Source organism: Dendrobates tinctorius, unplaced genomic scaffold (genome assembly GCF_039654945.1).
Source record: "Dendrobates tinctorius isolate UK_male_01 unplaced genomic scaffold, ASM3965494v1 ptg000154l, whole genome shotgun sequence".
In the NCBI taxonomy this organism is placed as follows: Eukaryota; Metazoa; Chordata; class Amphibia; order Anura; family Dendrobatidae; genus Dendrobates; species Dendrobates tinctorius.
Window position 1 is genome coordinate 3,165,450 of NW_027361821.1, and position 72,089 is coordinate 3,237,538.

At 43.8% G+C, this 72,089-nt stretch overlaps 1 long non-coding RNA gene across 1 annotated transcript; it reads right to left on the minus strand.

The window, feature by feature from the left end:
* Nucleotides 1–8,789: 8,789 nt before the first annotated feature.
* LOC141050899 (uncharacterized) lies at nucleotides 8,790–20,808 on the minus strand. Its single transcript, XR_012220555.1, has 2 exons — nucleotides 20,521–20,808; nucleotides 8,790–10,152 (listed from the first exon to the last, which is right to left on the minus strand). It is a non-coding gene; the product is annotated as an uncharacterized lncRNA (long non-coding RNA).
* Between the last annotated feature and the right edge of the window lie 51,281 nt (nucleotides 20,809–72,089).

Consider the following 72,089-nt stretch of genomic DNA (forward strand, 5'->3'; position numbering starts at 1 on the left):
CCTCCATGCCACGCCGCATTAATGCAGTAATTGATGCCCCAACCAAGTATTGAATGCATTTACTGAACATACATTTCAGTAGGCCAACATTTCGCATTTTAAAATCATTTTTCAAGCTGGTGTTATAAAGTATTGTAATTTACTGAGATAATGACTGTCACACACCCGCCGCTGCCACCAATATGTCACAGACCCACCGCTGACATCGGTATGTCACGGATGGAGGGATGCGACGCACTGCCGACACACGGCTATCACAGGCACAGGGGGGCTTATCTTAGTTATCCCACCGCTGGCACCATGTGACAAAAAAACAGCAAGCTAATCTTGCCCTAACAATTTATTGCAGGGGGGTTATTTTGAATGCCCCACCTCTGCTAACAATCTTCCACGAACTGCGGGGATTTATGTATATCCCACTTTCTCAGTTCCACTTTGGGACTCGCAGCTCTCTGGCGCCCCCCCTTACCCTCAGGTCAGTCAGGGAGCTACACTTGGGATAATTGGTCACCGGCTGGCTGCTTCAATGAGGTCTGGCCACCCGGCATGCTGCAGTGAGGGAATTATGAATGCTCTGGCCGCAGCCACCCAATTAGCTTATAAGACCCTTCCCGTCACATCTAGCAGTACCCGGGCCCAGATCACACTTCGCTGCCACCAGCTACGATTCACTTAATCAATGAGTTAATTGAGAGGGTCCGTAGCAAACCGCCAAATTAGTAGCAATTATCTTAAAGGCGCATAAGTTTGTTTCTTAGAGCTTGGAGACAGAGCTAATAAGCTTATGATTTATTCCCCAATAGGAGGGTAGTGATTACAGAGATAAAAGATGTTACAAAGTTGAGACATTAGGTATGTACAATGCAAATATAAAATAAAAGGGATTAACATAAATCAACACTTACAGTTGCTTAGTTGGTTTTTAGGCTAGCCATGTGGGGAGGAGGCGGGGCCACATGTCGTCCTGCTTCTGGGGGTCCTTTAGGCATGAAAACCTCCAGCTCGACTGACTAATTTCAGGGGGGAGTACCTTATAGGTTTGGGTTTGTGACATCATAAAAGGGGCCGTCTTGGGTAGGTCCTCCCCCTTTCTCTAAGTTACAATTCTGACTACGAAACTTATAATGACTATATCTCACAGAGGGTACCTCGTTTAAACACGCACATGGTATCATTTTCTTTAGCCTGTTGCAGACAATAATTAAAGACCAAACATGCAGTGGTTATGTCACACCGTTTAGGAGGAATCCAGCTCTCGGTTTCTGTGGGTGCTAGAACCGTGAAAAATATGGGCTAGAACGCAGGCTTGGTGCCCTACGCAGAAATGTAATTTTCGTGTTTTTATCATAAATGTGCTGCGTTTTATGACTGAATGATTAGATCTCCATTATTTTCTATGAGAGTAGCTGAGCACATGGTTCAGAGACAAAGAGACCCCCCGCCGTGAGGCAGGAAGGAGCTCACACTGGGGATTCAGGTTAGACTGGTTTTGTTAATTATATAATTCCACATGTGTTAATTCACAGTTTTGATGCCTTCAGAGTGAATCTACAATTTTCATAGTCATGAAAATAAAGAAAACTCTTTGAATAAGAAGGTGTGTCCAAACTTTTGGTCTGTACTGTGTATATATATATATATATATATGTATATATATATATATATATATACACATTGTACTCCTTGGAAGGCAAGATGAAGAAAAAAAACAGCAATTCCATATTGTATTTATTATTTTTAAGCACCACTCATTGTAAGGTATAATTGACATTTACATGTTGTCTTCATTTTGTGGGCCGATACGATCATGACAATACCACATTCATATAGGTTTTTTTAAGATTTGCTACTTTTGCACAAGAAATGACTTTGAAAGCATCACTCCAGCATTTTTTTTTATTGCAGCACTGGAGTGGTGCTAATAATCTAAGTTCCCTACCCTTAGTATTATCCTTTTCAGCCACTGTCTTCATGTTTTATCAGTACCACTCCTGTCATTCTCCAGCAAATTGTGATCTGACAAATCGCTCCAGTCTTTGCTGGCAGAGCCGGAGGTCACAACCCAATATAAGTCTATGAGACCCAAAACGAGACCCTCACAGACTTACACTGAGGGCTTGCGACCATTACCTCTGACTTACGGTCAGTCAGAAGTTGTGCTCACAAGATGGCGGCATGGGACCGGAGCGGTGCTGGGAAATGCTGAAGATGGCGACTGGTAAGTATAATACTAGAGTCAGGGAACTTAGATTACTGGCACCACTCTAGCGCTAAAATAAACAATTGCTGGAATAGTGCTTTAAGAAAAAATATTTTTTTTTTGTCACCTGATACTCAGCTTTCTTACTTTTCCGTAGTAGGGGCTCTATAAGAGCTTGTATTACTTTTGGGACAAACTATAGTTTTTAATGGTACCATTTTTGGATACATATGACTTTTTGATCACTTTTTAATTTTTTGTTTTGGTTCTAGACATGAACAAATAAAAATAAGTCTGTAATTGATTTTTAATGTTAGTTTTTACAGGGTTCACAATGCAGTATAATTGCCATTTTAACTTTATCCTGTCGGTTGATATGATTATACTGATACCCATTTTTATGTTTTACTACTTTTGCAAAATAAAATACTATTAAAAAGTCATCATACTCTGAGGTCCCTGTTTCCATGTTTCTGTTCATAGAACTGTTTGAGGACTTGTTTTTGATCACTTGTTATTTACCATTTTAGAAATATTCAAAATGAGCAAATGCAACAGTTATGGCATAGCTTTTCATATATTTTTTTTAATGGTTTTCACTGTGCTGGAAAAAGAATAATATAGATTTCAAAATGTGTCACTTTTGCATGAATAAATTTTCTTTTTCTTTCTTAACCCCTTTCTGTCATGTAACGTACTATCCCGTCCATGTGCCCTGGGACTTAATTCCCAGGGACGGGATAGTACGTCACAGCGATCAGCGGCGCCCACGTGGTGAGTGCCGCTGATCGCGGCTGGGTGTCAGCTGATTATCACAGCTGACACCCGGCACAATGTGTCAGGGGCGGTCACGGACCGCCCCCGACACGTTAACCCCTTGCACGCCGCGATCAAACACGATTGCGGTGTATCGTTGGTTAAAGGGAAACATCTGCAGGGAGGGGGCTCCCTCTGTGCTTCCCTCAGCCCCCCACGGCAGCACAAAGTGCAGCGCTGCTGCGGGGGGCTCCATCCCTGCAGGTCCCCGAATCCAAGATGGCGACGGGGACCTTCGGGGGCCTGCAGGGAGTTGGCTTCCTCAGTGCCTACAAAGCGCAGGCATGAGGAAAGCCTGTGTAGTGCCTGTCACAGATCGCTGATCTGTCACATTGATCTGTGATGTGACAGATCAGCGATCTGTCACATGACAGGTATGACCCCCTGGGACAATGTAATAAAGTTAAAAAAAAAAGTGTAAAAATAATTTTTAAAAAATCGCTAAATAAATTAAAAAAAAAAAATATTCCCTAATAAATTCATTTTTTGGAAGTAAAAAAAACAAAACAATAAAAGTACACATATTAGGTATCGCTGCGTCTGTAACGACCCGCCCTATAAAACTGTCCCACTAGTTAACCCCTTTAGTGAACCCCTTAAAAAATAAAAATAAAAAAGTAAGCAAAAAATAATGATTTATTATCATACCGCCAAACAAAAAGTGCAATAACGCGCGATCAAAAAGACGCATATAAATATCCATGGTAACGCTGAAAACGTCATCTTGTCCCGCAAAAAAAGAGCTGCCATACAGCACCATCAGCAAAAAAATGAAAAAGTTATAGCTCGCAGAATAAAGCGATGCAAAAATAATTATTTTTTATATAAAATTGTTTTCATTGCATAAAAGCGCCAAAACACAATAAAAGACCTAAATGAGGTATCGCTGTATCCGTACTGACCCGAAGAATAAAAGGGCTTTATCAATTTTACTGCAGGCGGAACAGTGTAAACGCACCCCCCAAAAGAAATTCCTGAAACGCTGGTTTTTGTTCATTCTGCGTCACAAAAATCGGAATAAGAAGCAATCAAAAGATGTCACGTGCCCGAAAATGATACCAATAAAAACGTCAACTCGTCCTGCAAAAAATAAGACCTCACATAACTCAGTGGATCAAAATATGGAAAAATTATAGCTCTCAATATGTGGTGATGCAAAAACTATTTTTACAATAAAAAGCGTCTTTTAGCGTATGACAGCTGCCAAATATAAAAACCCGCTATAAATAGTAAATCAAACCCCCCGTTATCACCCCCTTAGTTAGGGAATAATAATAAAATTAAAAGAAAATATATTTATTTCCATTTTCCCGTTAGGGTTAGGGCTAGGGCTAGGGTTAGGGTTAGGGCTGAGATTAGGGTTAGGGGTGTGTTGGGGTTAGGGTTGGAGTTATAATTGGGGGTTTTCCATTGTTTGGGCACATCAGGTGCTCTCCAAATGCAACATGGCGTCTGATCTCAATTCCAGCCAATTCTGCGTTGAAAAAGTCAAATGGTGCTCCTTCCCTTCTAAGTTCTGCCATGCATCCAAACAGTGTTTTACCCCCACATATGGGGTATCCGCCTACTCAGGACAAATTGCAAAATAACTTTTAGTGTCCAATTTCTCCTGTTACCCTTAGGAAAATAAAAAATTGGGGGCAAAAATATAATTTTTGTGGAAAAAAATGATTTTTTTATTTTCACGCCCGGGCGTTATAAACTTCTGTGAAGCACTTGGGGGTTCAAAGTGCTCACCACACATCTACATAAGTTCCTGGAGGGGTCTAGTTTCCAAAATGGGGTCACTTGTGGGGAGTTTCAATAGTTTAGGTACATCAGGGGCTCTAAAAACACACATGACACCCGCAGACCTTTCCATCAAAGTCTGCATTCCAAAACGTCACTACTTCCCTTCCGAGCCCCGACGTGTGCCCATACAGTAGTTTTCTCCCACATATGGGGTATCAGCGTACTCAGGACAAATTGGATAACTACTTTTGGGGTCCAATTTCTCCTGGTACCCTTGGGAAAATAAAAAAATTGGTGACTAAAAGATCATGTTTGTGGAAAAAATATGATTTTTTTATTTTCACGCCCGGTCGTTATAAACTTCTGTGAAGCACTGGGGGGTTCAAAGTGCTCACCACACATCTAGATAAGTTCCTTAGGGGGTCTAGTTTCCAAAATGGGGTCACTTGTGGGGGATTTCCACTGTTTAGGTGCATCAGGGGCTCTCCAAAAGCAACTTGACACCCGCAGACCATTCCATCAAAGTCTGCATTCCAAAACGTCACTACTTTACTTCCGAGCCCTGACGTTTGTCCATACAGTAGTTTTCTCCCACATATAGGATATCAGCGTACTCAGGACAAATTGGACAACAACTTTTGGGGTCCATTTTCTCCTGATATCTTGGGAAAATAAAAAAATTGGTGACTAAAAGATCATGTTTGTGGAAAAAATACGATTTTTTTTATTTTCACACCCATGCGTTATAAACTTCTGTGAAGCACGGGGGGGTTCAAAGTGCTCACCACACATCTATATAAGTTCCTTGGGGGGGCTAGTTTCCAAAATGGTGTCATTTGTTGGGGGTTTTCACTGTTTTGGTACATCAGGGGCTTTCCAAACGTGACATGGTGTCCGATCTCAATTCCAGCCAAAAACGTCAAATGGCGCTGCTTCCCATCCAAGCTCTGCCATGCGCCCAAATAGTGGTTTACCCCCACATGTGGGGTATCAGCGTACTCAGGACAAATTGCACAATAACTTTTAGGGTCCTGTTACCCTTGGAAAAATAAGAATTGAGGGTGAAAAGATCATTTTTGTGGAAAAAATATGATTTTTTAATTGAACGGCTGTACGTTATAAACTTCTGTGAAGCTCTTGGGGGTTCAAAGTTCTCACCACACATCTAGATAAGTTCCTTGGGGGTCTAGTTTCCAAAATGGTGTCATTTGTGGGGGGGTTTCCACTGTTTTGGTACATCAGGGGTTTTCCAATCGCATCATGGTGATCGATCTCAATTCCAGCCAAAAAAGTCAAATGGCGCTGCTTCCCTTCTGAGCTCTGCCATGCGCCCAAATAGTCGTTTACACCCACATATGGGGTATCAGCGTACTCAGAACAAATTGCACAATGACTTTTAGGGTCCTGTTTCCCTTGGAAAAATAAAAATTGGGGGTGAAAAGTTCATTTTTGTGGGAAAAATATGATTTTTTAATTGTACCGCTGTACGTTATAAACTTCTGTGAAGCCCTTGTGGGTTCAAAGTTCTCACCATATATCTAGATAAGTTCCTTGGGGGGTCTAGTTTCTAAAATGGGGTCACTTGTAGGGGGTTTCCACTGTTTAGGTACATCAGGAGCTCTCCAAATGTGACATGGCGTCCCATCTAAATTCCAGCCAATTTTGCATTGAAAAAGTGAAACGGCGCTCCTTCCCTTCTGAGCTCTGCCATGCGCCGAAACAGTGGTTCCCCACACATATCAGGTATCAGCGTACTAAGGACAAACTGCACAATAACTTTTGCAGTCCAATTTCTCCTGTTACCCTTGGTAAAATAAAAAAAATTGAACCGGAAGTATTTTTTTGTGAAAAAAAGTTAAATGTTCATTTTTTTTTAAATATTCAAAAAATTCCTGTGATACACCTGAAGGGTTAATAAACTTCTTGAATGTGGTTTTGAGCACCTTAAGGGGTGCAGTTTTTAGGATGGTGCCACTTTTGGGTATTTTCTATGATATAGACCCCTCAAAGTGGCTTCAAATGTGATATGGTCCTAAAAATAAAATGGTGTTGGAAAAATGAGAAATCGCTGGTCAACTTTTAACCCTTATAACTTCCTAACAAAAAAATTTTTGCTTCCAAAATTGTGCTGATGTAAAGTAATGTTATTTATTAAGTTTTTTGTGTGCCGTATCTCTGTAATTTAAGGGCATAAAAATTCAAATTTGGAAAATTGCGAAATTTAAATTTTTTTTGCCAAATTTCCATTTTTTTCACAAATAAACGCAAGTTATATGAATGAAATTTTACCAGTACCATGAAGTACAATATGTCACAAGAAAACAATGTCAGAATCTCAGAGATCCATGGAAGCGTTCCAGAGTTATTACCTCATAAAGGGACAGTGGTCAGAATTGTAAAAATTGGCCCGGTCATGAACGTGCAAACCACCCTTGGGGGTTAAGGGGTTAAAGCTGGGATTTTGTTTTTGCGTTTTTATTGTTACATCTTTCTTTCTTACTCTTTTTTTTTTTTAATACTTACAAGTCCAACAGGGAACTTAAAAATGCAATGCTATGATCTCCTAGGTAATGTAGTGCACTACTTATTTAGTGCACTTCCTAGCTTGACTATTAGGTGGGATGTTAGACCCCACCTCTAGCAGGATGTGATGCCATTGTTTGGTTGTTACGGCAATCAAAAGCCTATCAGCACCTTACAATATGACTGTAATAAGGAGAAATTTTATGCTGTCAAGCTCCTTACATGGCATCCTAGGGGAGGAAATGCTGGGGTCAGAACATGCTGTCATCATATGCAGCAGAAGCTTTGCTGTGTATTAGGCTGGGTCCTGCTGCAGATTTGTACTCATGTCATCCCTGAGACATACTTGTACATCTAATTGAAGTAAACTGCTCGCGATCTGGATGTGCACAGTGTCGGACTGGCCCAGCTGAAAACTGGACAATCCTCCGGTGGGCCGTCCCCTTTGTTTCTGTATATTTGAAGCAAAGATACTTTGGCTGAAGTCTGGAGCATCTGGCATCTACATTGAGTTCTGCAGTACAAACTGAATAAAACTCTCTGTGCTACCTCTTTCCTTGCTGTAAGGACAGAGTCTGTGGGAAGGAGGTGGTGTGAGGGGCAGCTACATTAAATCAAGCTTTTTTTTCCTGCACTCAGCAACTCAACTGTAAATTACGTTTTTTTGTGTGTAAACTGTGTATATTTCCTGAATGTGTGTTTATTGTGTACATTTGTATACTATGTGTGAGTAGTTATACTCATGTATAACATGGGTATAGATGTCAGTGTGAGTGAGGGGGCCCTAATTCAGTAAGGAGTGTTATGGGTGGTGGGGTGGGATTGCCCTCAATTAGTTATGGCTGACTGAGAGCCCTATCAGTCAAAACTCATATCTTACTTTACTGACTGAGGGCTTCCTTCACTCACACAGACAGATGCACTCGGAGGGAATGCATTTATTAATGATCTCCTATATTTTGTTTGGTGTATGTGGTTCTGTAATGAGGAGTAGAGTGCACTTCCAGCACTTCCATTGATGACTGTGCTGCGATCCTAACCTTTTTACTGAATGTCCGTGTTAGGACAATGTGAAAGTAAATATAAGATTTCTTTCATTATTCTTATTGTCAGTGTTTTTGCAGTGTTTTCACTGTTTTACAGGTTTCCAATTTGGCCTACATCGGATTCGGTGGACTACGTTGGACCAGCATGGATTGAGGCAACAAAGCACATTGGACTAACACTAAGCCTCAGTGAGTATAGTTTAAAGATGTCTGTTGGACACCTCCATTACTGATGCTATAATAAAGTGTTACAAAATACACATCAGTAGTATCAATGGCTCATTAAACCATACTTCTCCCGAGATGCAATGACTTGCATGTCTGACCCATGACATTATAAGAAACACCATGCTGATCTACATCCTGCTGAATACAGGCTGTCAGTGGTTGGGATACTTGGACTTAGTGATTGCCTGCTTTGTTGTATGACCAGTACCTAGCCTCACATCAATGTGCATCATAAACTGGCAAAATGCAGATGAAAAATAACACATTCCAGCCTATTTAATTGGTACAGTAACTAATTAAAACAGCAAACAAAGCAAGAAAATAGTATATAATACAAAAATCTTGTATACGGTACATTGCAAACCCTTATTCAACCCGATAACTTTTATATAAAGCTGATTCTCTGTGGTTTTTAACCCCTGCCATTAGCAGTCATCTCAGTCATTACCATCTTATACATTGTTTCTGTTCCAGCTTGTTAATGACTGTGTTAATCAATTTTACCTGTCACTGAATATCCCCCCATTATCCCCTTTCCGTGTCTATGATGTGTCACAATAATGGAAGGGTTTGGCTGTTTTATTATACAATATACATGAAGAAATGCATCGCAAAAAAATAGCGAAGCCTTTCAGTGGATAGTACAAATGGAAATAAAATGCGGTTCAATAACGTTATCGATCTCCTGTTAAGCGCGGTCTAGCTCCTTAAGAACCAGCTATCAATACAGGCGGCTTAGTCCTTGAAGCTTTGTATGTGAAGCAATGGTTTTGCTTGAGCACACTTTATAAATATCAGTTATTGCAGAGCTGTTTGCATTAAATATTAGTAGTCAAGAGGTGCACGGGGACATGACTTTCTCTTGATCTCTTTGATACTCCTCATGCGCTCTCTGTAATTTCTTAGCTTTCAGCTTCCATTTGTGAAAGCAGTAAGTCAGCAAAGACGTCACCACCAGGGTGACGATAATAATTAGCAGCACCATCAGAACAAGGGTGGAGGACAAGGCTCCATCCAGAAGTTCGAGCTCCATATATTCTGTCTCGTTCTGGTTGGACAACAGCTCAAAGTCATTTTCAAATGGTAGAGGAGAAGTTGGGTCGGTTGTTGGCCTCATTGGAACAAGTGAATTTAGAGAAAATCGAAAGTTCAAAGGTAACTTAGAATTCTGCTGTTGTGACGTGAACTCCCACTGTCATGCAGTCCATAGCCAATGATTAGGTTTTGATTGTATAATCCATTAATATTAGTTGCAATATACTGAAAGTGCAACGCTGTAAACCAGCACTGTTGGAACTTCACAGATGCTTGTCACTCATTAAAACCTCTTCTGACCCTCTTCCATATTTATAAACGATACGTGGTCATCAGAAACGGGATCAAACTTGTATTTCATGTCTGAGCGAATCACAAAACCGTTATGTTGCCCAATGTTGAATATGAAAGATCCGCCTGTAATTGAATTCTTGAAAATGAAATTTCCTTCTCCACCACTTCACGTGAATATTTGTAGAGCTGTTCTGTCTTCCTTTAGGAAGGAACATCTGCGCAGAGTTTTGCAAGGGCTGGTGAATTTAACATGTTCTCCATTGTATATCCCAATTAGACCTAGAAGAAATTCTAAAGTTAATGCAATCCAGCATTACATGGTGAAAGAATGCAATAGTGAGCAAGTGTGTACTGGTTGAGTGGTAACAGGTGGAGTTGAGCGAATTTTTCAATATTCAAGTCGAATTACGTTCGATGGCGAATATAGTTTTTCCAATATTCGCCGAATACAGCCTAACGCCATTGGAGTCAATGGGAGTAGAAATGAGCAAACATGTTCGGAAACTATTGTCAAACATAAATTCGGCACGAATAGGGTACCGATATGGCACGAATATGGCAAATTCAGATTCAGCGATTATTTCCGAACATATTTGCTGAACTCTAGTAACAGGCAAAACGTTAATCCACTAGTGGTGATATAGAAATTGGGGAATATTTTCACCTTGGCATTTGGCACATGCAAGCACAAATTCTCACTTCCAGTTTTAGACCTGTTAATTATATCTTTAAGTATGGTTGGCGACAAGATGGCATGATCTTGGATGGAGGGATGTGGTGTAAAATGTGCCAGTGTGAGCTAAAATGTAGGCACAGAAATTATTCTAAAATGTTGGCATCTGCATCATAGGGTTTCTTTGCTTACATAGGGATCAACATGACATATTATAGGTTGGGCTTCACCTGTGTCTGTTTTTTCGAAGTTTTTACCATGCAAATCAGAATTTCCTATGAAAACTGATTTTTTTTTTTCACCAACCTGTTTAACAGCACAGTATCACGGAATATTATTCTCTGTGACAGACTCTCTCTCCTTGGTAACACTTTAATGAGTGTCACATTCAGCACACTGAAAATAGAACCGCTTCTAAATTCAGCACATTGAACTTTGATTGCCACATTTTTTTGTAAATGTAAAATCTGTGTTATAGCTATGTTACTAATCCATAACAATTGGTTATCTTTTTGACAATACGTGCAATTATATCCAATAAGCATATCACTAATTGCAATGATCACACTTTATAATGAGATGTGTTTTACATACATTATTACGGTATATCATGGTAAGCGGTTCCCATAGCTCCGTAACAAGATCGACTTTCTGCGTCTTAGCAATGGTTGCCTAGTGCAGATATTTTATTTCCAACTATGTGAATTTTTATATTAAGAGTAATAAAACCTTAACTTTATGCAGGCAGCTGTGAAGTTCCAATAGTGCTGGGTTATAGCATTACACTTTCTGTATATTGAGTGCCCTTTGAATTGCAAGCTGATTGGTGGCTCTCCGATTCCTGAGAAGACTGCACAGCTCCTGCCCGAGTGGCACGCAAAGCATGTAGATTCAATAGAAAACATAGGCTACAAAGTCTATGCTATCTATAGTCTGTATTACACTCTGTGTGCGTGCTCCGGCAGGAGCTGTACACTATGACGACTATGCTTTCTATAGAGTTTGTACTGCGCTCTGTGTGTGCTCAGGCAGGAGCTGTGCACTATGAAGACTATGCTTTCTATAGCGTCTGCACTGCACTCTGTGTGTGCGTGCTCAGGCAGGAGCTGCGCACTGTGATGACTATGCTTTCTATAGAGTCTGTACTGCACTCTGTGTGCGTGCTCAGGCAGGAGTTGCGCACTATGATGACTATGCTTTCTATAGAGTCTGTACTGCACTCTGTGTGTGCTGCTTTCTATAGTTTGTACTGCGCTCTGTGTGTGCTTAGGCAGGAGCTGTGCACTATGATGACTATGCTTTCTATAGAGTCTGCACTGCACTCTGTGTGTGCGTGCTCAGGCAGGAGTTGTGCACTGTGATGACTATGCTTTCTATAGAGTCTGTACTGCACTCTGTATGCGTGCTCAGGCAGGAGTTGCGCACTATGATGACTATGCTTTCTATAGAGTCTGTACTGCACTCTGTGTGTGCGTGCTCAGGCAGGCGCTGTGCACTATGATGACTATGCTTTCTATAGTCTGTACTGCACTCTGTGCATGCTCAGGCAGGAGCTGTGCATTATGATGACTATGCTTTCTATAGAGTCTGTACTGCACTCTATGTGTGCGTGCTCAGGCAGGAGCTGTGCACTGTGATGACTATGCTTTCTATAGAGTCTGTACTGCACTCTGTGTGTGCGTGCTCAGGCAGGCGCTGTGCACTATGATGACTATGCTTTCTATAGAGTCTGTACAGCACTCTGTGTGCATGCTCAGGCAGGAGCTGTGCACTGTGATGACTATGCTTTCTATAGAGTCTGTACTGCACTCTGTGTGTGCTCAGGCAGGCGCTGTGCACTATGATGACTATGCTTTCTATAGAGTCTGTACTGCACTCTGTGCGTGCTCAGGCAGGAGCTGTGCACTGTGATAACTATGCTTTCTATAGAGTCTGTACTGCACTCTGTGTGCGTGCTGAGGCAGGAGTTGCGCATTATGATGACTATGCTTTCTATAGAGTCTGTACTGCACTCTGTGTGTGCTCAGGCAGGAGCTGTGCACTATGATGACTATGCTTTCTATAGAGTTTGTACTGCACTCTGTGCGTGCTCAGGCAGGAGCTGTGCACTGTGATAACTATGCTTTCTATAGAGTCTGTACTGCACTCTGTGTGCGTGCTGAGGCAGGAGTTGCGCATTATGATGACTATGCTTTCTATAGAGTCTGTACTGCGCTCTGTGTGTGCTCAGGCAGGAGCTGTGCAATGTGATGACTATGCTTTCTATAGAGTCTGTACTGCGCTCTGTGTGTGCTCAGGCAGGAGCTGTGCAATGTGATGACTATGCTTTCTATAGAGTCTGTACTGCGCTCTGTGTGTGCTCAGGCAGGAGCTGTGCAATGTGATGACTATGCTTTCTATAGAGTCTGTACTGCACTCTGTGTGCGTGCTGAGGCAGGAGTTGCGCATTATGATGACTATGCTTTCTATAGAGTCTGTACTGCACTCTGTGTGTGCTCAGGCAGGAGCTGTGCACTATGATGACTATGCTTTCTATAGAGTCTGTACTGCACTCTGTGCGTGCTCAGGCAGGAGCTGTGCACTGTGATAACTATGCTTTCTATAGAGTCTGTACTGCACTCTGTGTGCGTGCTGAGGCAGGAGTTGCGCATTATGATGACTATGCTTTCTATAGAGTCTGTACTGCGCTCTGTGTGTGCTCAGGCAGGAGCTGTGCAATGTGATGACTATGCTTTCTATAGAGTCTGTACTGCGCTCTGTGTGTGCTCAGGCAGGAGCTGTGCAATGTGATGACTATGCTTTCTATAGAGTCTGTACTGCACTCTGTGTGCGTGCTCAGGCTGGAGTTGCGCATTATGATGACTATGCTTTCTATAGAGTCTGTACTGCGCTCTGTGTGTGCGTGCTCAGGCAGGAGCTGTGCACTATGACAATTTTGCTTTCTATAGAGTCTGTACAGCACTCTGTGTGTGCGTGCTCAGGCAGGAGCTGTGCACTATGATGACTATGCTTTCTATAGAGTCTGTACTGTACTCTGTGTGTGCTCAGGCAGGAGCTGTGCATTATGATGACTATGCTTTCTATAGAGTCTGTACTGTACTCTGTGTGTGCTCAGGCAGGAGCTGTGCACTATGATGACTATGCTTTCTATAGAGTCTGTACTGCACTCTGCGTGCGTGCTCAGGCAGGAGCTGTGCACTATAATGACTATGCTTTTTATAGAGTCAGTATTTGGCTCTGTGTGCACGCTCAGGCAGGAGTTGCGCACTATGATGACTATGCTTTCTATAGAGTCTGTACTGCACTCTGTGTGTGCGTGCTCAGGCAGGCACTGTGCACTATGATGACTATGCTTTCTATAGAGTCTGTACTGCACTCTGTGTGCATGCTCAGGCAGGAGCTGTGCATTATGATGACTATGCTTTCTATAGAGTCTGTACTGCACTCTGTGTGTGCGTGCTCAGGCAGGAGCTGTGCACTGTGATGACTATGCTTTCTATAGAGTCTGTACTGCACTCTGTGTGTGCGTGCTCAGGCAGGCGCTGTGCACTATGATGACTATGCTTTCTATAGAGTCTGTACAGCACTCTGTGTGCATGCTCAGGCAGGAGCTGTGCACTGTGATGACTATGCTTTCTATAGAGTCTGTACTGCACTCTGTGTGTGCTCAGGCAGGCGCTGTGCACTATGATGACTATGCTTTCTATAGAGTCTGTACTGCACTCTGTGTGCATGCTCAGGCAGGAGCTGTGCACTATGATGACTATGCTTTCTATAGAGTCTGTACTGCACTCTGTGTGCATGCTCAGGCAGGAGCTGTGCACTATAATGACTATGCTTTCTATAGAGTCTGTATTCGGCTCTGTGTGCATGCTCAGGCAGGAGCTGTGCACTATAATGACTATGTTTTCTATAGAAAGCATATGTACCTGTATTTGGCTCTGTGTGCATGCTCAGGCAGGATTTGTGTGTCCCTGTCGGCTGAGCTCTGCACCTCCATCATTAGTAGGTGTCTCAGGACCTAGATCTCCACAAATCAGCTTTCAATTAAAAGTGCATTCAAGTATAAAAAGAAAAGTTAAAAAGGTTTAGTTACTCTTTAAACATGTGTATCTTCTTGGTGGCAATGACTTCAAAAGACACCAAAGAGTGAAAGGATCATGAGTAGATCTTTGACCAAAAAGAGCTGATTCTTATATTTTGAGGCATCAATTACTTAAAGGGGTTTTCCCTCAACAAATGTTTATTTTAATCAATAGATCTTGGAATAATAATAAGTTCCATAATTGGATGAGTTAAAATGTTCCTGTGCTGAGATAATCTTATACATGTTCCCCTGCTATGTACTGTGTGATGGTTGTTTCTGACCGTACAGGAACATAGTCTGATCATACAACATCTGCCAAGATGGCTGTCACACTTGGACCAGTGGGGGGAAGAGGGGAATCAGCTCTGCCACATAGAGATCACAGGGATTTTGTAGGGAATTTGTTTGCAGTTGGTTGCTGTGTAATTCTGAGGACACCATGAGGTAGAAATTAAAAAGCAGAGTTCAATTATGTATCACATGTCCGGTTGTGTGCTGTTGTTTGCTTAGACTGAAGGTTTTATCACCTGGTGATTATCATTGTCCAGACACAGAAGATACAGCAGCACCCGCCCCCACTGTGATAAGCAGCTCACTTTCTATAGACTACAGAAACAGACTGGTGTGGGCAGGGTTAACTTTATTAGCTCTGCATCATGCTAAATCTAAAAACTCGGATTGTGTCAGATTTGCTGCACCCAGTAAACTAAGTGATACATCTTTAGATTCAGGGTCTCTTTGCCTACATCATGCTGCTCTCAGATGAGGTAGCAAAAACCTCCTAACAGATTCCCTTTAAGTGCCACATTGAATGAGGAATGCCCTGTTACACATTATGCATTAGACCACAGGAGCATCAAGGTACTCACAGATGTTGTGACCGAGGATAAGCTTAAAGATTACATATGACATGGTATTAAGTAAGGTCAAGTGGAGTTAGGGGTCACAGCCAGTGGAGAAGAACCATAAGTTCATGATGTAATATACAGAGGGTGAGTCGAGAGCGAAGTCAGGAGTAGGCCAAGGTTAGGTGTACTTCATGAGAGAATTCTCCTCTGTTCATCTGGTGCATTTGGGTGCCTTTCAGTTGTTATGGCAGGAGGTAAGTTGGATGAATGTAGAGGATTTTTTACAAAGTTCACATATGGGGATGCAGGCCAAATGCCAAGAAGAAAATTGGTCTGGGAGGCAGGCAATGGTTGTACAGTTACATTAAAGGAGCTGCCGCAATTTCTGGCAAGTTCTGGTTGTGTACGGTATGTGACAACAATCTCCCATATTATTCTTTTGACTGACGTGTAGGACAGGGTAGCAATATGTAAGAATGTTCTTATAAATAAAAATATCCTGGCTATGTTTGAACAAAACCTACATCAAGTCTACCAAAGCATGTAGGAAAGCGTATTTTGGTCTAAATTTGAACATTATAGTAATAAAAGTTATGTTTGGTGCAAAGCCAACACTGTGCATCACTAAAAGAGCACCATACCCACAGTGAAACATGGTGTAGGCAGTATTATACTTTGGGGCTGTCTCTCAGCAGCCGGAACTATGGCTTTAGTCATGGTGGAGGAAATATTGAACAGTTCGAAATATTAGTCATCACCTCCGGCCTCGACTACTGCACTATCCTTCTATGTGGCCTGCCAGCTAACACCCTAATACCTCTCCAGTGTGCCCTTAACACTACTGCTACCTCTCTCCTGGCTACTCCTCTGTGTTTCCCCTCTTCAAATCCCTTCTGTGCCTTCCAATTCCCCAATTAATCCAGTTCAAACTACTAACACTGACATACGAGGCTGTCCATAATCTGTCTCCTCCGTATATCTGTAAGCTAATCTCTCGATATCTTCCCACACTTACTCTCCGGTTCTCCCAAGACCTCTTTCTCTCTTCCACACTTATACATTCCTCACCCAATTGCCTCCAAGTACTCCCCATTCTTTTGAATTCTGTACCTAAACAAATTCAATTATTATCAAACCAAAATTGGGAACCTTGAGACGGAACTTGAAAACCCATTTCTTCAAGAAAACTTACAGCCTGCAACCCCCAACCTACTGGCTCCTTCCCTATTACCCTGTAGACCGTAAGCCGGGCCCTTTCCCCCTCTATTCCAGTCTGTTATTGTTAGTTTGTTCATTGTAATTTATATTTGTCTTTTGTATGAAAACCCCTTTTCACATATACAGTAACTAGGGATAAAGAAAGTATTCGTTTAAGGGTGTGTATATTTATTCAACCACATTATGTTAATTCTTAGTTTTTCGTTTCCACCCACAGCTTTCAGTTTACTTCTCAATGGATTTGCACAGATTATGGATAACATTAAAGTTGAAAAAAATTTCTGAAATTTTTCTTCTTAGCATGATTTTTTTAAATGACAAAAACCTGGCATTTTAACATGGGTGTGTAGACGTTTTATATCCACTGTAGATGAGACCATTGAATTTATTAATGTTGAATTGCATTAATGCTGCTGTGTATAGGGTATATTTATACATTGGAGCTTTTTAGCTCACATTTTAATCAAGTGGAGTGTCCCCATCTGTCAGCGACAAGGTTACTTTATCAGATGGGAACCGACACCTACAGAGCTTGCCTTGTTGCCCTCAGATGGGAAAACACAATTTGATCAATGCTATAAGCAATGCATTCACAGGAACCTGCACCTGTACATTTATTATATTTTGCTAAGCAGTGCTGATCAGTTTTGCTTGTTATTATGTCTATATAAACATGACTACTTCTTCTATTTCCATTGACTGAATACAAGCAATAAAAAGCAGCCAAATTGAATTTAATTTTGCAACCATTCTTGGAAAGAGAGTGACACAGGCAAATAACTGTATATTAGATATGCAGGGTTCTACCTTATCCTAATACATAAGTGAGAATACAAAACTTGAATGCTCTTTTCTTAGATTTGTGCTTTAATTGTCACTTATTTCTAAACCTCTTTCTTACTTTAAGCTTTTTAAATAGTTTGCTGTACTAGAAGACTAGGCCAGAAGGAGTCATTGTTCATATCAAGTATTTCTGTCTCTCGTCCATACCATTGATTCGTTTATCTTACCCAGTTGGGAAGGAAAGAGAGAGAGAGCTCAGACTGGCTACTAAGTGCATTTTGATAGCTGTGAGCATGGACTCCAGCATGTTCCTAATAGGATCACTATATTAAAGAAGCACTCCTCCTCCCATCAACATTCATTTCCTTTTAATATATTACAATCATCATATTATATAGAACTGTGTACTTACAATTGCTCTTTTTCCCTTTCTACCCAGTTAATTCTTCTCTTTTCTGTTAGGTCTAGGACATCACATGATTAACTGAGACTCATTAACGAGACTTTCTTATCTAATGAGGCTACTGAAAAATTTGAATAGATTTGTACTTTTACTTCAGATTCCTGTATTTTTTACTGCATGGCGTTTTACTTGGATTATTTGCTAGTTCCTTCCAGTAAAATTATGGAGCACATTCATTATGCATAGTGATCAAGTGATGGCAGCAAACAGAAAACAGTTCATCATGGGTCTCTGCAGATCCTGTTAGTGGGATCCAGATCCCCTTTATTGGGATTGCTGGCTGTCCCTGTGCTCAAAACCCAACAATCAATAAGCTGTGGATAGGGGTTTGAAAGCAGTGGCATACGTAACATGGGTCAAGTGCCCTTTTGTTTTGGGTTATCCAATATACACTTAAGTAAAAAGATGTTACATGGGTAATTTAATAAGAGACCCTTTTAAGGATTGTGCTTTAACTGAAGTCTCAGGGACCTTCAGCTCTAAAAGCTTTTTCTGTTAGTTTACGTACAGTACAATGTACATATGGGGCAGGAGACGTCTGCACGGTAAGTGTTGGCTGTTTTGATAAAAGTGTAAAATCAAGTTGACATCATGTCGTATTTGAAGGACATGAAAAGTTTGTATCATTGGATTACTGAAACTACAGTAATGGCCAAGTTTCACAACAGCACACAACAAAATGTGTTTTTTCAGACTTTCTAATAATTACAATGTCTTTTTTGCTTGTTGACAGAGAAATATGTAGCCATCTGTACCAAAATATTTTCAGGACAATGTACTGGCTATACAAGAGACTACCTCCCTGTGCTACACATGCTTGTTGTAGGTCTCTCCCACTCAGGAAACAGGAAGCATCAATGTATTACACAAATAATCATACAACTTCAAATCTGAAAACAAGCATCCTGATTGATTGTCGTGGGAAACACCTCCACCTTTCTCTCTTGTGGCCATTTTGAGAAATGTCAGACATAATGTAGTATACGCATACATTTACCTGCAAATGCTTAAAAGTGATTATCTGCTGTGTCTAAATGCAAATTATTTTCTTCCATTTTCCTACTGTATTTACAGTAGCTGATTGTATTAAAGTGAAAATATATATGTGCATGCGTATACCCATGCGCAGTACACAGGGATGTGTCACATATCAATACTCGCCACCTTCATACAGCAGAGATGCACTTTGGCGTGACAGCAGAGATGCACTTTGGCGTGGCAGCATTGTGCTAAGTTAGTGACATGTGACAACGGTGTTTCTGTGGTGATCCAGTACGTAGCAGATGCTTTCTCCATGCTGGCAGATCAGGATACATTTATTTTTAGCACTGAATGCATTAATATCCTATCACTTTTATCTTGCATATTATGTACATTTTATAGCTGATTACTTGGCTTTAAAAAGATCAGCACAATGCTAACTAAAAAAACATGTTTATCTAATGTAATATATTGTGCTCACCGACATCTCCATCAGGGCCATTCCCTACAAACTGCATTTCAGTGTTCTAGACTCCAATATCAATTATTGTTTTCTGATAAATAACAATGAATAACATTCTGCACCTACAATGTGGATCTTGTACTGTCTGCAAATTACATAGGGATTGTATATTTGCACATGTTAGCACACATTTGCATGTAACCATATCTTCGAAGGAGAAAACAATCGCAAAATAAATTAATTAAAATCAGAGACGCTTTACATGTTAACCCCAGAGTCTTAAATAATAGTAATCCACTTGTGTATAGTCCAATTTTAAAACATGCGGAACCAGAAGATCTAATGAGCAGATACGCCTCCTCTTATGGTGTATTCTTAGAATACAGTTTTCATTACAGAAAAAGGACTAAACTTAGTTGCTGTGCATCCCACATGCACCACACCCCCTCCCCCATCCTCCAGGGAAATGTACATTTTTGGCACATTGACAAGCATTGCTGCTGTAGCCATGTGCCCTGATTGCCTTTATGCTCTGATAAGCCACTCTGGGGTCTGCAGTGTTTGTATTCCAATTTGGCCAATGGCTATTCATTATTATTAGACATGCACAAATCAGGTCAATTATAGTCTAATGGCTCTATACTACACCCAATGAATATCTGATAGTGAGGAGTTACATTCATTTGTTCTCTGGCATTCCCAACCTTGCAATTTTAGAAATCTTTTCTTTCTTTGTTCTTTTTTTCCTTCGCCTTACATCTCCATCTACCTATACCTGATATTATATGCATTGCAACCCTTATTCCTGTGTCCATATACTGAGCTGAGATCTACTGCATTGTATCTGCAGAAGCTTCTCACATCTAAGTGGTGCAGATGGACCTAGAGAAAGTCTAGCAATTAAGCATTTCATTATAGATAGCAGCACTATTTATGCTGGCTTTCCTAGCTCAGGTTATTTCCCACTTCATTTGGAATAGTAAAGAAACAAAAGATAGTAACAAAGTCTCCTCTGCTAGTAAATAAATGACATTCTGGAAATTGCAGACAAAATAACTAGCTGTTATGCATGGTGTTCCTATTCTGCAGCAGGTTGGAGTCATTGCTCTCATGCTTTCCAGCAGTGCTTACCTGTCAGCAGTGCTAGCTGCTCTTGATCTGTCCAGATGGATGATTGCAGTAAGAAACTTAATCACCTGGCTGGTCTCTTTGCATTGAAAGTTTTGCTGCAGACTGGAAGAGATCCACAATCCAGCACTCTCCGATACCAAAGCAGATATAGGTTCAACTTTATTTGGGAAGGGCTCTGCCATCACATGGTGCTGTCACTGAGCTGGGAGGGGCATTGCTATTGCAAAATGAGGTCAGCACATCCAGCAAGCAGAGATGCAGTGGAGAGCTGGATGGAGGAGTTGTCATCCTCCCCTCACTGAGCTAGTAATGAAAGCTCAACATACAGTGCTCCATAAAGGAAAATGATCATTAGGGCTGCAGTCTGCAGAGCATTGCTTCTCTAATAGACACATTGCAGCCAGATGTTTGTAAAGGAGTTAATTACTGGTTAATTAACTGGAATATGAGCATTTGATTTAAACAATGAAACCTGGTTCAGCTCAGAGCACAGGCTTTACATTCATATGACTCAATATCTGGCACAGCCACCTTCCCTGTCAATGTAAGACCAGTCACTGCTATCTATACACCACCATCAGGGCTGCAATAGATTGTGCTGCAAAATAATTAACAGACCTTTAGGACTTGACACAGTGACATCATGGCCCCTCCAGCAGTGGATGTCACATTACATTACCGAGTGCTTCGCTACATGACTGGCTAATAGGACAGTATCAGTGAAGAGCTTGTTCTGTTGGAGCTGTTCATGGTGCTGAAACTGTCATACACTTGGATTGTGAAAGAGACTAGCAAGATACCTCTGTGCTTTTGTCTCTGCAGCCTGGGAAATACATTATATTTTCACCAGGAATATTTCTAATAATTATTAATTAATACAGTTAAAATTGGCTCAAATTTATTTTTGTATATTGGTCACTAATTGTGATTGTCTGGGGCAGTTATTTAGTAATTAGATGAGTCATGAACCTCCTCCTCCATTGTGGGGTCAGTAATAGTGCTATATTCAGAGGCTTCAAACATTGCCCATAAAGAAAAAGCAATCCTCCCGTCAAAGTTTTTATCCTCTTAATATATTGCAGTCATCATATTATATAGCACTGTGTACTTACAATTGCTCATTTTGTCTTTCTACCCTATTAATTCTTCTCTTTTCCATTAGGTCATCACATGATTAAGCACAGACTAGCTGAATCCTTATGAGCTCTAAGCTGTAGAAACAGAAAGTTTCTGCATTAGTTATGCCCCTTTTCAACTTCTGACCCAGCAGTAAGGTATAAATTGTAGTTCTAATAATGACCCATGTTACATATAAACTTTGATACTTTGCTCTAATATTCAAACATAGTTCTGTGTTAGTTCTCATCTCTTTGCAGAACTATTTGTGATTATGAGAGCAAAGTATCTTTTACATCTTTGATTTGTGTGCTTTGGGCTTTTCCAATTTAAGATTTTTTTCTATATGTTCTATATCTTTTGATGTTTTGTCTATTTTTATTTTTTGCTTTTTAATTGAAAGGATTTGTAGCAAGTTTACATATCACATCCACTGTAGAATTATAAAAGGAATAATATTTGCAAATTACTGTACGTAGTGATCACATTGCAGTGAAGAGTTATGACATTCACTTACATAGTACACCTGATTGACAAAGTCTATAGCATTGTCAAGATCCAAGTAACAGCCAATAGAAATAATTTGTAGGATATAAAGCTATTTCTCTTGGCTGCTCTCAAGTTAACGATGACTTATTATTCAGAGATCTGGCCGTGGGGAGACTGAGTGTGAGGCCGGGGGTCACACTAACCGACGCAAAATACGGTCCGTAGTTTACATGCGTAATACGAATGAATGACCCCTAAATAGTGCTCCGTATGTCATCCGTAAGCAAGGTGTGGTTGCGTATTTTGCGCATGTCTGCATCTGTATGTAATCCATATGGCATCCGTATGCAATCCGTATGGCGAGATTTTCTCGCCGCCTTGCAAAATGGACATATAATGGAGCCCTATGACAGGGTTTCTAACAGAAACTAAATAATAGATATACACACATAGAATGCATATATATATATATATATATATCTATATATATATATACACACAAGTCATTGAGACAAACATATATATATATATATTTATATTTCACAGAGTTCTTCGTAGCAGAATAGCTGCTAATTAAATTGCCGGCTTCTATCAAATCATTCCCCAACCCGACATGAAATGACACATGGTTTGCATTCAGTAAAGCATTTCATTTCATGTTTTTCTTTATATGTCCCTGACTAAAAATTAGATGAGGGTTTGTGTGCAAAATTTGGGAGTTGTAGTTGTTATTTTAAGGGGTTAATTCGTTGTTAAAAAATGCGTGGGCTTCCCATTGCCCTGTAGTGGTAGCGAATAGGTTAATCTAACAAAGGGTTAATGTTATCTTACAATCGAATGGTGACATTAACCCTTTGTTAGAGTAACCCACTTGCCACCACTATAGGGCAATGGGAAGCCCATGCATTTTTTAACAACGAATTAACCCTTTAAAATAACAACTACAACTCCCAAATTTTGCACACAAACCCTCATCTAATTATTATTCAGGGACATATAAAAAAACATAAAATGAAATGCTTTACTGAATGTAAAGCATGTGTCATTTCATGTCGGGTTGGGGAATGATTTGATAGAAGCCGGCAATTTAATAAGCGGCTCTTCTGCTATGAAGAACTCTGTGAAGTATAAATATATATATGTTTGTCACAATGACATGTATGTATGTATGTATATATATATATATATATATATATATGTATGCATTCTATGTGTATATATCTATTCTTTCGTTTCTTTATTAAACCTGTCAGTGTGAGTTTACTATATAGCGCACTGAATTGCCGGCTTTTCTAAAAGACACCGGGGGCGTATTTCTCGCAAGTCACACCTGTGGTCCGTGTGTAATGCGTATTCTTTGCACACCCATAGACTTGCATTGGCGTATTACGGGCGTAGTACGCTGACAATCGCAGCATGCTGCAATTGGCACGGACCGTAGAATACGCCTGAGAAATATACGGCTGTTGGGAGCTGCCCCATAGAGAATCATTTGTCCGTGTGTAATGCGTGCTTTTAACGCCTCTCCCTTGTCCGTATTCGTCGCCAGTGTGACCCCGGCCTGACGCTGAGTCACTGCTCACGGGGAAGCTGGGAGAAAGGGTAGTCAGAAGGTCCGAGGTCAGATACCAGGACCACTTGTAGTATGGAGGGGTAAGTATAAGGCGTGGCCGGGAAAAAAATCCATGGTCAAATTGCAGAAGGGTACCTTAAGACATGCGTGTAAAACAAACAAATAGTCAGAGGCCAAGTCCAGGGTCAGATACATGAAATCAGAGAGTGTGACGAGCAGGAAGGATAATCTACAAGACTAGTCAAGACAAATCCTAGGTCCGGCAACAAGGACCGAGGAAGAGACACAGGGCTCAGCAAACACACCTAAATTAAGCAAAGCTAAAGCTCACCCTAACTGCTAAGATAGGAAATAAATCCAGCTCACTGTGAATGGCATCCTGAGGGTGTTCGAAGCTCGGAGACACCGCATTAAGGCACAAGAAAACCACATTGTAGAAAAGTCCAGTTCAATGAACTGTGAATACTTTATTTGCAGGAAATGCTCAAAGAGGACAAACAAGTCAGCTGTATAAGTTACATGACATGCGGCATCGATGCTTTTCAGGTGACTGCGCACCTTTAACCTTCGAATCTTTGGTTAAAGGGACGCAGCCACTTGAAACGCGTTGATGCCGCTTGTTATATAACTTATACTGTTGACTTTGTACATCCTCTTTAAGTGCATCATGTGAAAAAAGAATTCACGATTCATTGAGTTGGACTTCTCTACTTTGTGGCTGACTACTAGCAGCAGCTAACCAGTAAATACCTTTCAAATAATTAAGGCTGGGAGACACCAGGGGAAATGCCAGCAGACTAAACCAGATTGAGTAAAAGGGCTGTCAATTAAAATGTTGACAACCCAGCATATGCCCCAGCATAAGATTGGATAACTGGACTGTCACTCACAAAACTGACAATCCAGCACACTCCATATCTCATAAGTTGTCTGAGCTATCACTCTGTCACTCACAGTGTTCCTTGTCCACAGTCAATGTTGAAACTGTGACAGTGAGTATGTGTGACCAACATTATTCACCTCAGTAGATGGACCTGCACATTTCTACCATTTGGAACACTATGTGGTGACATACTGTACTATGTAGATGTAATAACTCTTGCTGGCATGTTTTTTTTTCACAAATTCATGTAAATTGCAAATGTTATTTTTTTTTTGGTCTATACAGGAAATACAAGTAATGATGGTACAACCCCGTTAAGTGAACTACACTGCTCAAAAAAATAAAGGGAATGCTTAAACAACACAATATAACCCCAAGTCAATCACATTTCTGTGAAATCAACCTGTCCAGTTATGAAGCAACGCTGATTGTGAATCAATTTCTTCTTCTGTTGTGCAAATGGAGCAGATAACAGGTGGAAATTATAAACAATTAGCAAGACACCCCCTATAAAGGAGTGGCTATTCAGGGGGTGGCGGAGACCATTTCTCTGTTCTCATTCTTTTTGTCTGTTGTTTTGATCACTTTTGCATTTTGTCATTGCTCTCACCCCTAGAGAGTATTAAACAAGCGAAACGTTGGGGACTTCTTAGCATCCGACCCGATGCCTTTTGCCTGCTACCATCATTGGTAAGCATTGCCCTTTATATTTAAATGAGTTCTGTTACTTGATTAGCATTGACATTATCTACTATATTGAGCGACTCTCTGCCCATAGGTCTATTTTTTAGCTGGCAACTGACACCGGGGGTCCTTTTCTTTTTCCCCATGACGGCACCACGGAGAGAGGGGATCCACCCCATGGTAATAGGAAACCTACAGATAAAAAGGCGGTACCTCTCTCATGAGTTGGTTTCCAGCCCCCATCTCCGGGGGATGACAGCGGGGGTTCCCAGTCCCGGCTGGGGTGGTGACCCGAGGCGCCACCGCTGGGGTCAGCAGGCCTCCAGGGTGTGCGGGGGGAGGTGGCAGAAGCCGCTCCAGAAGACCTCCTCTCCCAGGAGTATGTGGAATGCTGCAGGGGTCGCACCGGTGTTCTCCGTAGGCTCCGGCAGGCATGTTAGGGGCTAGGTGGGCCTGCCACAAAGCATTCCTGGGACAGCGGTGCAGCGCGTGCAGGAGGAAGTGTCCAGTGGCTTCGGCCTGCCACTGGGAGCGGCAGGCGCAAGTGCGCAAGTCCAGTGATGTCGCCACTGCCGCAAAGCATCTCTGGGAGCGGCTACGGCAGGGCGCACACGTGGGGGAGGGGATTGCGTCAGATGATGTCAGAGGGCGTTGGGTGCAGCACAAAGCATCTCTGGGAGCCCGGAGTGCCGGGAAGGAGATGCAGAGGCGGCGCACACCCGGCGAGAAAAAAACTCCCAAAAAATGCTCCCCCACGTGGCAGTGGCCGGAAGGGGAGCAAAGATATTTAAAGTAACCAGGCAAAGATCGCTGCATCTCCTAGAAGCATTAGTGAGCCTCCAGAGGAGCAACCACGGCTGGACATGTCCTCGGACACAGGGCACCAGCGACAACCGCGGCAATCACCGCAACAGTAGCAACACCATAAGAAGGATCCCAAGGGGAACAAGTCGCAGCGACACAGCAGCAGCCGCTCTGGATCCCGGCGCAGCAAGGAGTCCAGTGGGGCAGTGGTCTCAAAAGACTAGGGTTCTGCAGACCCGGTGGCCCCTCCAGACCCGGTAGCCCCTCCAGACTCGGTATCCTTCTTCGTCCTGGTGGGTAAGTGGACTACGTGAATGTACAGACTGTAACTAGGGCCTGTCCTCCTTCTCTTTTAGGGGAAGAAGTGCATTCAAAAGGCCAACCACAAGATTTGCCTACTTTGTAAAGAGGAGCTTCCCACGGGGTGGGAGAAAAGGCTCTGTCAAGCCTGCATTGAGCATACGATTTGCAAAGAATCTCCAAGTTTCGCCTCTGACCTTAGGGCCCGAATCAAACAACAGGTAGAAGACACCTTCAAATCCCTTCAGGGAGAAAGCAAAAAGCATAGGAAGGCTAAGAGCAGGGACCCCGAGTCAGACCACAGCGATAGGGAGAGCGAACCTTCAATGTCAGACACAGACAGTCCGGCATCCGACTCCTTGTCCTCTGAAGAGGGAAGTCGCAGCTGTTTCCATATAGAGGAAACAGATAACTTAATAAAGGCAATTAGAACCACTATGGAGCTGGTAGACACCAGACCCAAAAGAACCATTCAGGATGCCATGTTTAATGGGTTAGAAAAAAAAAAAGAGAAGATCATTCCCTATGAACTTGAAAATTCAGTCGCTAATACAGAGGGAATGGAAAAGGCTGGAAAAAAAGGGCCTCCTAGCTCCTAAAAGAAAATATCCCTTTGAAGACCCAAGCTGCTCATATTGGGAGAAGGCACCAAAGGTCGATGTAGCCATAGCAAAAGCCTCAAAAAAATTTGCGCTGCCGTTTGAGGATATGGGAACATTAAAGGATCCCATGGACAAAAAAGCGGAAACATTCCTAAAAGGTTCCTGGGAGGCAGCCTGAGGAGGACTGAAATCCGCCATAGCCGCCACATGCACAGCCAGAGCCCTAATGGTGTGGTTAGATCAGTTGGAGGACCAACTGAAGAACAAAACCCCAAGAGGCGCAATTCTAGACTCCGTTACATTGATGAGGGGAGCGGCGGCCTTTCTGGCAGATGCATCCGCTGATTCAATCCCACTGACACCTAGGGCAGCTTCATTCTCCAACGCGGCAAGGAGAGCACTCTGGCTCAAATGCTGGACGGGGGACCTGCAGATGAAATCCAAACTTTGCTCCATTCCCTTTGAAGGCGAATTCCTTTTCGGCCCCACACAGGACGATATCCTTGACAAAGCAGGGGATAAAAAGAAGTCTTTCCCCAACCAGTCCAATTTTCCCTTCAAACGTTTTCAGAGAAGGAAATTTATCCAGAGAAAGCTGCCTAAAATCTCCCAGGATAAATGGGAGGACAGGAGAGGAAAAGGAAAAGGGTTCATGTTCGGGAAACCTGCAGACAAAAAAGCAACCCCAATGAAGGTGTCTCCCAGGTTGGAGGAAGATTGGGCCACTTCTTCCCAACCTGGGAAAAGATATCAAACAGTTCATGGATCTTAAACGTCATAAAAACAGGCCTCAAATTGTTTCCACACCTCACTCAAACCCTCTTTTGTAGTGACCCTGCAGAGGCAGTCAGTGGAAGAGCAAGACGCGGTTCAACAGGAGATTCAGACCCTGGTGGAGAAATCAGTGCTACAAGAGGTCCCCCACCGAGAAAAAGGAGAAGGCTTCTATTCCCCTATCTTCCCGAGAAGGAAGCCAGATGGGACATTCAGGATGATGGTGAACCTGAAAAGGTTAAACAAGTGCCTGATAATCCATCCGTTCAAAATGGAAACAATAAAATCTGCAGTGAAAATTCTGTTTCCAGCCTGTTACATAATGGTACTTGACTTAAAAGACGCATACTACCATGTCCCCATACACATGGACTACCGCCGGTATCTCAGGATAGCAGTCACTGTAAGGGGAGAAATAAGGCACTACCAATTCAATGCTCTCCCATTCGGGCTGGCCATCGCCCCGAGAATCTTCACAAAAATTATAGCGGAAGTCATGGCACACTTAAGGGAGCAGGACATCCTTATAGTTCCGTACTTGGACGACTTCCTAGTGATAGGCAACTCCCCTTCTCACTGCAGGGACCAGTTGAACAGGACTATGGAGTCACTGACCAGCCTAGGTTAGCTGCTAAATCTGCCAAAATCCCAGATGGTTCCGAGCCAAGTACAAGAGTGTCTGGACATTACCATAGACTCTCTCAGACAAGAGTGTCATCTGCCAGAAGGAAAAGGGATACACATGAAACAGATAGAGACAGGGGCAAAAACTCACACAGCAACAACACTGAGGAAGGCCATGTCCCTGCTCTGCTCAATAACAGCCTGTATACCAGCTGTGCAATGGGCCCAAGCTCTTACATGGGATCTCCAGTGAGAAATACTAGTCGCAGAAATTTCTCTTCATGGAGATTTAGAAGGTTAGACATCTCACCCAAAACAGCTCACTCACTGCAGTGGTGGACGGAGCCATCCAACCTATCCCCGGGGGTCCCTTGGGTATTACCGATCTCTCGAACCCTTACCACAGATGCAAGCCCCAGGGGGTGGGAGGCTCACTTAGACAACCAGGTAGCACAAGAGGTCTGGACAGAGGACGAAGAGGCAGCCTCCTCAAATATGAAGGAGCTCTTAGCGGTAAAGCTCGCCCTCCTGTATTTTCTGGGCTCCCTCAGGTCCCACCACGTAAGTTTGTTTTCGAACAACCGCACGGCATTTCCTTACTTGAACCATCAGGGGGCTACAAGATCCCGCGCCCTAAGGGAAGTGACAAAATCAATTTTCCAGTTTGCAGAGGGAAATCTAAGCTCACTGACCGCACTACACATAAAAGGGGCAGACAACGTGACGACAGACTTCCTAGGTCGCACACAGCTAAGACAGGGCGAATGGGAGTTAAACCAGGAAATTTTCACTCAGATCACAAAACTATGGGGGAAACCCAGCATAGATCTATTTGCCAACAGGGCGAACCGGAATGTGAAAACCTTCTGCTCCATAGACCCCTCCGGGAAACCAGTAACCCTGGATGCCCTCATGATCCCCTGGCACTTTCCCCTTGCATATGCGTTTCCACCAATAGCCTTAATTCCATCAGTTCTGAGGAAGATTTGGGAGGACAAAGCAAGGGTAATCTTAATAGCCCCTTTCTGGCCGAGAAGGATGTGGTTCTCTTGGTTGAGGAGAATGTCCATCTCCGACCCTTGGGTCCTCCCGGATATCCTGAACCTACTCTCTCAGGGCCCAGTACTGCACCCTCAGGTGGAGAACCTACATATGACGGCCTGGAATTTGAAATTGTTCTGTTAAGCAACAAAGGCTTCTCCCAAAATTTAGTGTCCACTCTGCTACGGAGTAGAAAACCGGTAACCACTAAACTGTACGGGAGGATCTGGAGGAAGTTCCTTTCAGTATCAAGGGCCAGTCCAAGTGGGAATGTACCCCTACCAAAGATCTTAGAGTTCCTGCAATAGGGCTTAGAGCAAGGTCTAGCTACCAGCACATTAAAGGTTCAAGTGGCGGCCCTTGGGGTCCTATACAACTATGACTTGGCAGGGAACCGTTGGGTGTCCAGGTTCATTAAGGCAGCTAGTAGATCCAGGCCTATGTCTTCCCTAAACACTCCTCCCTGGGATCTAAATTTGGTGCTCTCAGCCCTGACCAAACCTCCCTTTGAGCCTTTACCAGAAGCACCGGTAAAATTAATATCACTTAAGACCTCCCTCTTGATAGCCCTGACTTCGGCCTGCAGAATCAGTGATATTCAGGCCCTGCGGCCTTCCCCACAAATCTTGGATGACAGGATAGTAGTTAGGACAGACCGAGCCAAAGGTGGCTTCCCGATTCCACAGAACCCAAGAAATATCCCTCCCTTCCTTTTGCCCCAATCCCAAAAACAAGGGAGAAGACGTGTTACACACATTAGATGTTAGGAGATGCCTAATTGAATACCTATCGGCCACCAGGGAGTGTAGAAAGGATAGGTTTCTTTTTGTGTGCTTCCAGGGGCCAAGAAAGGGGCGGAAAGCATCAAAGAGCATGCTGGCGAGGTGAATAAGGGACGCCATCACCTTGTCATACTCATCACAGGGTGCGGACATCCCGGACAGACTCACAGCCAATTCCACCAGATCGGTGTCAACTTCCTGGGCGGAGAGAGCAGGCGTCTCGATTGAGCAGGTATGTAGAGCCGCTACTTGGTCCTCTCCTTCAACTTTCTTCAACCACTATCAGCTGGACCTAGCCACCTCCTCAGAACTAACCTTTGGTAGAAGGGTGCTGGAGGCAGTGGTCCCTCCTAATAGATAGTCTCTGCAATTCTCTCCGTGGTGCCCACATGGGGGAAAGAGAAAAGCGTAGTTACTTACCGTTAATGGTATTTCTCTGAGCCCATGACTGCACCCTTATATTCCCTCCCTACACGCGTGGGGTGCGCACTTATTGTAAATACAGTTAGTCACATAGTCACGTGGTGTCTACTCTACGCAGTTTAATGATTATAGAAATGTTCTTTTCTCAAAGTTGTTCATGTTATAGGCTAAAGTTCCATTAATGCTCTGTAAAACAACTGATGCGGGAGAGAGGTACCGCCTTTTTATCTGTAGGTTTCCTGTCCCCGTGGGGCGGATACCCTCCGTGGTGCCGTCATGGGCTCAGAGAAATACCGTTAACGGTAAGTAACTACGCTTTTCTTTCCATCCTAGTGCACCTTATTACTGATTTTTGTACTTTTTTGTGATATTTTACTACGTGTAATTAATAAAGCATATATTTTATACCTCTATACTCATCTATTCTCCTCCTTTGTCACCCCTTGAGGTCCAGTAGCATGAGGCAGTGTCTAAAACCCACAGAAGTTGCTTAGGTAGTGCAGCTGATCCAGAGGGGTACATTAATGCAGGCTGTGGCAAGAAGGGTAGCTGTGTCTGTCATCCCAGTGTCCAGAGCATAGAGCAGATAGCAAGAGACATGCCAGTCCACCAGGAGACATGGAGGGGGGTGTAGGAGGGCAAGAACCCAGCAACAGGACCACTACCTCCTCCTTTGTGCAAGGAGGAACAAGAGGAGCAGCGCCACAACCCTGCAAAATGACATCCAGCAGGCCACTAACATCTGTTTGTCTGCGCAAACTGTTAGAAATGGACTCCATGAGGGTGGTATGAGGGCTCGACGTTCACAAGAGGGTGTTGTGCTTACAGCCCAACACCGTGCAGGGTGATTGACATTTGCCAGAGAACACCAAGATTGACACATTTGACATTGCCGCCCTGTGCTCTTCACGGATGAAATCAGGTTCACACTGAGCACATGTGACAGACGGGATAGAGTCTGGAAACACCATGGAGAATGTTCTGCTGCCTGCAACATCCACCGGCATGACCGATTTGGCAGTGGGTCAGTAATAGTGTGTGGGGGCATTTCTTTGGAGGGCCACACAGCCCACCATGTGCTAGCCAGAGGTACCTTGAGTGCCATTAGGCACCTGGATGAGATCCTCAGATCCATTGTGAGACCATAATCAGGTGCACTGGGCCCTGGGTTCCTTTTCATGCAGGACTGTGCTAGGCCTCATGTGGCTGTAGTGTGTTAGCAGTTCCTGCATGATGAAGGCATTGATGCTATGGACTGGCCTGCTTGTTCCCCAGACCTGAGTCCAATCGAGCACATCTGGGACATCATGTCTCCTTCCATCCACCAAAGCCACATTGCACCACAGACTGTCCAGGAGTTGGCTGATGCTTTAATCCAGACCTGGAAGGAGATCCTTCAGGAGAACATCCGCTGCCTCATCAGGACCTTGCCCGGGCATTGTAGGGAGGTCATACAGGTACATGGAGGTCACACACACTACTGAGCATCATTTCCTTATCTTGAGGTATTTCCACTGAAGTTAGATTATCCTGTAATTTGATTTTCCAGTTTGATTTTGAGTATCGTTCCAAATTCAAATCTCCATGGGATATTAACTTTAATTTATATTGATCATTTTTATGTCTTATTGATCTCAATGCATTCCACTATGTAATGAATAGAAATTTGCAACTGGAAAATTTCATTCAGTGATATCTAAGATGTGATGTTTTAGTGTTCCCTTTATTTTTTTTGAGCAGTGTATATTGATTCACTGAGCCATAGCACCTGAATCTATTTATTTTACTATCTTTGCATCAACTGTAAAAAAAAAAAAAGTATAAGCCATTTTAAAGAAATCTTCTTGGAAAATATAATGCGACTTGAAATAGTTGTTAAGTATATTAATATTGAAAAACAATAAACCATTTTACATTGGGTAAAAGATACATAAGCAGTTGTGTGAGTGCAATCCTAATAACATAGTGAACTCTAGCTTACACAAGTCTCCAAGGTTTCAATACGAGCAGAATACAAATTCTTTATTTGGAGTTTTATAGGAAACATAGCTATATCCAAAATGTAAGACAATATAGCAACTGTTAGCCAACACCAGGGGAATTTCATTATTTTTGAAGTTTATTTCCAGACTTTTCCTCTAGGTTTAATATTGCTTTGCTTGAGTCCTTGAAAAAAAAAATGATATTTGAACTGCTTTTATACCCAATGGATTCACACTAGTGTGACAGAAATAACAGCTAACAGATGGACCAAAGAGCTTAACCTTCCATTTGCCTTCCTTTCTATCAGAAATGCAGTCTTTATTGCTTCCAATTTTAGTTGTAAAAGGTTGATTGCGTCAAAATCTAGCCTTGTGCAATTATTTCTCAGATCATGAAGATTTTCCCGTGGAGCTATGAGTGTCACATTTCTATTGTACCCAACTATCCTCTTCACAGATAAGCATATAAGTACAGAGGGACAGTTGCACAATAGTCTTTGTTACACGTGATAAAGGTAGTTCGATTTCCGGAAAATGATTGATGAGAGATGCTGCCTATATGTGCACAAATCTACATACTGAGCATGCAATTCCTCTGTATGTTTTATTTCAATGTTTAAAGGGGATGCTCACACATGTGATATGGACAAGGTCAGACTGGCCCACCGGAGGACTGGAGATTCCTCCGGTGGGCCCACATGTTGGCACTGTCTACAGCTACAGGCACAGCGGTGGTACTTCTCTCACTTCTGAGGTTCAAAAGACTGTAGGCAGAGGCCAGAACAACTTTTAACAGTTCAACTTTATTTTCCTCAGGGCACAGCACATCCAATACACCGTTAGGACTCTTGACACGGTACGAGCAATACATCTTCGTCTACAGCAGCACATCAATTCTTCAGACACACTTGGGTGGACCACACAAATGTGGTACCGGCAGGTACGCGGGATGCAGTGACGAGACGCGAGACTTTATGCTTTTGGTGATAACTTTTTATAAGTATAGATCAGGTGACTAGTCTAAGCAACCAAACGGGTAACAGGGATTGTCCTGGCAGGGACTCAACACAAGCAAACACGGATATATATGAACATGACTACCCCAGCAATGGCTGGTCACTATAGGGCCGCGGTATGGCCAACTATGGGTCCTTAGTTATATAATGTCACTTATCCGTCCTGATGTCTTCGGCATTCTGGGTTCTTCGACGTAGCAGCTGCTGGGCCCAGCTGCTGAACAAATGGCGAAGTCTTCGAGCGTTCCGACGCTCAGGCGAAGCAGGGGCACAACAGGCCCCGGAAGAGTTCTTGGACAGATAGGCCGCAATCCCCGGACAGGGTTAAGCGGTCGCGAAGCGGGGTGGCGATTGACAAGCCACCGGCGCAGCCAGCGGCTGTAGCAGGGAGTCCGCAGCGGGCGACGGCCCGACTCTTGCCACGGACTGGAGCGGGGAACTAGTGACTGCCGTCTGCAGTGAACTGGCCGCAGCCGCGGTCGGGAGCGGGGCGGCGAGGGGTAGGCCGCAGCCGCAGGCTGGAATGAGGCGGCAACAGCCGCGGGTGACCGCGGGCAGGCCGCAGCCGAGGGCTGGAGTGTGGCAGCAACGGCCGCAGATGACCGCGGGCAGGCCGCAGCCACGGGCTGGAGTGCGGCGGCAAAATCCGCAGGCGTCCGCGGGCAGGCCGAGGGCTGGAGTGTGGCGGCAACAGCCACAGGTGTCCGCGGGCAGGCCGCGGGTTGAAGTGGAGCAGCGGTTCTCTGATGGCCGAATTGGCGCCATCCCCCTGCTGTCCAGTGTAAGTGTCCCTCTTGCTTCTGTCCTCCTCTCGGGCCTCTGTATGTCGCTCTGGCTCTCACACACTCCCACGGTCACCTGCTCCTTCTTCCCCGTTCTGCTGACTCACTGTGACAGGCGTTCTCCTCCCCTTTTATATCGGCTCCTCCCCCAGCCCATCTGTCAGTCTCAATGGTCTGGCCCTGAACTCTGTCCCCTGGAAACAACTTGCTCCAGAACCTAAATGACAGTCCCCTTGGTTTCGGCCCGGACACTCGACGGGGGCCCCTTCTCCCACACAATGACAACGGAACAAGGAGCATGGTGAATACAGCACTTCGACCTCTCTTCCTGTGACTGACTTCAGCCCACGAAGGTACCCATCTACTATGTCGTTCACCCTTCTGTGATAATCCTGTTCATGCACTCCGCTAGTGGCCCACTCGACTACTTGGTTAGCTCCCACACACTGGCTGTCCTCTCCACAGGGATTCATCTACTGTACACCCTGTCTTAACAGCTCCCAGACTCCGGCTGTCATCTCCAGAGGGACTCTTCTATTGATCTCCCTGGCTTAACAGCTCCCAGACACAGGCTGACTTCTTCCACAGACTGGCTTCACTATCACATCAGCTTCCAGTCCCTAGCTGATGGCTCCAGTGGCTCTCCCACTGGCTGCTGCTGTTGGCACAACACTCCACTTCCCTGCTCAGGATGGCTACCCCCGGCAGAACTGAACTAAACCAAGAAATCTATCTTCCCTTAGTTCCCAGTTAACCACTCCTCTAATGTCCCCCTAGTTACTATGAATGTGCTCAGTGCCCCCATCTAGTGTCCATTCTCTATAACTACACAATGACAGCAATATCTACAGGGCTAGTCCCTGTCACCTTCTTACACCCTCTCTGCGACCCTTTCAAACACCGTAAGGAAGGCCTCAATGTCATCCCCGGGGGGTCATTTTCTGCAAAGCCTGCCTTCCAGATATGGGCGTCATCAGCCAGACTTGGGGTTGGGGTGCTCATCCTGCCCTGGATGGCGGTTGCCAGAAGCTGCATCTGCTGCTGTTGCTCCAGCTGGATCTGCTGTAACAACAGCCTGTTGGTCTCTTGCTGGTGCTACTGAGACAGAACCAGGTGTTTCAGCAAGTCCTCCATTTTTTCTGGCGATGCTTGCTGGCTTCCGGCAGACTTCACCCAGGACATTCAGTCCCTCCTGTAGCAGTTTCATGTCTCTGCTGGGAACGCTGCCCGCACGTCTAACACCACTTGACTTGTAAGGTTTACTCACTCAGCTGCGGTTTGAGCACAGGAAGTGGTTTTCATAAAAATGACCAGTCAGGTTTATAACCTCCATAAACTTGCTTAAGTTTAAGCAAACAAAAGATGGCCTAATACTTGTTGGAAAAAACCCTTCATGGCAAGCACAGCAGTCAGACAGTTTTTGTAGTTGATGATGAGATTTGCACACATATCAGGTGGAGTTTTAGTCCACTCCTCTTTGCAGATCACCTCTAAGTCATTAAGATTTTGAGGCTGTTGCTTGGCAACTTGGAGCTTCAACTCCTTCCATAAGTTTTCTATGGGATTAAGGTCTGGAGACTGGATAGGCCACTCCATGACCTGCTTCTTTTTGAGCCTCTCCTTTGTTGCCTTGGCTGTATATTTTGGTTCACTGTCTTGCTGGAAGACCCAGCTACGACCCATTTTTAATGTCCTGGCACAGGGAAGGAGGTGGTTACTCAGGATTTTACGTTACATGGCTCCATCCATTCTCCCATTGATGCAGTGAAGTAGTCCTGTGCCCTTAGCAGAGAAACACCCCAAAAACATAATGTTTCCACCTTCATGCTTGACAATGGGTATGGCATTCTTTGGGTTATAGGCAGCATTTCTCTTCCTCCACCAACGGCAAGTTGAGTTATTGCCAAAGACCTCAACTTTTGTCTCATCTGACAACAGCTCCTTCTCCCAATCACTCACAGAATCATCCAGGTGTTCATTAGCAAACTTCAGATGGGCCTGCACATGTGCTTTTTTGAGCAGGGGGACCTTGCAGGCACTACAGGATATTAAACTTTTACGGTGTAATGTGTTACCAATGGTTTTCTTAGTGACTGTGGTCCCACCTGCCTTGAGACCATTAAAAGTTAACAAGTTCACCCCAAGTAGTTTTAGGCTGATCACTCACCTTCCTCATGATCAAGGATACCCCATGGGGTGAGATTTTGCATGGTGCCCCAGATCGATGTCGATTGACAGTCATTTTGTATTTCTTCCATTTTCTTACTATTGCACCAATAGTTGTCTCCTCACCCAGTGTCTTACTTATGGTTTTGTAGCCTATTCCAGCTTTGTGCAGGTCTATGATCTTGTCCCTGACATCCTTATGAAGCTCTTTGGTCTTGCCCATGTTGTAGAAGTTAGAGTCTGATTGTTTAATTGAGTCTGTGGACAGGAGTCTTTTATAAAGGTGACTATGTAAGACAACTGTCTTTAATGCAGATAAGTTGATTAGGAGCGTCTAACTGGTCTGTAGGAGCCAGAACTCTTACTAGTTGGTAGAGGATAAAATACTTATTTCCCACTTCAAAATGCAAATAAATTTATATAATTTCTACAATGTGAATTTCTGGATTTTAATTTTGATATTCTATCTCTCAATGTTAAAATTAACCTACCCTTAAAATTATAGACAGCTCATTCCTTAGTCAGTGGGCAAACGTACAAAATCAGTAAGGTATCAAATACTTATTTCCCCCACTGTATATATATAATGTGGGAAGGGAAGCAAAAGGCCAGAAAAAGCCATTCACCTGACAAATACTATTGAGAACTCTGCTATTAGAAGTGGAAAGGAAGAACAAAGACAAAAGAATCTCAATAATAAACATATTGGAGAAAGAGAAACCAATCACAAACTAAAATGTTTCTATACCAATGCACAAAGCATGGGCAACAAACAAGGAGAACTGGAACTACTAACACAGGAAAAGAAATATGATGTCATTGGAATCACTGAAACTTGGTGGGACGATACACATGATTGGAATACAAGGCTAGAAGGATACAACTTAATTGCTAGAAACAGACTTGATAAACGAGGAGGAGGTGTCGCATTGTATGTTAGAAATGCATATATCTGCACAGACATTGAAGCTTCAGAGACTGGGAGTTCTGTGGAAACTGTTTGGTTAAGAATACAAGGGCAGAACAATGGAAAGGACACCATTGTAGGCATTTACTACAGGCCGCCTGTGCAAGCTGAAGATATAGATGAACTCTTTATGCATCAAATGGCCAAGTTCTCCAAAAAATATGACATAGTTGTCATGGGAGATTTCAACTATCCAGACATTTGTTGGGAATCTCTCTCAGGCTAGACTAACAGGTCAAGGAAATTCTTATCCTCTCTTGCTGACAACTTTATCTTCCAAAAGGTAGGGGAGAAAACAAGGGGATCTGCTACCTTGGATCTAATCCTTATAAACAGGGAGGAAATGGTTGAGGAGGTAAAAGTGGCTGGGGCCCTAGGAGGTAGCGACCATGCTATTTTAGAATTTTGGATAACTAGAGGAGGAAGACCTGTGAAGACTCAAACATCAAGGTTAGATTTCAGAAAGGCAGATTTTAAGGGATTCAGAAAGAGAATTGGAGGGATCCAATGGCTGGATAGCCTTAAAGACAAAAATGTCCAGGAAGGATGGGAAATATTGAAAAATTAAACTCTCAAAGCACAGTTGTTATCAATTCTGAAAAGAGGTAAGAATAGGAAGCATTTAAGGAAACCAGGATGGATGAACACAGAACTTAAGCACATGCTAAAAAGGAAGAAAGAAATGTTTATAAAATGGAAAGAGGGAGGCATTTTTAAAGAAGAATATAATGCTGTCTGCAGAACCTGCTGGGCACAAATCAGATTATCTAAAGCTGACAATGAATTGAGGCTTGCAAGAAATGTCAAAAGCAATAATAAAGGATTTTGGGGATATGTCAAAAGTAAAAGAAAAGTCAAAGATGCTATATGATTTTTACAGGATGAAAATGATGAAATGGTAAGACCGGATGTTGAGAAGGCCCAACTTTTAAATTCCTATTTTGCATCTGTTTTCTCTCAGAAAGGAAATGTAACATCAACTGTTCTTCACTGTCCTATTAAGGGAATAGAAGAATCCAGGATATCTATAAACAGAAAGATAGTGAGTAAACACTTAGCTAACCTAAATGAATTCAAGTCTCGAGGTCCAGATGAATTACACCCCAGAGTACTGAAGGAGATAGCAGAAGAAATTTTTGAACCCCTCTCCATAATCTTTGAAAATTCTTGGAGAACAGGAGAAGTGCCAGAAGACTGGAGAAGAGCAAATGTTGTTCCTATCTTCAAAAAGGGGAAGAAGGTGGACCCAGGCAAATATAGGCCGGTGAGTCTGACTTCTATACCAGGAAAGATCTTTGAACAAATTATTAAACAACATGTATGTCAGTACCTGGATAAGAATGAAGTGATTAAACAGAGTCAGCATGGGTTTGTAACTAATAAGTCATGTCAGACTAACTTAATTTCCTTCTATGACGGAATCACGGATTGGGTGGATCAGGGAAATGCTGTAGATATAGTATATCTTGACTTCAGCAAAACATTTGACAAAGTATCTCACACAATCCTTATTGAAAAAATGACTAGGTATGGAATGGACACTGCAACTGTTAGGTGGATTCATAACTGGCTTAGTGATCGGCCCCAAAGAGTGGTCGTAAATGACTGCACATCCAGTTGGAAGAATGTCTCAAGTGGGGTACCACAGGACTCTGTCCTGGGCCCTGTATTGTTCAACATCTTTATCAATGATTTAGATGAAGGAATTGAGGGTAAATTAATTAAATTTGCTGATGACACAAAGCTAGGAGGGATAGCTAATACTAGAGAAGAGAGAGAGGATTAAAAAAAGATATAAATAAACTGGAGCAGTAGGCAGCAACTAACAGAATGGTTTTTAACAGGGAAAAATGCAAAGTACTACATCTGGGCAATAAAAATGAAAAAAGCATATACAGAATGGGTGGAATAGGGCTAAGCAACAGCACATGTGAAAAAGACTTGGGTATACTAATAGATCACAGACTGAATATGAGTCAACAGTGTGATGCAGCAGCAAAAAAGGCAAATGCAATTCTAGGATGTATTAACAGAAGCATACAGTCTAGATCACATGAAGTCATTATTGCCCTCTACTCCTCTTTGGTCAGACCTCATTTGGAATACTGTGCCCCGTTTTGGGCACAACATTTTAAAAAAGACATCAATAAACTGGAGCAAGTTCAGAAAAGAGCGACCAGAATGGTGACCGGTCTGCAAACCCTGTCTTATGAGGAAAGGTTGCATGATTTGAGAATGTTTAGCTTGTAAAAGAAAAGACTGAGAGGAGACTTAATAGCTGTCTACAAATATCTCAAGGGCTGTTACATTATAGAAGGATCAACTTTATTCTCATTTGCACAAGGAAAGACTAGAAGCAATGGGATGAAACTGAATGGGAGGAGACACAGATTAGATATTAGAAAAAACTTTTTGACAGTTAGAGTGATCAATGAGTGGGACAGGCTGCCACGAGAGGTGGTGAGTTCTCCTTCAATGGAAGTCTTCAAACAGAGGCTGGACAGACATCTGTCTGGGATGATTTAGCGAATCCCGCTTTGAGCAGGGGGTTGGACCAGATGGCCCAGGAGATCCCTTTCAACTCTACGATTCTATGATATATATATATATATATAGTATATACATACATACATACATATTGGCAGCAATCCAGACATGAGTTGATGAAAAAACTGGTCTTTCCACAATATGTAGATTCTTATTATACAGAAGCATAGGTGCATAGGAAAATTTGTGAAATAGCGTAGTGTAATATTTTACTGTAGCTGAAACGTACACCCCCAGAATCGGTGTGACTGATGAGTCCTTTGCACATAAGTCTGATATTGAAGAAGCTCGCTTGAAATTTGTATTTCTGTTATAAATTATATGTGCACACATGACCTGAAACAATCTATACATGTTGGTCTTTGAGCTATTTGCTTTTCTAATGGGGTTATTTGCTGATGTATCCTCTCTATCTCAGGCTTGTCTATTACTTTTTATCTGCTCCTGAGCAAAACATTTACTGTCCTCTAGTTATTACCCTATGGGCCTCATGACCTTTTCTGAATTGCGTTTACAAATCCCCCCTGTGACAGCATGCAGCACTAAACACCAATGAACATCAAAGTGTAATGTTCCCTAGGAAAACAAGGTAGAAATGAATTTAACAAACATTCTCTGGTTAATATTTTATGATCGTCTATCCAGTTTGTAGATACAAATACAGTTGCAAATAGCTATTCTTTTAATTGTTTGGTTGTATTGAATAAAAATATGGTTAATCTACACAAGCATATATTTCCCCAGCAATGGAGCATTTTCTGCCAGACATATAGATAAATGAAAATTCTTCCTAATGTGTTCCATAAATGATCATTTATCTGTTACTGGCTGTCTGTCTTGGCTCAATGAATGGAGCCTCCTCTATGTTACAGCTATCTTTCAATATCACATAGAAGGGAAGGTGATCATCATTTCCTATTTGGCAACAATTACTGTATATTATATTTCCAGCATCAATGCTTTTATACAGCTAACATTAAATATGGTTTAAATGAATATTCTTTGAATTGCTCCTTATCTTGATATTGTTCATTGCATTCATTTCCACGTGTTTCTTCTCTTTTTATGGCCTCCAGGTGTCACTATTTCACCAGAGCTCTGCCAATGACTTAAGCATGTTTCATGTTGCCATTGGCTTTGTGTTTCCATAAAAGATACATTGTTAGTTTTAATATTAAATAATGGTGAAACATTGTAGAAATCTGTGCTACCCTATATGTTTGCTGGTAAGCAAGAGTTTAAGTTACATGGAATCACGCTGAGAATAAAACATTGGATGAAACTATATTCTGCTGAGAACAGTTGAACATATGGAAGATATGACCATGATTGACAGCTCATGAATATACATAAGATGTATAAAATCAAAATGTTTGATATAAGCCAGATAACAGCACATTGCCACATTACAGTGGACCTCTTCTGCTAAACCTGTGAACAGGCAGAGTGAGAACTGTATGAAGCTTACAGATTCTCTAATGTAGCTGACGTAGTTGGAACATGCAGTCAGATGAAGAAACAAGGTTTGTGTCTTGAGGTCTTGGCAATTCATCATTGTTCCGTTTTCTACTGGACTCCAATGGCTTTATACAGATTCATTTCTAACGAGGCCAAGTTATACATCTTGCAAACAACAATGTACAAATTATTTAGTAAAAGAAATAATAAAAATAATAACTATCAAATGTATTTATTATTTTATTTTAATGTCCTTCGTCTCACTCTTGAGCCATGGTGACTTGATGGATGAACGCTCTGTAGGAAGATCAATCATGTGCAAGCCTAGATAGGTCCACCAGGGTCTTCTCCACTGTTATCTCGATAGTAATAAACCTTTGGGTTGCTGGTCTCTTCGCCATAGGGCAAGTAGGCTGTGTGGGATCAGACACAATAATATACTAAGTATACAAACAATTAATGTCATATGTTATATATTCCACATAACTACTCATATGCAAAAATTAATAGTAAGTTACAGTTTGTAATCCCTATAATTCATAATTAGCATAATAAGAATAAAGTGTAATATATAAGCATAGACAGTCAAAAGTGTAAGAATATAAAGATACACTTTCACTTCATAGTCCTGAATTTCACTTCCTATAACTTTCAGCATTTTAATATATGGACCTGATCAGCAATATTAAACTAAATAAAATACACATTGAAAGGTCCATACAGGGAGTGACGGAGGATCATTACTTCTTTTTGTTTTAATCTATTATAATTAGTGATGAGTGTACGTGCTCAGATATAGGTGTTATCTGGCCATGCTCGGGTGTTATCCATTTATCTTGGGCGTGCTCGTTTAATATGTTCGAGTTCCCTCAGTTGCACGTTTTGCTGCTCTTAGACAGCCATAACACATGCAGGGATTGCCTGTTTGTTAGGGGATCCCCACATGTGTTATGGCTGTCTAACAGCTACAAATCATGCAACTGCGGGAACTCGAACATGTTATTTGAGCATGCCCAAGATACTCGGATAACACCCAAGCATGGCCAGATAACACCTTATCTGAGCACGTACACTCATCACTAATTATAATCCATTGGTAAAGAAAAACCCAACCTGTTGACAACCGCTTTAAGCATGGAAACAGAAAGGCCTTGATTCATCAAAGTGTTTTCACTACATTTCTGGCATAAAACGCTTTAAAGAGTCACAAATCTTTGGCACAACTCGAAGTTGCACAAACATTTTGTAACTTTGCCATTTTCATGCGGGCAGAGCATGGGCATGATGAGGCTTGGAGATGAAAACCACAGAAAGAGGAAAAAATCCTCCAATATTCAGTAAAACACCAAAAACAGGCAGAGATGCTTACCTGTAAAAACAGGCTTCAATACATCTGCACTAATCAGGGTGCAGCGGACCCAAGTAAAATGGCAGCTGCACAGGTGCAAAATACCAAATGAAACAGCCAGCCTACAATCAGGGATTGGCCGTGTGGTACACCAGTGCAGAAGAAATGTGGCAGTGTTCACACAGGGAATGCAGGGCTTTTGCCGGTACTGTAAAACACAGCTTAACCCCTTTCATGACTGGAGGTATTTTTGGTTTTGCTTTCTGTTTTTTGCTCCCCTTCTTCCCAGAGTCATAACTTTTTTATTGCGAGACGAGTTGTACTTTTGAACGACACCATTGGTTTCACCATAAAGTGTCCTGAAAAACGGGAAAAAAATTCAAAGTGCAATTGCAAAAAAGTGCAATTCCGCCGTTGTTTTTTGTTTTGCTTTTTTACTAGGTTCACTAAATGCAAAAACTGATCTGCCATTATGATTCTCCAGGTACTTGCAAGTTCATAGACACCAAACATATCTAGGTTCTATTTATCTAAGTGGTGAAAAGAAAATCCAAACTTTATTTTAAAAAAAAAAAAAAAAGTGCCATTTTCCGATACTTGTAGTGTCTCCATTTTTTGTTATCTCCATTTTGGTGCGGATATGTTCTTTTGATCACCCGTTATTGCATTTTAATGCAATGTCATGGCAACCAAAAAACGTAATTCTGGTGTTTTGACTTTTTTCTCGCTACGCCGTTTAGTGATCAGGTTAATCCTTTTTTATTGATAGATCGGGCGATTCTGAACTCACCGATACCAAATATGTGTATGTTAGATTTTTTTCATTGTTTTATTGTGAATGGGGTCAAAAGAGGGGTGATTTGAACTGTTACAGTATTTTTCGGATTATAATACGCACTTTTGTTTCCCCAAATTTTGGGGGAAAGTGGGGGGTGCGTCTTATAAAGCGAATCTGTGTGCTGCTGTGCTATAGAGTGGGGGGGCGGCTCTGGCGTGGAGTCAGGGGGCTGGGGTGGGCTGGCTTCAAGCTGCAGAGACAGCAGGAGGTCCTGTGCTCCCGCTCATTAGGCTCATGTGATATTCACTGCACCCACTGTCCATCACCTCGGTGCTGAAGCATTTCCGAGTTGATAGACAGGGGAGGGGTGCATATTACATGTGCCTGCACTCTCCCCCCCCCCGTCACTATAGTGACCTTCTGATGATGGCTCCTGCTCCCAGCTCCCCCCGTGGCTTTCCTGTGTCTGCTGACATCCTCCTCCTGCGAGGGTGTGCGGCAGCAGTTGCTCATTCAGGCAGTTCATCGCTTCAGGACCTTCCATGATGTGACCAATAGGGCCTGCAGTCACATGACTCCCAGTGTGCACTGCGAGTCACGTGACCGCAGGTCCTATTGGTCACATCATGGACGGTCCTGTAGCTACAATGAGCTGCCTGAATGAGCAGCAGCTACGCGCACCCTCGCAGGAGGAGGATGTCAGCAGACACAGGAAAGCCACGGGGGGAGCTGGGAGCAGGAGCCATCATCAGAAGGTGAGTCAACTGTTAGGCTATGTGCCTACGCTAGCATTTTTAAACGCTCAGGAAAAGGATCCCCTTTCCCAGAAAACGCGCGTCTTTTTCCGCGCGATTTTTGACGCGTTTTTTGACACGCGATTTCTGGGATCATTGGGGATGGCTAAAAACCCTGAGCAATGCGGGAATTAATGAGCATGCTGCGTTTTTAGCCGCTAAGCGATTCCTGAGCGGTTAAAAACGCATGCATTGGCACAAAAAGCCAAAAACGCATGCTAATTAATTAGAAGCATCTTGTAAGCATTTCTGCAGCATCTGAGCTGGCACAAACGCTGCGGAAACGCTTACAAAAATACAACGTGGGCACACAGCCTTAATTGTTATTTTATCATGTGCTTGCCAGCAGGGGGGGAAATATAGGGACGGGGGCCATGTGTGACAGCAGGGGGGAATATATGGACAGGGGTTCCATGTGTGCCAGCAGGGGGGAATATAGGGACAGGGGGGACAAGGTGGGCCAGCAGGAGGGAGATTATATGGACGGGGGGACAAAGTGTGCCCGCAGGGGGAATATAGGGACGGGGGGACAATGTATGCCAGCAGGGGGGAATATAGGAATGGGGGGCCGTGTGAATACCTGCAGGTGAAATATAGGGATGCGGGGGCCATGTGCGTACCAGCAGGGAGGCATATTGAGAGAGGGGGGCCATGTGCGTGCCAGCAGGGGGGCATATAGAGAGAGGGGGGCCATGTGCGTGCCAGCAAGAGGGCATATAGAGAGAGGGGGGCCATGTGAGTGCCAGCAGGGGGCATATAGTGACCAGGGGGGCCATATCCAGGATGGGATGGGGGCTATGTGCCAGCACAAGGGGGCAATGTGTCAGAATGGGGGTTATATAGATACCAGGATGAGGGACATATACGGTATAAGACTTGAAAGACGGACACTGGCATTATAAGACACACCTCCATTTAACATAAAAAACATTTTTTCTCTTTTTCTTCACCAAATTTGGGGGTGCGTCTTCTAATCAGGTGCGTCTTATAAAGCGAAAAAGTCAGTATGTATTTTTTATTTTTTAAATATTTTTAAAAACTTTTTTTTAACTTTTGGCATGCTTCAATAGTATCCATGGGAGACTAGAAGCTGCCATAACCCAATCGGCTCTGCTACATACAGGAGATGGTCAGATCGCCTGCATGTAGAAGAATTGCTGACTCGCTATGAGCGCCGACCACAGGGTGGTGCTCATAGCAATGCCGCAGTGACAGCCATAGAGGAGACCTCTGGTTGTCATGCCAACCTATCGGTGACCCGCGATCACGTGATGGAAGTACATGTTAAATGCCGTTGTAAGTGTTTGAAAGTGTCATTTAATAGGTTAACAGCTGTGGGAGGATTGCGATTCCTGCGGCTGTTAGTGGCCCTTGTCAGCTGTTCAAAACAGCTGACATGTCCCGGTAAAGGTGCGGTCTCATCACCGGAGCCCACACCATACAGGGGGAGGCGTCCAATGATGGATAGATCCGTCATTGGTCGTTAAGGGGTTAAAACTTGCATTAGAAAACACAACGTGTGAAAATAGCCTAAAGCATAACAGAAAGGAACCTGGATGAAATAAAACTCCTTGTATGACCCTAGACCAACAGGGACTTCCTGATTCACATTATTCTTATTTACACATTCACATTAGGCTGGTTCCCAGCAAAGAGAATTGCCTTATCGTGGAGCCGGGTACAAATGAATTGGCCAATTTAATTGCGAAGTATTCTCAATTTTTCACATTTTCTACTGCAGTAATGCAATTCAAATTTCATGTGCTACTTTATTTGTTGGTTGTATATGGAGACGGCTACTCTTAGTAAGCACTGGGTTCACAGTTGATTTTTGTTTGGAAGTGACAGTCAGTCTTTTGATATTCTTATTTAGGCATTCTTTTGCCATAAACTTTTGCAATGTACAGGAAATATTGAAGTATAACTGTTTATCAAGACATACTGTAAGAGAGAGATGAGTATATGCCTCCTGCGATATATGTATGTGTATGTAGGGTACAGTGATGCTACCATACCATATCTAGATAGACTGCCATCAGTATTCTACAAAGGTAAATAACTCCCCAACCCTTTAAGAAATGTGACTTTGCTCTTGATTTTCCAGCCCACATAATGAAGGAAATATAAAAAATAGAATGTGTCCGCCTGATGTTTGCAGTGTTGTTCTAGTGATCACTGTGAAAACTTTGATAGTCACATAAAAAACATCAAAATGTTTATAATGAAAACCTGATTTAAAACTGTTTTTTCTGAGGGTACAGCTTCTTTAAAAATGTTCTCTATTATCTTAATGATGTGGTTATGCCACGTGAAGTACGAGGGCATGGACCCAACTTGCCTCAGACTTTATACGTCAATTAAAGGGAATGTGTCCAAGGGGATGCTATCACATCTGAGATCAGCTTGATGTAGCCGCAGAGACCCTGATTCCAGTGATCTGTCATTTGCTGTGCAGCATTCAATATTTTTTCTTATAAAATCAGTTTTTTCTGCTGCAGACCTTGCAGTTCTCTGAAAGCTGAGCTTTGTATGACCCCGCCCACACCCCTGATTGGCAGCTTCATGTGTACACTGTGCATAGGCAGAAAGCTGCCAATCAGTGTTGGGGTGGGGTTATTCATAGTTCAAGAATATGGAGGACTACATCGCAGCAGGTTTACTAGTCCTGTACTGAGAATCTCCTCATGATGAAATGGTAATATTATAAAAAGTACGCCAAGCAGCCTAGTAAGTGACACATCAATGGAATCAAGGTCTCTACCACTACATTATGCTGCTCTCGGATTAAGTAGCAAAAGCATGATGACAGATTACCTTTAAAATAATAGACATAACATAGGAATATAATGTCAGTTCTACAATGCAATTTGGCCCAAACCATGACTAATGATACGCAGGGCCGGTTTTAGGCAAAGTGGGGCCCTAGGCAAAGTTTAAAATGCTGACATATTGCACATCACAGAAGCATTTAGATTGTCTTTACCTGTACTGAGTTCAGGACGCTAAATGAGTGTGATCAACAATATTGAAGTCGTTCAACACTTGTTTCCCAGCCTCCATCCACCATCTGAGAAAGAATGATGGGGACAGAACGATCACTAATGGATCACTAAGGGTGTGTGCACACGTTGCAGTTTTTGCTGCGGATCCGCAGTGGATTTGGTCCTGCGGATCCGCAGCAGTTTCCATGCGGTTTACAGTACCATGTAAACCTATGGAAAACTAAATCCGCTGTACACATGCTGCTGAAAATTCCACGCAGATTTGCTGCGGTTTATTTTCCGCAGTATGTCACTTCTTTTTTTGTGGAACCACAGCTGCAGTGTATGTTCCGGGACATACAAATCAATCTCTCTCTCTCATCCGCACTGCCAAACCGCACTAGAACCTGCATCAAATCCGCTGTACACATGCTAGGAATCCGCAGGAAAAATGCATGTGTTTTACCCTGCGGTTTCTGCCAAGAGATGTGGATTCTCTGCAGAAAAATCCGCAGACTAATCTGCAATGTGTGCACACACCCTAACAGATCACCATACAGTATCATGTTATCAGCAGCACATCTACAGTTTACACCCCATAGTCCTCCATATAATATAATCTGCCCCATAGTCCTCCATATAGTATAATACACTCCTCAGTCCTCCATATAGTATAATACACTCCTCATAGCCCTCCATATATTAAAATACACTGCTCAGTCCTCCATATAGTATAATACACTCCTCATAGTTCTCCATATATTATAATGCACCGCCATAGTCACCCATGTAGTACAATTCACTTCCCATAGCATAATGCACCCCATAGTTCTTCTTATAATGTATTCCCCATAGTCCTCGATACAGTATAATGCAGCCCACATATAGTATAATGCAGCTACTCCATAGTGCATTAATGCAGCCACCCCACAGAGTATAATGCAGCCCCGCCGTACAATATAATGTAACCCCCATAGAATATAATGCAGCCCCCCTCTTATAGTATAATGCAGCCACCACTTAGAGAATAATGCAGCTATGCCAGAGTATAATGCAGCCACTCCACAGAATATAATGTAACCCCCCATACAATATAATGCAGCCCCACCCCCCATATAGTATAATGCAGCCCCTCCATAGAATATATGGCAACCCCCTCATAGGATATAATGCAGCCCCTTATATAGAATAATGTAACCCCTCCATAGAATACAATGTAGCCCTCCTCATATAGTATAATGCAGCCACCATCGAATATAATAAATATAATACGGCCCCCCATAGAATATAATGAAGCCCCAAATAGAATATAATACAGCCCATCTCCCCATAGAATATAATGTAGCCCCCCATATTATATAACACAGACTCCCCCTATAGAATATAATGTAAAATGTACCCCCCATGGTATATAACACAGCCACATAGTATATAGCCCAGCACCACATGGTATATAGCCCAGCACTACATGGTATACAGCCCAGCCCACCATGACATACAGCCCAGCCCACCATGGTATACAGCACAACATGGTATATAGCCCACCATGGTATAATACAGCCCACCATGGTATAACACAGCCCACCATGGTATACAGGCTGTATACCATGCTGGGCTGTATACCACAGTGGGCTGTATAATACAGCCCAGCATGGTATAATACAGCCCAGCATGGTATACAGCCCACCATGGTATACAGCCCACCATGGTATAATACAGCCCAGAATGGTATAATACAGCCCAGCATGGTCTAATACAGCCCAGCATGGTATATAGCCCCCCCAGAATGGTATAATACAGCCCAGCATGGTATAATACAGCCCAGCATGGTATATAGCCCCCCTAGCATGGTATAATACAGCCCAGCATGATATATAGCCCCCCCAGAATGGTATAATACAGCCCAGAATTGAATAATACAGCCCAGTATGGTATAATACAGCCCAGCATGGTATATAGCCCTCCAGCATGGTATATACCCCCAGAATTGTATAATACAGCCCAGAATGGTATAATACAGCCCAGCATGGTATATAGCCCTCTAGAATGGTATATTACAGCCCAGCATACTATATAGCCCCCCAACATGGTATATAGCCCCCCAGCATGGTATATAGCCCCCCCAGCATGGTATATAGCTCCCCAGAATTGTATAATACAGCCCAGCATGGTATATAACCCCCCAGCATGCTATAATACAGCTGTCATGTGGACCCGTCCTGTGTGACACGACCCGCAGGTCGGCAACTAAAACAACAGTCGGTAACTAAAACAACAAGACATGGCACGTGTCACTGTCCTGTGTGACACGACCCGCAGGCCGGTAACTAAAACAACAAGACACGGGGGAAGGGGAAACAATTACAATGGTGGCCCTGCGATAGGGAACGGGGACGTGGAGACCTCCTGCACTCCCCTAAGTCAGGGTCTCTACACTCCTAATGATCCCTAGGCCGGTTCCGCACCGGGCGCCGATCAGGATACCTGAAATCCCTAGCTCGCCCTGAACCAATCCCTTACTAGTGAAGTGGACGGTGCAAAAACTAATCCCACCACTGCACTAAAACACACATTGAGGAAAGTGACAAACAGGGAAACACCACTTAGCTTTGCTCTGTTGCTAATGCTCCCAGCAACAGAGTCCGACAACTGAGTGCATCTTTTCCTCCAACCGGATCCAACACCTGAATGCAGCTTTCCAGCAACAGAGTCCCGCATCTGAGTGCAGCTTTCCAGCAACAGAGTCCAGCATCCGAATGCAGATTTCCAGCAACAGAGTCCAGCATCTGAGTGCAGCTCTCTTCCAGCAACAGAGTCCAGCATCTGAGTGCAGTTTCACCATAGCTGCCACTCCACCAAGCTTTGCAAGAACTCCTCGCTGACACCATATCTGCCACTCCACCAAGCTTTGCAAGAACTCCACACTGACACCATAGCTGCCACTCCTCCAAGCTTTGCAAGAACTCCTCGCTGACACCATAGCTGCCACTCCAGAATTCTGACTGAGCTGCCTGGGACTCCTCTCAAGTTCCTTCCTTCACCAAGGATGGTTGGAAAAGATCAATATCACCAACAGTGAGTGAACACACTTGACACTCCTTTATAGGAAAGCCAGAGCAAAAACACCTGCTAGTGATTCCCATGTAATAACGCTAGCCACCACCGGGGGCAAACTAGAACAAAAGACACCACTGTGCAATGACACTAATGGCCACCGTGGGCAAAACTAACTTACTTATCCAAAACCTGTCATATCCAACTTGGATCATGACAGTACTCTCCCTCAGTGAGGGGCCTCTGGACCCTCAAGACCGCTCCTCATCAAGGAACCACCTACAGAGGGGACGCCCAGATCCAGAGTTCACCTCTGCAACTACCTGTACCTCAGTTTAATGACAAATGGGCACCGCTGGTATTGGCAATGTATGTTCTGGCGGCGTTGCACATCCCCAGAGCACCGACCTGGGGAGAGAGTTGTGTATGAGCATGTTTGGAGGTAAAACAAGCTGACAAGACTCCGCACACACTTCCACTGGATGTTATTTGGTGGACACCCATACACGCTCGTTCACACACTGGTCCAGACCAGAACGTTTATTGCCACTCATTACTTTGTCACATACTGTGAACTTTTACTGGAACTGACAACAGAGGCGTCCCCCTGTGTCACCACACTCACACCCCCGCTATTCACCAAGGGAAACACCACCCTCCAACCCCTCCTACTACGAGGCCTGCACCTCTCTGGGTTGGCTAATGGCGAGGGTTGAGACTTTCCCCTACTCCCTGGCAGCACCCCTGCAGCCACAACTGGAGGAGAAGGGGACTGGGGTATGGAGGAAATATACACTCCCTGGTCGCCTTCCTCCACACGACCAGGAGGGGGCGGCTTCTTTGGTGGTATGGAAGGTTTGGCGTGAGCCCCTCGGACTATAACACAAATCCGCCCACCACAGGGAAGTACCCCTTCACCTCGGGGAATACCAGGCAGCACCATGGGGACACCCACTCCTCCCACCTGCCTGGGTGCATTGAGGAAAGTTACAAACAGGGAAACACCACTTAGCTTTGCTCTGTTGCTAATGCTCCCAGCAACAGAGTCCGACACTTGAGTGCATCTTTTCCTCCAACCGGATCCAACACCTGAGTGCAGCTTTCCAGCAACAGAGTCCCGCATCTGAGTGCAGCTTTCCAGCAACAGAGTCCAGCATCTGAGTGCAGCTTTTCCAGCAACAGAGTCCAGCATCTGAGTGAAGCTCTCTTCCAGCAACAGAGTCCAGCATCTGAGTGCAGCTTTCACCATAGCTGCCACTCCACCAAGTTTTGCAAGAACTCCACATTGACACCATAGCTGCCACTCCTCCAAGCTTCGCAAGAACTCGCTGACACCATAGCTGCCACTCCAGGATACTGACTGAGCTGCCCGGGACTCCTCTCAAGTTCCTTCCTTCACCAAGGATGGTTGGAAAAGACCAATATCACCAACAGTGAGTGAACACCTGACACTCCTTTATAGGAAAGCCAGAGCAAAAAAACCTGCTAGTGATTCCCGTGTAATAACGCTAGCCACCACCGGGGGGCAAACTAGACCAAAAGACACCACTGTGTAATCACCCTAATGGCCACTGGGGGCAAAACCAACCCTGAGCAAACAGCTCAAAGGAAAAAGAAAGGTTACATATTCAAAACCTGTCATATCCAACCTGGATCATGACAACAGCCCAGCATGGTATATAGCCCCCCAAAATGGTATAATACAGCCCAGCATGGTATATAGCCCCCCAGCATGGTATAATACAGCCCAGCATGGTATAATACAGCCCAGCATGGTATATAGCCCCCCCAACATGGTATAATACTGCCCAGCATGGTATATAGCCCCCCCAGAATGGTATAATACAGCCCAGCATGGTACAATACTGCCCAGCATGGTATATAGCCCCCCAGAATGGTATAATACAGCCCAGCATGGTATATAGCCCCCCAGCATGGTATAATACAGCCCAGCATGGTATACAGCCCACCATGGTATAATACAGCCCAGAATGGTATAATACAGCCCAGCATGGTCTAATACAGCCCAGCATGGTATATAGCCCCCCCAGAATGGTATAATACAGCCCAGCATGGTATAATACAGCCCAGCATGGTATATAGCCCCCCTAGCATGGTATAATACAGCCCAGCATGATATATAGCCCCCCCAGAATGGTATAATACAGCCCAGAATTGAATAATACAGCCCAGTATGGTATAATACAGCCCAGCATGGTATATAGCCCTCCAGCATGGTATATACCCCCAGAATTGTATAATACAGCCCAGAATGGTATAATACAGCCCAGCATGGTATATAGCCCCCTAGAATGGTATATTACAGCCCAGCATAGTATATAGCCCCCCAACATGGTATATAGCCCCCCCAGCATGGTATATAGCCCCCCCAGCATGGTATATAGCCCCCCAGAATTGTATAATACAGCCCAGCATGGTATATAACCCCCCAGCATGCTATAATACAGCTGTCATGTGGACCCGTCCTGTGTGACACGACCCGCAGGTCGGCAACTAAAACAACAGTCGGTAACTAAAACAACAAGACACGGCACGTGTCACTGTCCTGTGTGACACGACCCGCAGGCCGGTAACTAAAACAACAAGACACGGGGGAAGGGGAAACAATTACAATGGTGGCCCTGCGATAGGGAACGGGGACGTGGAGACCTCCTGCACTCCCCTAAGTCAGGGTCTCTACACTCCTAATGATCCCTAGGCCGGTTCCGCACCGGGCGCCGATCAGGATACCTGAAATCCCTAGCTCGCCCTGAACCAATCCCTTACTAGTGAAGTGGACGGTGCAAAAACTAATCCCACCACTGCACTAAAACACACATTGAGGAAAGTGACAAACAGGGAAACACCACTTAGCTTTGCTCTGTTGCTAATGCTCCCAGCAACAGAGTCCGACAACTGAGTGCATCTTTTCCTCCAACCGGATCCAACACCTGAATGCAGCTTTCCAGCAACAGAGTCCCGCATCTGAGTGCAGCTTTCCAGCAACAGAGTCCAGCATCCGAATGCAGCTTTCCAGCAACAGAGTCCAGCATCTGAGTGCAGCTCTCTTCCAGCAACAGAGTCCAGCATCTGAGTGCAGTTTCACCATAGCTGCCACTCCACCAAGCTTTGCAAGAACTCCTCGCTGACACCATATCTGCCACTCCACCAAGCTTTGCAAGAACTCCACACTGACACCATAGCTGCCACTCCTCCAAGCTTTGCAAGAACTCCTCGCTGACACCATAGCTGCCACTCCAGAATTCTGACTGAGCTGCCTGGGACTCCTCTCAAGTTCCTTCCTTCACCAAGGATGGTTGGAAAAGATCAATATCACCAACAGTGAGTGAACACACTTGACACTCCTTTATAGGAAAGCCAGAGCAAAAACACCTGCTAGTGATTCCCATGTAATAACGCTAGCCACCACCGGGGGCAAACTAGAACAAAAGACACCACTGTGCAATGACACTAATGGCCACCGTGGGCAAAACTAACTTACTTATCCAAAACCTGTCATATCCAACTTGGATCATGACAGTACTCTCCCTCAGTGAGGGGCCTCTGGACCCTCAAGACCGCTCCTCATCAAGGAACCACCTACAGAGGGGACGCCCAGATCCAGAGTTCACCTCTGCAACTACCTGTACCTCAGTTTAATGACAAATGGGCACCGCTGGTATTGGCAATGTATGTTCTGGCGGCGTTGCACATCCCCAGAGCACCGACCTGGGGAGAGAGTTGTGTATGAGCATGTTTGGAGGTAAAACAAGCTGACAAGACTCCGCACACACTTCCACTGGATGTTATTTGGTGGACACCCATACACGCTCGTTCACACACTGGTCCAGACCAGAACGTTTATTGCCACTCATTACTTTGTCACATACTGTGAACTTTTACTGGAACTGACAACAGAGGCGTCCCCCTGTGTCACCACACTCACACCCCCGCTATTCACCAAGGGAAACACCACCCTCCAACCCCTCCTACTACGAGGCCTGCACCTCTCTGGGTTGGCTAATGGCGAGGGTTGAGACTTTCCCCTACTCCCTGGCAGCACCCCTGCAGCCACAACTGGAGGAGAAGGGGACTGGGGTATGGAGGAAATATACACTCCCTGGTCGCCTTCCTCCACACGACCAGGAGGGGGCGGCTTCTTTGGTGGTATGGAAGGTTTGGCGTGAGCCCCGCGGACTATAACACAAATCCGCCCACCACAGGGAAGTACCCCTTCACCTCGGGGAATACCAGGCAGCACCATGGGGACACCCACTCCTCCCACCTGCCTGGGTGCATTGAGGAAAGTTACAAACAGGGAAACACCACTTAGCTTTGCTCTGTTGCTAATGCTCCCAGCAACAGAGTCCGACACTTGAGTGCATCTTTTCCTCCAACCGGATCCAACACCTGAGTGCAGCTTTCCAGCAACAGAGTCCCGCATCTGAGTGCAGCTTTCCAGCAACAGAGTCCAGCATCTGAGTGCAGCTTTTCCAGCAACAGAGTCCAGCATCTGAGTGAAGCTCTCTTCCAGCAACAGAGTCCAGCATCTGAGTGCAGCTTTCACCATAGCTGCCACTCCACCAAGTTTTGCAAGAACTCCACATTGACACCATAGCTGCCACTCCTCCAAGCTTCGCAAGAACTCGCTGACACCATAGCTGCCACTCCAGGATACTGACTGAGCTGCCCGGGACTCCTCTCAAGTTCCTTCCTTCACCAAGGATGGTTGGAAAAGACCAATATCACCAACAGTGAGTGAACACCTGACACTCCTTTATAGGAAAGCCAGAGCAAAAAAACCTGCTAGTGATTCCCGTGTAATAACGCTAGCCACCACCGGGGGCAAACTAGACCAAAAGACACCACTGTGTAATCACCCTAATGGCCACTGGGGGCAAAACCAACCCTGAGCAAACAGCTCAAAGGAAAAAGAAAGGTTACATATTCAAAACCTGTCATATCCAACCTGGATCATGACAACAGCTCAGCATGGTATATAGCCCCCCAAAATGGTATAATACAGCCCAGCATGGTATATAGCCCCCCAGCATGGTATAATACAGCCCAGCATGGTGTAATACAGCCCAGCATGGTATATAGCCCCCCCAACAAGGTATAATACAGCCCAGCATGTTATATAGCCCCTCCAGAATGGTATAATACAGCCCAGCATGGTACAATACTGCCCAGCATGGTATATAGCCCCCCAGAATGGTATAATACAGCCCAGCATGGTATATAGCCCCCCAGCATGGTATAATACAGCCCAGCATGGTATAATACAGCCCAGCATGGTATATAGCCCCCCCAGAATGGTATGATACAGCCCAGCAAGGTATAATACAGCCCAGCATGGTATATAGCCCCCCCAGAATGGTATAATACAGCCCAGCACGGTATAATACAGCCCAGCTTGTTATATAGCCCCCCCATCATGGTATAATACAGCCCAGCACGGTATAATACAGCCCAGCATGGTATATAGCCCCCCCGGAATAGTATAATACAGCCCAGCGCAGTATAATACAGCCCAGCATGGTATATAGCCCCCCCCAGAATGGTATAATACAGCCCAGCAAGGTATAATACAGCCCAGCATGGTATATAGCCCCCCCAGAATGGTATAATACAGCCCAGCATGGTATATAGCCCTCTCAGCATGGTATAATACAGCCCAGCATGGTATAATACAGCCCAGCATGGTATATAGCCTCCCCAGAATGGTGTAATACAGCCCAGCATGGTATATAGCCCCCCCAGCATGGTATGATACAGCCGAGCATGGTATATAGTCCCCCCAGAGTGGCCCCACAGTCTAGTACTCACACTGATTTAAAAAAAAAACACTCTGGCACACAGTGAGAGCGCGATGACATCATCGCGCCCCCGCTGCGTCAGAGGCAGAGCGGGGAATGATGGGAGAGGGAGCGTCAGCTGACGCTCTCTCCTCCATCACTGCCTCCTTAAATGCAGTAGCGGGAGTCGGCGCTGGGGGCAGGCGGGCCCCCCTGTCTCACAGGGGCCCCATAGCGGCTGTGTGATGTGCCGCTGGCTGGGGGCCCCTGGAGGAGCGGGGGCCCTAGGCAGCTGCCTGGTCTGCCTGCTCCTAACGCTGGCCCTGATGATACGTAGCATTCAGGACAGTGCCTATCTGATCTGTTTCCCCTTTAGTCGCTGGGTTGCATAACTACCTTTATTGCAGGTAAAGTGGGGCAGCAACAAAGAGTTTATTTTTAATTCCTGGGACTCTTGATGCTGCTCAGTCAGCGAGCTATGGGGATTGTTCCTGGCTGTTTAGATTGCTTTTTTGTGTGAACCGTGGCTGTTTTCGGTTTATACTCCTGAACCTCTGACTTACAGCTTTTGCTTTGCTTGTTTGTAGTCCTGTTGTCTCACCGAGTCATGTTTCCTGACCATACTATTCCCTTCCGAATTTGTAACCACACTGCCCTCCTGGTTTTGACCCAGCTAACTCACTCCCCTGCTAGCCTGCCCCATTAGCCACTAACTAACTCCGTGGCCCCAACCCAAAGGTCACTTTGTAAGTCTATACCCCTGGGATTAAAGGATGAAGCCCTGGACAATGGGATCTGGTCAGTGGAGCCGATTGTGCTGGGTCTGTCGATAGTAGTCACTTTTAATTGACTGCAGACAAAGCGCCGTACCATGAGATTATTATGGTTAAGTTTATGGGGGCATTGACTTTGCAATACTTGGTTTAGAACATTAAGAATCACAAATATGTAAAAAATGAAATGAATTGCGGATGTTATATAAACTGTCAAACATGATATACTTCAGATGGCACAGCACGGTTGTTGGCGCCCTGTAATAATAATTGCAATATGATAATAATAATAATCATAACAACACAGGAAATACATAATAACCTTTTGATTCAAACCCCCTTTATTTTTCTAGATTAAGTCACCATTTTCTGTCACAATGAAGGAGAAATAATGATCCCTTTATCTAACACTGGCTCTGTATACCTATACCACTGTGCATTGTCACATTAAATTATACTGGATTATGTCAGGCAGGATGTGACTCTGCATAATGTGACATTACAGAAATATTAATGGATTGAAACACTCCATCAATATTCACTTTCATACAGCAGATGTGTTACAAACCTCTGTAGATATAAGCACTGACATCCCTTATTTCACTAGTAAAAATATGAATCACCCTTATTTTATCCAGAGCTCTGCTCAGGCTGTGGTTTCACAGCAGGATTTACTAAAATATCCCAAAAGTCAGTAAACTAGCAAAGTTCTACAGTTGCACAAGCTTTAATTGCCCTGTATTTGCCAGTCCGATGTCATGATGTGCCACTATCCAGTATTTGGAGTCAGTCAGGAATGGTAGAGCCTCAAAAAAAAAAAAATGTGAGAGCCTCTATCCCACTTCTGGAAAAAAGCCCACCTGACACTTATAGCAGTCACATAAAAATGACTGAGCATGCATGTGGGCATGTACACTAAATCTCCCGGGAGTAAGGAAGACGGTGGAGCCACATTCTCTGTTGGACATCAATTTTTGGGGTGTATAGGGTCACTAAACAGCAGTGCCTTTTCAGAGAGGTTGAGGTCTCAGAGGTTAACATGATGTACAATGCACATGTAAACATTAACAGTTCAGGTTGTCACTAGATAGAATTTCTTAGGAACCCAATCTGTAAAGGCCATGGGCCATGTGTCTCATTTATTTTCTATCATACCACCATGATTGAATTTCTGTCTATATTCATGTACCCATTGTAGAAAAGCCAACTAGGACAGGGTTAAATCGTAGCACTAGAGATCCTGATCAGGTGCACCTGGCTAGCTATTTCTAGAGCCAGGCTCTGTGTTCATGGTTAGTCATCAGCTGGGTGAAGCTGAGCAGTCTGTTTGTTGGAGCTGGTGAGTGACCAGCAAATGTGAGGTCTGGGAAGGGAACACTTCTCTGTGGTAGTGGAGCTGAAGAGATGCCAATGTTGATTTACAGACTGTGCCTGGGACAATTAATGTCCATGCTGTGGTGTAAGTACAACCGTGTTACTGTACTGTACCTACCCTGTCAAAAGGACTGTTTGGTTTATTATATGTTTTGAGCTGAAGAAGAGCTGTTATGTTGTGATTTTCTTTTGGAGTGCGGAGAAATGCAATAAACCTTACCCTGTTTTGCGCCAAGACCTGTGCCTGTGCTAAGTGAGTGCCTACTGCTGAGCGTGAGCCCCTACACCATGCTGACTTACATGTTATATCTACTTTTCATCTATGTTATGATTTTAAAAGGGTTGTCTCCATTCAGAAAACTTTCTGTTATAAGATGTAGTAGTTATTAAAAAAAAACAACACATTGAGTATTATTTACCCTCCCTGAGTCCAGCACCTGCTACCACCACTGTCCAGATCTCTGTAGTTTGTCTGCTTTGCTGAATTCACATGAACAGTGCTGCAACCAATCAATGAGTTCAACACTGTAAGGTGCCTAGGGCGCTAGACATGGCTGAGTTACTGCTTCTCCACACCTTGACACTCCACAAACAGTGTCACAGTCTATATGTGTTGTGCTGTAAAGTTTACTGTGCACTCACTTGTAGGCCAGAGGACTCCGCTGCATTCACGTCCTTAGCTCCTGGATCAGTTGCACACACACCATGGGACACTGGGTTCACTTTAACAAGTTCAACGTTACTGGATAGTTCAAGTATATCAGTCTTTAACATGTAGTATCTGGCACATCATCCTCCAGTTCCATTTTCTTCAACACTATACATTTCAAGTTCTCACTTTCATTCAACTCAGACTATCCCTACACCAGATTATACTGTCAGTTCCAGGGATTTCCACAGCACTTCTGAGCACCACAGGATCCTGAGATCTGATACATTTCCCTCACTCATTTCCCTGTCCGTATGGAAGTATAGAACACACATGAACCTCACACTTGACCTTGTGCCATCCCATGCTGGGCTGGTTCCAAACACTTAATTGTAACCTACACTGTTCCTATCAATGTACACTAATAAGGCCTGCCACTGCCTATCTATCCTAATGTTTCTACCTACACAGACCCTCATGCACAGTATGATGGACCAAACTACCATCCACACATAGTATAATATACCCCACAGACACCCATACACAGTATGGTGGAACTCACAGTCCCACACAGAATGATGGACGCCACCAAACCCCATACACAGAATGAGTCCCCCACAGTCCTTGCGCCCCCACACAATATGATGATGGTCACCTCACACAGCATAATGCCTACACCGGTCTCACACACAGGTATGATTGTCCCCACAGCCCTCTATACACATAAGGATAGCTCCCACCATTCCATATAGAGGATAATGACCCCCACAGCCACCCATGCAGTATTATGTAATCAACAACCCCCCACACACAATAAGATGACCAAACAGCCCCCCACATAGTATTGTAGGAGGGTGGACTGATATGTGGACCTGTCTGATGAAGAAGGAAAATGTAAAATATGCTGTGTACAGTGCTTTATTGTAATTTGTATGAAGATGTGGGGAAAACAGCTGGAATTAATTAGAGACAGTGTAGTACTGAGTTTTGGCCACTAGATGGAGACATAGGACAGTGAGAAAAAGGACCTAACAGCAGCTGAAGCTAGGAAACGCAAAGTCATGGTGGGCGGAGTTACAGGGACTGAGAAGGGGAATTCCACAGAAAGGGAATAAAAGGAGGGAGAGTTCCAGAGAGAGTGAGTCAGTCTGGGGGGGGTGGCCCTGACAGGACTGCTGCAGCCGGAGGATGCCTGGGGTACCAGACGGCTGGACACCGAAGGGATAGTAAGTGTCGCAGTGGACGGATGGACTCGACCAGGGAAGCGCTGTAGCCATGGGCCTAACGGCAGCCACAGTGAAAGAACCTAGAGGGCCGTCACAAACAAGAGAAGGAGGAGGTGACAGGTACCCAGGCCAGTGTGCAGGAGCTGTCGTATTGCTGTGGTTGTCGGAGAAGAGAACCAATAAAGAAGACCTGATTGAGCGTGCATCTGTGTCTGACTCCAGTCTTGTCGCTCATAAGTAGTGACCACCCCCCCCCAGTCGGCACACGATCCCACAGTATGATGGCCAAGCAGCTCCCCACTGACAGTATGACAACCCAACAGCTCTCTACACACTAAAGAGGGCCCCACAACCTCTCATACAGTAAGAAGTCCCCACAGCCTTCCACATACAGATGATGAACCCAATATCTTCACAAACAGTTTGATGGACTAAAGAACTCTCCACAGAAAGTATAATGACCAAACAGACACCCACACTGTATGATGGCTAAACAGCTTCCCACAGACAGTATGATAATCTCACAGCTTCCCACCCAGTATGTTGGACAGAACAGCACTCTGCACAGTAATATGGCCTATCAGCCACCCTCACAATATGATGGCCAAACAGCACCCCACAAGCTATATAAATGATTAAATTAAATAAATATCTGTTTTTCTAACATGTCCAATAACGCCTGGACTATTTCTAAGAGCAACCAGTGGAAATACGGCTGCAGCGCATGCACTTGTAACTCAGAATATACTTGTAGAAGATACTTGTAGAAGATAAGTAATAAAAGAAAATTCCAAAATATATTGAATATAAGTTAACTAATGTGTAAAATGCAGTAGATCTTCCTTGTTTGCAATCACAAGTTAGCTGCAAGTTTCACAAATGTCTTAATACACTCAGTTTATTGAGCTGAAGTGTTGACTACCCAGGAATTTACCTTCAAATGAGAAAAATTCTCTTGCACTGGGATTTAAAGGATATGCACAATTTTATATCTCCTTTGTTTTGGTCTAAAGCTGTTTTAAAATCCAACTTTGTAAATAATATTGAGTTGTAAATTTCTCTGTCTATGGTGAGTTATCATTGGTTACAGGCTAGAAACAAATTGCAAAACTATTTTTTGCATAAAAAAATGGTCAAGGTCAGGAAATAGATGAAATCTAGTGTGCCACACATTTCTGTACACAGTGTATCCAGCCTGGAGCATGACATAGGAGAGAGTAAAATGTTGGGAAAAAGGAAAGGGATACTGTCCAGCACAATCATTAAAATCTAAAAATTGTATTTAAACATGGTTAAAATTCCATGGCTCTCAAAGGACAAACTCAACAAACTATGATAGGAAAAGAAAAAGTGACCCATTTCAATCTTAATCAGAGATGTCCCAAAAAAGTTGGCAAAAGGCAAAGACTAATGGAATTGCAGCAGGAATGGTGAGAGAGCAGCAGTAGCCTTTCCATCTGTGCACCATGTTCCCCTGAGCACACAATGTCTGCAAGTTGGTTTTATCACCCTCCGATCAGTCAGTTACATAATGTGGATCAGACATTCAATGACTGTGACACGGACCACTTAGTATGAGAAACCGTAAAGCTATCGGTGATGTGTATGTTGAGGAGTACAGAGAACATCAGGAGGCGCCCTGCGTACTGATGTCATGATTATCTATTAGGACATTAGAGAGTTGGTTGTTCTCATTCAGTACAGAAACTGTTACAAATTCCAGACACTGGATGTTGCCTCTAAGGCCATGTGCACACATTGAGTATTTGGTGAGTTTTTTACCCCAGTATTTGTAAGTCAAAACTAGGAGTGGAACGGTCAGAAGAAAAGCATAATAGAAAAAATTGCACCACTTCTGCATTTTTCTCCCACTCCTGGTTTTGGCTTACAAATACTGGGGTAAAAACTCTCCAAATACTGGATGTGTACATGTGGCCTAAGAAACTGGATCTGCGTAAAGAAACCATCATGCTGTGTGCACACGCTGTGGATTTTGCTGCGGCTCCGCAGCGGATTTGGCCGCTGCGGACCCGCAGCAGTTTTTACTGCGGTGTACAGTACCATGATTCCCTATGGGAATCAAAAACCGCAATGCAGACGGTGCGGAATTTTCCGCGCGGATTATCTGCGGTTTTCAATCCGCAGAAAGAATTGACATGTCAATTCTTTCTGTGGATTCCGCTGCGGTTTGCCATCTCCTCCATTAAGGAGATGAAAAACCGCAGGGCAAAACCGCAGGCTAATCCGCAGATAAACTGCAGGTCTTTTGACCTGCGGTTTCACCTGCGGATTTTACAAAATCCGCGCGGATGAATCCGCACCCCAATCCGCAGCATGTGCACACACCCTCAGAGTTAACCGGATCAGAGTCTGTGTATACGGCTATATTTATTATATTTCATACATCGGAAATTGTTATTCTGCTGTTTAGTACACCCTCCCCCCCCACAAAAAAAACGTTTTGGCCTAGTGGTCACATTTCTGTCCATATTTACATTCTTGTGTTACTCTGCTACGTCTGCCCCATGTTTTGTTAAAATAGTAATAGAGGTGTAAGAAGGAAATGACTGCAGGATCAGACAGCACACATGATTATATAGTCGTGGTGACACAAATAAGCCGTATATTCAAAACAGTAAGACATTTTTATGAAGACTATTTGCAAATTTATGTTTGTTAGAAGCATCGGAGCAAAAAATGGTTCTAAATATACCTTCCAACGTTATGTCAAATCTTCTCGAGAAACAGAGTAAAAACTGCTCTTTTTCCAACAAATGCTGTCAGAAAAAAGATTGTCAATTTGCATTGCAATCTATTGCTAAATAGCAGTTCGTTGACAGACTTTTAATGCCCATAAAGCAAATCCATGAGTCAGGAAATGTTTGTTATCCTTAAAGAGGTATTCTCATGCTGTCTCTTTAGCAGGTCAGAGCTGTGCAATCTCCTTACTCTCCTCATTGTATAACAGTTCTGGTGAGCAGCACAGTTGTAGACTAAGGCCGGGGTCACACTAACCTGCGCAAAATACGGTCCGTAGTTTACTTGCGTAATACGGATGAATGACCACTAAATAGTGCTCCGTATGTCATCCGTAAGCAAGGTGAGGTCGCGTATTTTGCGCATGTCTGCATCCGTATGTAATCCGTGTGGCATCCGTATGCAATCCGTATGGCGAGATTTTCTCGCAGGCTTGCAAAATGGACATTTAATGGTTTTGAGGCCTGCAAACAATTTAAATCATTAGCCTGCACCCTATTTAGACACTCAGAAACAGGTGGATGCCTACATTCTGTACATTTCTCACCTTGCTTTCACGAGGTGTGTTGGTGTTCTTTGTGCAGCATGGCAGAGGGTCTGACATTCAATACAACCGAGCAGGTTCTCTTTACCTGGCTTTTGTCACGGCGCTTTGGGCAACCATATCCTGTGATAGTGGATCCGCGGAGGAGGAGACACATGTGGGTCCATCCACTTTTGAGGCAACGACTCACAAGAGGTCATTTTCACCGCCTCTATTCTTCTTTGCGGAAGCATCCAGATAAATTTTACCAGTACTGTCGCATGAGCATTTCCACATTTGATCGACTCTTGGAGACAGTGTGCCCTGGGATAACCTTTCAGGACACAAGGATGCGCAAAGCCATATCTGCAGAGGAGCGACTTCTACTCACAATACGGTATGTACTACACAACCACATTCTCTATGTTCCTAATGTGTGTGCTAAATTATGTTTTTTGGCCTTCTTGGACAAAGTTTAATGCCCTCAACTTACTCCAAATATGTTTCACCTGACACAGCAGAATGTTACATCTAATATGTCCTGCATATCACTTAGTCATTGTGCCACCAAATATGTGTGTGTTCTTCTCTCTCATTTCCTACCAAGTTTGGTCGGCATGTAACAGTTTTTTTTTAACTTTAGCCATTCTAAACTTTACTATTTCTGTTGTTCTACAGCTTCCTGTCCACTGGCCTGTCTTATGCCGCCCTCCACCATGAGTTTCTCATTGGAAAGTCAACCATTTCAGGCATAGTGAGGTCTACATGTGCAGATATCTGGACAAGACTCCATCAAGTGGTCATGCCCGAGCCCAGGATGGAAGACTGGTTAAGGATATCAAGGGACTTTGAGGAGGACTGCCAGTTTCCAAATTGTATTGGGGCCCTGGATGGCAAACATATCAGGGTGCGTAAGCCTCCGAACTCAGGCTCCCAATTCTTCAATTATAAACAATACTTTTCTGTTGTATTGTTGGCTCTGGTAGACCCTCAATACAAGTTTATAATTGTTGACATTGGGGCCTATGGAAGGACGGGAGACTCTAGAGTCTTCAATACTTCCATAATGCCTCGGCGGCTACACACCAACCAGTTGGATCTACCACCACCCAGTTGGATCTACCACCACCACGCCAGCTACCAAGCTCCCCCGAACAATCAGTCCCTTATGTCCTTGTGGCAGATGAGGCCTTTCAGTTATCGCGCAATGTCATGAGGCCATATCCCCGGCGCAACCTTGACCACAGGTGCAGAATTTTTAACTTGCGCCTATCACGTGCTAGGCGACTGGTGGAGTGTTCCTTTGGGATTCTTTGTGCCAAATGGCGGGTACTACAGTCTGCCATTCAGTTGAGTGAGAAAAATGTGAATGAAGTTGTGAAAGCCTGTGTTGTTCTGCATAACTTCACCAGGATACATGATTGTTCCTCCTCTGATGGTGTTGTGCGTAGGCCGGACAATGTGCGCAGGGTGAGACCACCTATGAACCCTCAACGTAGACCGCTCTCTGGCCTAAAAGTGTGTGATATTTTCACTAATTACTTTATCTCACCTGAGGGGGCAACTTCTTGGCAAGAGCATGCTGTGTCTATGTTATAATTTGTTTCTTTAAGTGTGTCTAAATATATATTACTCAAGCCTTTATGATTCTATGAGTGTTTCATTGCATTGGTTGGTGTCTGTTAGTATGTTGTGAGGGATTGTGAAAAATCACACAGAGACGTTAACTAGAGTAGACAAATTTTTAGTTTTGCCTTTTTTTTTGTTTTGCTTAAAGGCAAACATAATATTGCCATAAGACAAATTTGGCAATGGCCAAAATGACCCTTTGTGCCTTCTTTAACTTGTTGTAAAATTAACATTACATAACAAAACAGCAACAAACATTAGACAATAACAACATTGCTGCATGACTAGATTAAACTAGATTTGCCAACAAAAGGTGAGCTCCATCACCAAAATAAAGGCAACAAGATAACACTCACATTTCCTCATAATGTTATCCAATCATAGAAAGATTCCACCATGACAGGCAAGGCTACCTACATATTAAATTAGAAAATGGTAGCACACCAAATATGAAATATGTGAAATACGAATAGCAAAATGGCTTTTGTAATACATTTCATAATGGCTTTTGTAAGGCATATCAAATATGAAATAAGTGAAATATGAATAGCATAATGGCTTTTGTAATCTAGAAAAACATATGAGATACTTAGCACAAAATTTGGCCAAAAGATGTGCGCCCATTCACCAACGACAAGGTGATCTCAGATTGAATGGGTCCCTATACTGTCTGCCTGGTGTGAACTGACCTCTGGCTAGTAACATGATAAAGCCTGTATATATAGGACAATAGGAACCAAACATGTGATTGAATGCGATTAAAATCACCACTTGATGAAGGGCGGAGTGCTCAGTCAGAAAGCTAGTATACAAATAATAGAGAAAACTGACGGCACATCTAGAACTAGTCTGAATAGGTGCATACCAAAAGGCAACTTACATATTAAATTAGAAAATGGTAGCACACCAAATATGAAATATGTGAAATACGAATAGCAAAATGGCTTTAGTAATACATTTCATAATGGCTTTTGTAAGGCATATCAAATATGAAATAAATTAAATATGAATAGCATAATGGCTTTTGTAATCTAGAAAAACATATGAGATACTTAGCACAAAGGCAGTCAGTTTACACCAGGCAGTCAGTATAGGGACCCATTCAATCTGAGATCACCTTGTCGTTGGTGAATGGGCTCACATCTTTTGGCCAAATTTTGTGCTAAGTATCTCTTTTGTTTTTCTAGATTACAAAAGCCATTATGCTATTCATATTTCACTTATTTCATATTTGATATACCTTACAAAAGCCATTATGAAATGTATTACTAAAGCCATTTTGCTATTCGTATTTCACATATTTCATATTTGGTGTGCTACCATTTTCTAATTTAATATGTAAGTTGCCTTTTGGTATGCACCTATTCAGACTAGTTCTAGATGTGCCGTCAGTTTTTTCTATTATTTGTAGGCAAGGCTACCTCACAGCTTTCACACAGATATTACCTGTCTGTAGAACAGACAATATTTAAGCATGCTATACTGGAAAGGATGAAAATACAAAACTCACTTGTTAAGACATAGAGAGAGCGTGATATTCTGAATGCTGGTCGCCTTGAATTTTTTTACTAGAGCTTGCTAACAAAGAAGGTGACTACTTAACTAATGCGAGCACGCCTTTCCTAGGCGTTAGCAAGTGAGTAGTGTATTTTCATCCTTTCATTTTACAGTATAGTGCATTTAAATATTCTCTTTTCTACACACATGTAATATCTGTCTGAAAGGCGTGAGGTAGCGTTGCCTGTCATGATGGATTGTTTCATATGTTTGGAAAACATTGTTTAAAAATGTGAATGTTAAATTATGTTCTAAATGTTGGTGAAGGAGAACACCTGTTTTTTCATTTCTATTAGGAGCACTAGTTAAATCTCACTGGACATCTCCACCCATCAGAATCATAAATCCTCATATGTTGGGGAAGGGGAACGTGGAAGAACAGCCTGTGGGTGCTGCTGGACATTGTGGCCAACATCGCCCTGTGTGGGGCAATACTGTTGCCCATGATGCTGGAATTGTCCTGCCTCCTGGGACTGTTGGGGATACTGGCCAGAGTAATGATGATGGTGAGGGGCTTCTTGTTGGCTCTGGTAGGCACGTGGCTCATACCCACCAAGATAGCCAGATCGTCCCCAACCAGGTTGGGACCAGCCTCCAACACTGGGTGGGGACAAGTGGCCATATTGGTGGGGTTGGCTTGAGGAAGACATTTGGGGCTGCGGAATAGAAGGATGGGTAGGGGGAGGAAGGGGTTGAAGTGTTGGCCCACGTATTAGGGGCTGTTCAGACCCTGCTTGAGCAAGCATTTGTGTGGATGGTCTCATGCGCATTAATTTTGTGGTGAGAGCTGCCACCTCTCCAGAAATTCAAATACCTCATATGGGGTATTGGGGGGGTGCTTGCATCAAGCAGGATCTGAATACATCCCCTAATAAGGAGCCGGACCTCACGGGTAAGGGCACGGAGATAAAGGGTGAAGCTACGTGCATAGGCCTCCTCCCCATCATCTGTAGTTACTCTCGACAAATAATTGAGCACCCCTGTGTCCACATTGGTCCTGCTCTCTTGAATAGTGACCTGGCGCCTTCCTCTTGTTCGCCGTGATGCTAGAGCAGCCTGTGGGGAGGACCTGATCTGGGCAGTTGGGCTGCTGCTCAAGTTGCCCGGCTCTTCCAGGATGGGTGAGGTGGCAGCAGCAGACCGTCCTGGTGGTGTTGTGTGTAGGCCAGCCATTGTGTGGTCTTGTGATGCCTCATCTTCAGCCATCCTTCTTGTAGGGGGAGAAGATGGGCCAGCCACCTCATCCCCTACAGGATCTATAATGGGCTCTGCCTCTGAGGCCATTCCTCGATCTGTAAGGTTGGTTTGAGTTCTGTTATGAAATAGAACAGAGGCAAAAATACATCAATATTTTTGTCCCTGTAAAGTATTTGTGTAATGTATTTGTGTAATGTGGTGTGAGGTATGTACTTACGATCTCAGATCCAGAATTGGGGCGAGGAAGTTCAGCCGGTCATAGTATATGTATTTTCTTTTCACATGTCCAGCATCCCCACTCCTGGACCGCTGCTGGCGTTCCCGGCGGAACTGGTCCCGGATGCTTCGCCAGGGTTTCATCACATCTACCACTGCAATGTGACAGGAAATATTGTCAAAATCACATATTTGAGAGGTCACATTTTCTAACAGTAGTCTAGGCATGGGGCCTTCTGGGGTGTGCGTTATACCCATGGTGGCATATGTAATTGGGCCGATACACAAGGTCTCATTAGCTACACTTAAACTAATTTTATTGGCTAGGAGGATGAGGAGCTTGTGGCCTAACCCCTAATTATGGCTGTGTGAAGCCACTTGTCACATCCAAATGTAACGGCCTCATGAGGCTAATAAAAGTACATGCACAGGAAGGGGGGTGCTGATTGTAGATTCATTTTTTAGCGCGCTAAGGTTAATGATGTTTTTAGGGTTGCACTTACAAATTTTATGCTGCTCATCACGTGGTCTGTCACCAAAGTCATGGTACATCTGGTGACAGATGCGCCTCCATGACGCCTCCTTTCTTGTCCGGTTAGCATAATTTGCATCGCGTGGGTCCCATATTTCGGGACGCTCCTGCACCAGCACAATTAGCATCTCAACATTAATGTATGTGGACGCCATGCTGCTGCTGTACTCCGTGGAGGCGTACTTCCTGTATGTCTGGAGCGCTTTTTGAGCTCATTTGCATGTCTAGGCTTCCTGATGATGGATTGGCCCATTTCCTGTCACCAGCCAAAAGACCTGCGTATTGCTCGCAGGTCACACGTGTGTTCCGTGTGTAATCCGTATTTTTTGCGCACCCATTGACTTGCATTGGCGTACTACGGGCGTAGTACGCTGACAATCGCAGCATGCTGCGATTGGCACGGAGCGTAGGATACAGATGATAAATATTCGCCTGGTGCGAGTGACCCCATAGAAAATCATTTGTCCGTGTCTAATGCGTGCTTTTAGCGCCTCTCTCTCGTCCGTATTCCTCGCCAGTGTGACTCCGGCCTAAGAGTACTGTCACACTTAGTGATGCACAAGCGATCCCGACAACGATATGGATCGCTGGTGCATCTCTAAGTGGTCGCTAGTGGACTGCCACACAGGCAGAGCTCACCAGCGACATCGCTGGGGTCGGGGGTCGCTACTTACCTGTCAGACACGGCGATCCTGACGTTCTCCCGCCCGCGACCATGCCTCGCTCGTCGGCGCCACAGGAAGCGCAGCAGGAAGTGGCCGACGAGAAATGATCCAGGACCTTCTCGCGCGACCAACGATGAGCAGCGGGGAGCGGGTCGGAGGTAAGTATCACATGCAGCGATATCGCTAGCAATATCGCTGCAACGTCACAAAATCGGTGACTTTACAGCGATATTGCTAGCGATATCGCAGTGTGTAACGGGGGCTTTAGTACAACTATAAAGTTCAGCACAAGTTCTGCTGTAAGACATGTAGCTATCAGTGCTTTGTTCCGAGTCTACATTGTCATCATCACTGTATTTGCATGACAGGTCATTTGAGCAAGCACATGGAAAGGATAGTGGGAGTCCTGATGTCGGGTACCCAGGACTGTGATTCTACAGGAATGATAAGAGCAAGATTTAGAACAGCAGCTTAGTTAGGAGCTAAGAGGGATCAATGAGATGGGCAGAGTTTGCTGGTATGTTAGGAATTAACTCCTCATATGGAATGTAACTCGCCAGGATCTGGGCAGACACTAGTGATTAAGCTCCATGGCAACCAGCTCTAACCTCTAAAAGATAAAAGCTCTCATTGCGGGACAATGACAGCAGATAAAAAATTAAGTCAATAACAATTTATTTAAAAATGTCTTTACTTTATTATTAAAAGCCACAAAACACAAAAAACAAACCAAGCTAATTGGTGCTGATCAAAAAAACTCCAAACAAATTAGCGTGTTGGAGAAAAGACAGGATAGGGAGACAATGGCCTATATGTCCCTATTAGGCCCTATATTGGCCCCTGCCTGTCAGCGGAGGTTGGCATCTTCTTGAAACGCAAATGGCGCCCCCGCTCCACGGTGGCTGTCCCTGCTCACCCTGTTTGATACTATCTATCAGGATGAGTACAAGGTGACCAATCCAGCAAAGAAAACTAATTGGTCAATCATAGTCCAAAAAATAGATCTCAATCATCACACACGACCAATACTTAATAGAGAGGGTACAGCCAGTAACCACAGAAAAATAATTATTTTATGGAGAGAGTAGGAGGAGGGAATTGTTCTAGCTGAATTCCCTATTTGTTCCAGTCCCTACCTACCAGCAGAGCTTTTTCACCCTGATTTTTATTAGTGCCCCCGCTCTGCGTCGGCTAGCCTTCAATGATTATATCAGCTTCCATATAAACAAGTTAGTCTCACAATCACAAGACTTAAGGGTACTAGAATATGGGAATTAAGTGGACTGTTGTCCAAAACCCTCCTCAATCTAATAGGCAAATAATTGAGGGCTATCAGATATATAAAGGCTCTCAAACCCTTAGGAAAAAAGGGGAAAAAGGGGAAAAAAAAGAATGTATGACATAGCAATAAATATCCTTTCAGACATATCCCTTAGCATTAATCTCAATTTACTTAAATAACTGGGGTATATACCATAACATAATAATTTCAAATAGCATATTGACCTCCACAATATAGGTATTAACCCAATAATTGTCATATGCCCTCATATTGCACCATATCCATTTAGATCAGCCAATGCAAACAACTTGAAACTTAGCTTAATGCTGATTAAAGCTTCTCATATCACCTCGCCTCGACGAGTTTCCCTCCTAACATGAGAGTTCCTCAGGAGGCTCATGATAATTCCTTCATGCTCACTCAGAGCATCAGATGTGGTGCCTGGTTGCAGGTATCAACAGGAGTGTGATTACTGACTTTTTTTATACACTTTCCTCCCAATGTAAACCAAATTCTAGAGTAATGCGCCAGACTGACATTATCACATAGATGTCTCCACATATGGTATTGCGCATGCTCAGACTTGTAAACACTAGAGGTGTTCCACCTTCATCCATTCTGTTTCCCATTACCGCTCATTAGGGGCAAAGAACAGGCATATCACACCTGTATTCACTTGCCGGTACACATCCCCTGGTCATTCTGCGCATGCCCCCAATCCTTTTAGATGGCCTCCCTTTTGCGCTCATCATAGGAAGCAAGTACACGCCCCCACCTCACACCGCGCATGTCCGTGATGTCACCAATGACGCGCCATGAAAGGCGGTGACTGAATGTCCATAATATGCCATGGGTATATGCCCCCTAATCGTACTGCGCATGTCCATAAAAAAGCAAGCCACGGATTCACACTGCCCATGTCCGTGACAATGAGTACCCGGGAGAACATGCCTCCAAAACGCCCAACGCATGTCCATAACATCACCAATGAACATCCATGGATACCATCTGGGCACAATGGCCACAAATATAGACATAGAGCATTATCACCAAATCTATTACCCCAGAATCCGCCACCATGGTGGGAGCGTATATGCCCATCACATAAGTCCACAAGAGAAGCCACACACCATTATCGGTATGACTAACCCCAGACGTGCCATTTCAACAGAATATATATTATGTACTTATTCTTCATAAACAATCTTATACATCTCTTTAAAGAATAACTTTTTTGTGTCTCATCATCCCAGCTTTAGTCCTAAAAATGCCTCCACAGTTTTTTTTATATATGTAATTATCTTTTGTAGGCATAGATTAAAAATAGGACAAAGGACAATGTATAGAAATCTATATTCCCTAACAACATTGCAACAAAGGGGTATCCACCTCCTCTTTTAAGTGGCATCACATGAATTCTAGC